This window comes from Protopterus annectens, chromosome 7.part0 (genome assembly GCF_019279795.1).
Source record: "Protopterus annectens isolate FY-2018-M chromosome 7.part0, PAN1.0, whole genome shotgun sequence".
Classification (NCBI taxonomy): Eukaryota; Metazoa; Chordata; order Ceratodontiformes; family Protopteridae; genus Protopterus; species Protopterus annectens.
Window position 1 is genome coordinate 696,526,943 of NC_056739.1, and position 72,089 is coordinate 696,599,031.

A 72,089-nucleotide genomic window follows, 5' to 3' on the forward strand; every position below is an offset into this window, starting at 1 on the left:
TTTGCATTTGTTATGAATGCTTTCTTTTTCCCATGTTCATTATATGTATATATATATATATATATATATATATATATATATATATATATATATATATATATATATATATAGATTCACTTCATAACATTGAAATATCAAAATACTGAAACTCAAAACACTGAAACCAAAATACTGAAAGCTCAAAATACTGAATACTCAAAATACTGAAACTCATAATACTGAAAACACATATTATGCATAAACTCAGCTTAAACAACATAAATCATATCAATTTCTACCAAATATATGCAGGGGGGCAAGCCCCTGCACTAATGGGGCTGCGCTCCCCACACCCCCTGCTAATTAAATATATCAACTCCAAGATTGCACATAGTGTAGTTAAGTGCAATCCCCTGCATATATTTGGTAGAAATTGCTATGATTTATGTTGGCCGACGCGGTATATTGCGTTGCTGGGCAGAACAAGGACCGTTGGACAAAGGGTGAGTACAACACTTTTCAGCTGCAGTTTTCCATTTAACTGCCGATTCACGTCACACAAAATCCTTCTACATTCTTACTGTGATACATCACCCCAGTTCACATTTCATTGGTATTATACATCATAAAATTAGCAAGATATGCTCATATACAGATTAAGCGTCATAAATGGTGTGTGCTGCAGTTGAACCGGCAACGTCTGCACGATAGTCAGGTGCTCTAACCACTACACTGTTGCTGTTCTGCTTCATTTATATGTATACCCATGGTTCATAGTTACCGGAACACATGCCTCACCACTTTACTAACACAACAGGCATCCATTTTCCTGTTGGGGAAACCGCACTATTACACATGCACCATTACTTACTGCTTTGGACCCGTGCTACATGTTGACTCACTCAAAGTATATTCAGACCTCCAAAGCCAGGCACATATGTGTATTTGTTTGTCAGGGTGTTCATGTGGTCATCCGGGTTTAGGCTTGTCTGACTAGGGACCGGGACTGCCCTGTACCTAGTTGAAAGTCAGACTTAGCACGGGGACATAGTTAGTTCCACTTTTAGCGTCCTACCTATGGTTGGGAATGCAGAGGTGTGTTCACTGGTGGCCGACCTGATATAACAGCACTAAATATTATGGGGGGGTTCCGCTGCTGTTTTCCTTCACATTCGTTAGGACTGCTATATTGTGACCATGTTCATTCTTCATAGATATATATATATATATATATATATATATTGGTCTGTACATACACATGCATATACACCTACATGCTTATTTACATTTCCCATACCGTTGAATCACCGCCACTTACCATCATGCATACGCTCTTGCATACTCGCTTATGTCTATGGTTGCCACCTTTTCAAATGGCCAAAGTGGGGCATTTTCGAACACATATCAGATTTTACAGGCCGACACATACCGATGGTCAGTACAAAGGATAGAACTTTACTTTTTTGCCTAAATGAAAGCTTATTCTTGTAGCAGTTTAGTTACTTAATCTGTTTCTTTAGGCATTTTACCTACAGAAATAACTATTTTATGCAACTGTTACATGAAATATGGGACATGATTATTTCCTACAATCTCAGGACATTTGCCATATTATTATTTTTGGTCAGGACACAACTGCCCAAAAAGGGACTGTCCCTCGCAGAGTGGGACAGGTGGTAACCCTACTTACATCTGCTTTAAAGCTCCTTAATCATCCTATATCCGACTGCCACTGTGCAAATGTGAAAGGTATATATTCCCAATAATGCACGTGAGGAGACGTGCGTCATGGTCAGGTGTTTAATCCTGTGTCGTAGGTTCTGCAGGACCAGCTGGAGGCTGAGCAGGGTTGTGCACAACTACTACTCATACTTGTGTTCAGATGTCTATGGGACTGGACATCGTGTTGTGACTCCAAGTCTAATATTTAGAACAGATACTTATCCCATGAGGGATATCCAAAAATTGTGGGGACCAATGACCTTGATTATTTTGGCTTTACAACAATGAGGTAGGGTTATACATGCAAGAGATAAATAGTTTGCAATCCTGAGACTGCCTAGGGTGAGACTGCCTACTAGATATGAATAGGGGTCACTATGTGCAGATATGGCTGCACCAGGCTAGCAGCCCCAGTATGGGTGGTTTTGGTGGATGTTCAGGAAGGGGGGGTGGTGTGCTGCGGAGGGGATGATGGGTATTCAGTTATGTATCCAGGTGTGTTGGGGTTGGATGGCTCAGTTCAGGCCAGACCATTATGTGGGTGTGAGCCGGTAACGTTTCTGTACATGTGTATCGTACATTTTAATGTTCATATGTTTGTGGGATTGTGTTCTACAGTATGGCCTGTCATGTTGTATTGCAGATGTGAATGTTTGTTCTTTGGTTTTCTTTCTGATTCACCCACTGCTCCCTCGTACACCTCCAGTTCACCTATTCTGCATCCGACCCAGTCTCCCCTTGCCGAATTATTACATTACCCGTCACCTCCCACACCCATAGTCAACACACACCATCCATCCCTTCTCTGGTTGATGGCCCATGGCATAGTCAACAGAACACATTGCATACACTACATATCTCTGGTACCAATATGGTTGTGAGGACAACCCTAGCATTTTTGATCTTCCACATGCTGTACTTCACACAGATAGGTACACACAAATACTTATCTTACATGACATGGTAGGTAGACCTGAGTAATACCCATTCATGTTTGGGCCATCTAGACAAGGATGACTTGGACTGCAAATGGGCAGATATTGAGTGAATGCTCTGACCATTGGTAGGGTTGCCTCCTTTTCATATGACCAAAATGAGACATTTTCACGACACACATCAGATTTTACAGGCCAACACATACCCACGGTCAATACAAAGGATAGTACTTTAGTTTTATGCCTAAATAATAGCTTATTGTTGTAGCAGTTTATTTGCTTATTCTGTTTTGGTTAGTTGCTTATTCTGTTTCTTGTAACATTTAGGTATTTTACATACAGAAATAAGTATTGTATGGAACTATTACATAAAATATGGGACATAATTTTGTCCTACAATCGCAGGACATTTAACATTTATAATGGTTTTGGTATGGACACAACTGCCCAGAGGGGGACTGTTCCTCACAATGTGGGACAGGTGGTAACCCTAACCATTGGGCTAGGCTTAGCAAATGGCAGCAGCGCGCTAACACACTGCATTTCACTTCTGTTTGGTATAACAATCAACACTACAATGAAATATGGGCACCGGGTTTTAAATGTCATTTGTTTGAGGGACGGGGATGCAATATTCAGCTACGTGCCTTTGTGCTTACTTTTTATTTTGGTGTTCGCAAAACTGTCTTTTATGCTTTGCATACATTGCAGTATCCACAGACACTGACAGGAGTGATTATTATTAGAGGCAGGCTGTACTAGTTAGCATTTTAGGTTGCGCGTATGCAGCTGACATGTTCACACCTCTGTGCAGCGCTTAGACATGCCCCCTGCACTCACGCACATTTCCTATGCATGTGGATGTTGCAGCAGCGCACCTTCATTAATATGCACGTGGTGCTGCTGTGCCTTCTCTATGCCGCACAGTCAGCACAAGGCTAACGCCGTCCTTGCACCGAGCTTCATGAATCCCGGGGATTGTGCTGAGGTGCTAGAGTTTTTCATTTTATGTAAAATTAAAGTTCTGGATTTTACTGGCCGTGGTGGTTTTATTTTTAGTTTTTTTTTTTTTTTTTTTTGCAGAACTAGAAATCTGAAGCATTAGGCTGTAGTTTAAAGTTTATTCCCACTGTTTTACCTAGACCACATGTTCTGAAAATGGAATTATTTAGATTTATTAGTAAATTACATTTATTGTACTATTTTCATGTAATGAGAGGTTAAAAATAATGAATTATATGATTCTTTGGACACTACAGATGAGAATGGTGAACAATGTTTTTTTCCTGTGACTCCTCTATGGAGAAGAATTTAGTTAATAATGCATTTGTTTGATGGATATCTCTGATGTCATATGTAAAAATTATTTTATTCCTCCTTTCGTTCATGAAGGGATAAAATGTTTCTCAACCATGGTAAATTTTGCTGTAGAGAAAGAGTATAAATAATGTATTATAAATAAAAGGAAAGTTAATTATAATCTTACTAAAGCAGAGTGGTTGGCCCTTAAGAATTTGAGTCAGCAGGATGATTTGGTATTCAAACCATCTGATAAGGGCAATAAAATTATTATGCATCACTCGCAATATGTAAAAATGTGTTATGAAAATTTGAATGTTGCAAGTACTTATGAAGTAGTTAGTATGGTGGAGTATGGAAATGCATTGTTGAATTACAGAGTTTGGTGCAGAACTTGTTAAGGTTAGAATATTTGTCAGATCAAGATGTAGAAAAGATATTCTCAACAAGGGGTTGTACTCTGGCAACTTTTTATTGTTTGACAAAAGTCGATAAGAGTTTAACGTTCCCTCCAGGGTGACCTATTGTGTCAGCTGTTAATTATTTTTTTACATAAAATAGGATTGGTTCTACGTAAATATTTGTTAGCATCAGTAGTGAAATTGGACTGATACATTTGGAACAGTTTTGTCTTTTTGGAGAAAATTAAAACAGTGTATTGGTTCATAGGTTCATAGGTTGGTACTAGGCTATTGGCCCTAGGGCCTATCCAAGCCTAGCCATAACAATTCCCTGGATATTTCTTCCCACAATATTTACTTCCCTGGACCCCTGTCTAGCAGGGTGACTGACATGATCCCCAGGGTTTATTTCCTATCTCCCATCAAATCGTAAAGGTTCCTTTTGAGGAGGGCCAAGGAGGAGCTCTGCTTGACATGTATGGGCAGTCTATTCCAGAGTATGCAGCATCTCTGGGTAAGGAACCTATCCCTCCAGTATGTTTTGTTCATTGTGGTGACAAGGTTTAGATCCCTGGAGCGTGTGGCTCTGAGGGATTGGGATTTCTTTAAGTGGAGCATGTCCAACAGCTCAGGGTTTGACATGGCCTTGTATGTTAAGCAGAGATCGCCTCTGAGTAGACAATATGCCACAGAGTACAGCTGGAGTTTTTTTAGATGGTCAGCAGAGGGCATCTGCTTTAGGCCTGTGATTCTTTTAATGAGGTATTTCTGTGGCCTTTCCAGCTGTTGCAGATGTCTTGTGAGGTGCATACCAAACCGGGCGTTGTACTTTATAATGGGTCTAATGAGGGATGAGTACAGTGGGACAATGACCTCCTTTTTTTCTGGATGAAAAGCTCTTAGTGATGAGGTGTGCCACATAGAAGGATTTCCTGGCTGTTGTGATGATGTGGTTATCAAAGATGAGACCACTGTTCACCTGTGTCCCTAAGTCTCTCATCACACTTTCTGTGTTTAGTGTACTGCCACTTATGTGGTAATTTATGTGTACATGTTTTTCCCAAAGGGGATAACTATACATTTCTTGGCATTAAGCTTGAGCCCATGGCTCCGGCACCAAGCATCTGTTTCTGTAAGGTCCTTTTGTAGAATATCCACATAATTCCGGGATTCAACAAAGGCTTCCAGTTTGCAGTCATATGCAAACTTTGTTAGCCAGAGTCCCTTAGTGTTGGCCTGTACTTCATAGAAGTAGATGCCAAATGAGCCGTCCCAGGACTGAACACTGAGGTAATTCACTTGTCACTTGTCTGGAGCGGGATTTGGAGTTGGCTACTTTTACAGTCTGGGTTCTGTCAGTAAGCCAGTTGGCAACCCATTGAGTGATGTAGGGATTTATGCCCAGCTTAGTATGTTTATCTATGATTCCAGAGTGCAGGATGGTGTTGAAGGCCTTGGCAAGGTTCAGAAAGCTGTGTGGACTGCATTACCCTCGTCTACAGCTCTGGAGACTGATTTGAAGAAGTCAATCAGGTTCAGGAGGCAATATCTGCCCTTCATGTACCCAAACTGGGTGGGGTCCAGTGTTTGAAGGTTGCCAATGTCTTTGTTTATAAGTTCCATGATAATGCATTCCATGCCCTTGCAGATCAAGCTCATCAGACTTATGGGACAGTAGTTCCCGGGATCCAAGGTGGATCCCTTCTTGTGGAGTGGGATAACTGTAGCTGTGTGCCACTTAGTGGGCATGAAGCCTGAGATGAGGCTATGATTAAACATGACACTTAGGTGAGGTGCCAGTTCATTTTGCAGTTCATGTAGTACACAGCCCGGGATGTCATATGGTCCCATGGATGCTGTATTCTTAGCTTTGGAGAGTGTGGTTTCTACCTGTGTGGCTGTGATTACCAGAATTTGGCAATCTTTTGGTATAGAAATGGGCCCTTTAGGGGGTGAGAGAGGGATGAAGTTGGCACTAAATCGATCTGCCAGGATTTTGGCAATATCCTTGGGATCAGTATATTTAATGCCATTCTGTTGTAGCTCAGAGCAGATCTGAGCATTGCCGTTTAGATTCTTGACATAACTATAGAATGACTTGTGGTTGTCTTTGGAATCTATGGCAATTTTATTTTCATAACTAGCTTTGGAGGATTTTATGAGGGATCTCTGCTTCTTACTTAGGCTGGCAAGGGAGTTTTTTGCATCCTGGGATTTTCCTCTTTTCTGCAACAGTTTCTTCCTTCTTTTGTATAGTTTGTTTATGGCAGAGGACCACCAGATTGGCTTCCTTTTTTGGAGGAGAGCACCTTGGTTCTATTTGGGATGGCACGATTCATGCACGAGTGGATGTGCTCATACAGTGCCTTAGTGTGGAATTCAGCAGTCAGACTTTCAGATCCCATCTGCATGGGTGTCATGAAGTTTGTCACTTCTGACTTGAGTAGTATGAAGTTGGCTTTGGAGAAGGTTTTTACGAAGGTTTCCTTACTGGGGGGTGGGGGTGGGATGTGGATGTCAAGGGTGATTTGCTTATGGTCAGACCTCACCAATGAGGGGGTGATCACTGGTGTGGAGCATCTATCTCCCATGCTGGTAATGACCAGGTCTAGGATACTGGAGCCCCTGGTGGGATAATGGATTAGTTGATCCAGGGCATTGGAATTTATGAATTCCAAGAACCGTTTGGAAAAGGTGTTGGTACCCGAGTAGTTTCCGCAGTTAATGGCAGGGTAGTTGAAATCACCCAGTATTAGTTTCCCTTGAAGAGTGCTAGTGGGGGGCACTGCCTGATGTACATTGGAATCATGTTCCAAAGCATGGGGAGTCTCTGGGTCCGGAATCTATCTAGGGTGTTTGGTTGTATCTTAATATTTTCCAGTATGTTTAGCAAGGTGTAGTAAGAATCTTGGGGCATGGTGGGAGATCTGTAGCAAGCTACAATTTGGATTGCAGTCTTACCTAGTGTTAAATGAACCTCTAGAATTTCAGATGTATTGTGTTGGGCAACTAGCCTGGAGGTGTGAATATCCTTGGTGAATATGGACACTCCTTCACATTTAGTGTTTTGGTCTTGGTTAGGTGGCTGAAAAGTGTGGTTAGAGTTGTAGCCTGGTACTGCAGGGGTGCTCTCTGGAGCCTTGAACCAGGTCTGAGTTACTGCACAGATATTGATGTTCTCCATTTTTAGGAGTGCCTCGAGAGAGAGTGCATTTTGAGGTTTAGACTTCTAGCATTGAGTAGCATTACCTTCAGATTTTGCATGCTTGTATCTGTTACAGTGGTGGTTTGTCCTTTGAACCTTGCCTAAAAAAGGCACTATGGGGGGGGGGGGGCAAGAGCTTTAGCCAGTAACCCAAATCCCAGGGGATTCAGTTTACTGGCTATGACGGAGGAATGTTACTGGTTGGTTATGGAGGTTAGGAGCCTTTATACAAATATTCAGCATTGTTGGGGTATAGATGCATTAATTGTTTTTTGGGGGATAGTCCGTTTTCTGGTTTTATTATTGAGTTAGTTCATTTTTGTTTGTTGAATAATTATTTTGAGTTTAATAAGAAGGTTTATCATCAGATTAAAGGAACAGTGATGGGGCTCCTTTTGCCTCCATGTATGCTAATCTTTTTTCATGGGTGCATTTGAGATTGAATTTTTGTATCATTTGGACTTTTTTAAGAATTGTTATTAAATATTTTAGATTTATAGATGATTTAATTTTTTTTTATGCAATGGATGGGAAGGTTTGGTGGAAGCTTTTTTACATGATCTACAGCAGAATAATTTTGGTTTACAGTTTGATAGTATACAGTGTGGTAATAAAGTTTTTTTTGGATTTAGTATTTGAAGGTTCAGCAGGGTAGTATTAAGACCATGGTACATAGGAAATTTGATAATGATATACACTTTCAAGATGGCAGAAGTTGCCATCCGCTACATTTCATTGATGGATTGCCATATGGGGAGTTGCTACGTATTAGTAGATTATGTAACGTACGTGAAGAATTGAAAGTGGAACTGCCCAGAACATGTGGGATGCTGAGACAGAGGGGGCATGACTTGCATGCCATAGATAGTGCTATGTTTAGGTTAATGTTTGGAGACCAGGATGAGAGGGTGCTTCATAGTTTTAGAGATAGGTGGGTTGTTAATGGGGGGGAATGCAGTCTCTGTAAATAAGCATTATTTTGTAACCATGTATAATGTATTCACTGAGAAGGTTTTGGATGTTATTAAGTTTTATTGGGTTTTCTATTTAAGTATAAAGATTTAGTTAAACTTTTGCCCAATAAGCCTTATTTCTCTTATAAGAGAGGTCATAGCATAAGGGATGTGATTGTACACAGTCATTATAAAACTCCTAGTGTTAAGATAGTGAAAGTCTTAAAAATGTAGATACCTTCCCGTGTGGTAATTCTTTGGCCTGTAACCATATGGTTCGTTGTTTTGAAAAAATGAATAATGTTAGGTTTATACCTAGTGGTGTTTTTCATTGTAATACTGAGGGGATTGTTTATGCCTTGAGGTGCTCTTGTGGTCTTTTTTATGTAGGTGAACGTAAAAGATCCTTTAAGGTAAAACTACAGGAGCACCTAAGAGACATCAGAAATAAAAGAATTGAGAGCCCTTTAGCTTTACCTTTTCATTAACTCATTGGGGTGGGTAGTTTACAAGGGACTGTTTTAGAAAAAGTTAAAGTTACGAATGTTGGAGAATTAAAAAATCAATTGCTTTATAAAGAGACTGTTTTTATTTTGAAGTTTGATATGCTGACACCTGTTGGGCTGAATTCAGAATGTAATTGGAAAATGCTTATAGAATTTAATTAATGGATTTTATGTTTTAATTGGTCTGAATTGGTTGATTGGAATGATTATTCAAATGTGTAATGGGGTGTGCTTTTTTGTACTCTTGAAAGGCATTGTGCTGAAGTTCTAGAGCTTTTTATTTTATGTAAAATGAAAGCTCTGGATTTTACTGGCTGTGGTGGTTTTATTCCTAGTTTTTGGTTTTCTGTAGAGCTAGAAATCTGACCTATATTTTTGCATTATCCTAAATACACTCATTTATTTCAGGAGCTGAAAGGAGAAGGGTCATTGCACTCAGTTGCTGTCACAACATATATTGTTTAAGACAATGCAGAGACAAGTGTTTACACGTAGGCACACATAACCATCCATTGCCAGGAATGTGTAGTATGAAGCAGGCTACTGGGATAATGCAGCCATATACCCATTTGGATGAACTGCAGTGCATCAGTCCTGATTCCCATGGATACAAGAATAGTTCACGTTTTAGTTTTGTTTTCATTTTTCTGTCTGTTTGTACAACTGTGGAGTTTGTATATATCAGCAAGGTGGAAGTGTAGGGCTGAATGCCATCTGCAAACATGCTTTCTTTTATTGATCCACCTGGATGAAGCTGCAACCAGTTGTGTTCATCTGTTTTGTAGCTTTGTATGGATGTAATATCATGATTCATAGAGGAATTTACTTTATGCTGTGTTGAAAAATGTTGTGTGGATGTGCAGATCAGTTGCTGGTGAACAAGATGTTGGAGACAGAGGGAGCCAGAACTTTGAATGAGGCATTCATGTAATAACTAACAGGCTGTTTATCTGACTGGACCCATGCCAGAATCAGCAGCCCTATAGAAAATAATGTTCAGTTATCTGTTACTGAAGCACTTAGCCCTTCAGTGTAGTAATCAGGGATGCTAGGGCTTGAATACTGTCACTAAATCTGTTGGAGCTACCCTCTCTGCTTCATGAAATCAGTGAAGTTCTGCTTTTTGCTCCTCTGCATGGTACTTAAGATGACTCCAAGTGTGAAGAACATATTGAGACAGTGTATTTTCCAGCAGTACATCTGGATTTGGTACCTCTTTGGCCAGACATCAAGGCCTGATGCATTTGTAACCTGAGGCATGCTACCCTCTTCCTAATCCATACTCTCATACCTGTGAACTTAATGAACTAACCCTGCATTACAGTATGATATATTCTACAGTGTTATAGAATACCCTGCATTACAGTATGATATATTCCACACTATTGTAAGTAATGAGCTGAATCTGCATTAACATATGATATATTCTACACGGGGTCTATATTATATAATCGAAGTTCCAAAACTTTGAATAATTAAAGATCGAACTTTAATGATCAAAGTCTCAGAACTTTGAAAAAAAATGCTCTATGCAGGGGGCAAGCCCCCCTGCACCCCAACACCCCTGCTACTTAAATATATCAACTCCGAGATTGCCCTACAGTGCAGAAAAGGGGAATCTTCCCTTTCTGCACTGCATGGTGATCTCCGTTATGTGATTCAAAGTTTTAAAACTTCGATCATTAAAGTTTGACCTTTAATGATTCGAAGTTTTAAGACTTATATCGTGTGATAGGAACCCATTCTACACAGCTGTATGTCTTATGGGTATCATCTATTGCTTCCTGAATAAAACGTAGTTTCAGGGCTGCATTCAGACAAAACATAGACAGTACTTATTATTTCATACCACAGTTAAATATACAGACATTCTAATTTTCCTTAGAAACTCTGCTTTTCATACAAGTAATAGCTGTTAGTATTTGTAAAACAACAGTCCACAGCTTTAACAATAAAAAACTTAGTTTGAAAAATAGTGTAATTGAGGATCTGTGGATTGTTAACAATGGTAAATGACCAAAAAAGTCTTTTACAAATTGAAGACAAAAAAAGCTCTTCTGTGCTGAGGTTGTTGCATACTGCTTGCTAAATCTAACAAGCATTTGCTGTAATTACAATACCACATGCACCTTTCCTAATGTCACAGATTTCACTCTTGCTTAAACCACTTGCATTTAAAATTGGAAAATGAACCCTCAGATTTACTAATTTTCCATGCAGGACTAGTCTAGTCCTGCATGGAAGCGGCCGTTTAGGAGGAGGAGATCAGCACACCATGCATATTAATGAAGGTGTGCTGCCTGACCTCCTAATCCTACATGGAACATGGACAAGTGCAGGGGAGTGTCTGAGAGCAAAGCTCTCAGAATAAACATGCCCCTGCAAAGTAGAACAGCAGAAAGGGTAAATAAATGAGCGAGACCGCTCATAGGTGTCTGCATATCCCCATCAACCATCCCCCATGTGTACAACAGCAGCACGACATAAAAATACAAAGAAGAAATCCCTTAATTTTTTTTTTTAATTCCCAGTACAGCTAACCGTAGGTGCGTGGGTGTGCCCATTGCTTAGCTACTGTTAAAGCAGCTTAAAAGGCTGAAGAGGATAACAAGGAAGATATATACAAATTAAGCAGCACAGCAATACTGTAGTGGTCAGAGCATCTGTCTAATGAGCAGACATTCCCTGTTCGAGTTCCGCTGCAGCACAAACCATTTTCAAGTTAAATCTCTATATGAACATTTCTTTACAGTTTTTTGCTGTATAACCTACTAAATAACATTTAAATGTGAACTGGAGTACTGCATTAAATGCACACGTGAAGTGTCAGTGTCATAATGAATAAGGCACAAGTAAGCATGTTTAAGCACAAATAAACATATTGCACATATATCATATATTTATATGATATTTGATACAGAGTTTTTAGAATTTATATTCATTTTGTTTATAAGAAATGAATGAACAAGAGTTTTTAGGATATATTGCCTTACAATTAGCTGTTGTTGTTTTAACAAAAAATTTTCATTCTCTAATTGCCTAACCTTATCTTCTGACACAAGCAGCAGTACCTGCCAGTGCACGGCCTGTTCAATTGAATGACTTTAACCAAATGTTTAAAATTAGATTAATTAAACTAATTGATTGTTTTAGTAATGCATATATATATTTGAACTCAAAGATGTCAGTTGTAAGGATCTGAAGAAGCGTGTCTTGGCACACGTGAAAGCGCTTATCTGTTTACATTAAATATACTTTTATCCATTTATTGTGGTGGTCGACTTCCAGTTTGTTTCTACACATTAAGCACAAATAAGCAGTAGTAAGCATATATAAGCACTAGTAAGCTTGTTTAAGTGTGTTTGCATGGGGGTAAACATTGCCTACACAGATTAAGCAAAGTAGAAGCTAACTGAGTGTAAGAAACTGTAACCGGCAGTTGGCAATGTTTAGCTCCACGCAAACGCACTTACAACTGCTTTAAAGTGTCTTAATTACTCTGTATCCAATGGCCCGTGTTCTGCCCAGCAACAAAACAAACTGCACCTGCAAGGCTCGAACCAAGGACCCTGCAAACCAAGCACAAAATGATTTACCAATAAGCCATGGCAAATATGCATAAACCTGATGTTTTCACAAACATATCATCCAGTGCAGTAATGCAACAGTACAGAGAATGTATAGCATCATCTAGATGTATGTGTGGAAATATATTAATCTGTAAACAGATACAACATATCTATATAAGCAAATATATATAATTTCTAAATCTCTATACATTTATATAAATATATATGAACATATATACATGCAAATGCCTACATAAACACATATATGGGTCTACACCTATATGTCTACAACATACACAGCAAGTTACATATGTGTACGCAGATATACATCTATGTAGGCATATACGGACAGTTATATGTAAGCAGATATATATTTCTATATCAGTATATATGGCCATACATCTGTAGATAGCAATGGCAGAGTAACAAACACACATATGTCCACATGCACTGTTAATGGGGTTGGGAGGCCCCACACACTATGCATATTTTACAAATAGGCTGTCTGCCCCACAGCCATACATGTCCACCCTGCAATACACTACCAAGTGTTGCAGAACCCATAACCAGGACCTGACACGACATGGGCACGATATGTTAACAGTACTACATGCCACCTGTATGATGTCAGGCTGGTATTGGTGACATATCATGCAGCACAGTCTGCCTCCCATAGGAGATGTAAACTGTGGAAGCCATCAACATCCCCGGGATATGGATACACAGATATGCAGATACATATATATACATATGCACATATATATATATATATATATATATATATATATATATATATATAGATATAGATATATGTGTGTGTGTGTGTGTGTGTGTGTGTGTGTGTGTGTGTGTGTGTATATATATATATATATATATATATATATATATATATAGATATAGATATATATAGGTATATATATATATATATATATCTGTATATGTATCCATATATATACATATATATGGATAAATATATATATATATATATATATATATATATATATATATACATATATAGGTATATACATGTGACTACACATCCACATGCAGATATATCTACAGTACGATACATATGTAGAAGGCGCACACAATATGGAACAGCCACTATACCTACAGTTAACACCTGAACAACTGGACACTGTATGGGCCACCCATACAAATGACATTCATTGCCTGCAACGTATACCCACAGAGAGGTCATAGAAAAACATTGCACACAGGTCTGTAGAAATGTACTACCTTTCATTGTGTACTATTAAAGTTCTATACGCCATGTCATATAGCTGTTCAGACAATGACATCCATATACATGGAGGAATGCAACTGTGTAACAGTTATACTACTACAGTAGTCTGGAAAGGTTCACAACTGTTGCTGTCCAGGCCAAGCCCTTCGATTTGTACAATAGTGAGGACAGACTGTGCCACAGGATACCAAATGATCAACAGTATGTAATGCAGGTGTATAGTTTAGCAGCATCTATCTACACTCTGTACAATATAAGTAGGTGGTAAAGACGTCATGTTATCAAATCGGTTTAGCTGTTATATAACAAGGCATAACTGACACCATCACATGCACACTGACACACAGAACAGTCTGTATAGCAGGAGGCGGTAGGCTTGCATTAACCCAAGATCTGTAAGTAATGTAAATATAGGTGAAGTATACAGTACTGTACATCCAAATACCTTAAGGCAGCTCACCCCTGATACCCCCACATATTTTAACAGCCTATGTCATTTATGGTGCTTCCCCCTGACTCATTAATATAGGGCCATATACCACTGTTACATACACTGGCCTCTGGAGTGCATAAGCGCACACATGTATAGTTTTGGTGATACCCACACATATATGGCCCCTGCCCCACCATATGTGTGGGGGATACAACAGATGTGGACTGCTGGCAGCAATGGCAGTGTGATGTACTCACCACCCACTATGGAACAAGTGCCTACAGCATGTCATATGTGCAAAGCCTGATATGTAGGTGGTGAACAGAGGCTGGGACACAGGCACACATGTGGAGAACTGTTGCCATACACTACACAGGTTGCTGGTGTTACAGGATAGTCTGTAACATACCCTTAGTCATGGTATTGAGGTTAGAAACAGAAATGGATGTAGCCATGTACTGATAGCACTCAACACACACACTGCCAGTGACATATCTGACAGAGGACCTGTGTGATGGACAGACAACACGACAGGCACACCTCTGGTCACCAAGAGGATAGGCCCACAGTTGAGAGCTATTCAGACAGACTGCATTCCAAGGTATAGTTGTTTGTACACAAACACCATGTAACACCAGTGCTATACAAAGCATAACACAACTCTACTCACACTCTGTCTGCAGTACCTGAACCTCCTATGGATATGTAGCTGCCCTGAGTGTGCAAGCTCTCCTGTAAGAGGTAGTGCTACCTGCTGTCTGTAACACTGATGCCCACACACAGGCATGTGTACACAGGTAGAATGTCCATCACACAGGAAATGTAAAGGGACCATACTCACATGATGTAGGGATTTATAGTGGGTGGTTGCCATGACAGTGGTAATTGGGAGTACTACACATGTGTAATCATATATATATATATATATATATATATATATATATATATATATATGTATATGGCAATCTGGATAAGAATATGTACATATATTTCCACCATATGTCCTGGACATGGAGTGTAGCCCTACCCCAGCCCCTATAGTCTCAGTGTCGTAGTGCAAGGGGATGTCAGGTATGTATAGCAGTAATATTAGTACACTATTGCTCTTGTCATTGGGATTGTTTTCACAGACATGGTGTGTGTGGAAGGTCACATCTGCTTCTAACATGTGTGCCATTGACCACTGACAGCCATCCTATGGAAATCATTGTAATGTACTGCTGCTAGCATGTAATAGCCCTGTCAACTGCAGCAGAGATATCGGCCAATATATGTGGAAATTCTGACACACCCTGTACAGCCCAGAGGTATACACATAAGCCCTTAGTGCACATTTGTAACACGCCTCCCAATATGGATGTAGACAGCAATGTAGATGGGTGTAACACATAATGACTGGTATACATTTGCCACCAGGGGTTATGAATTCACAGACTCCTGTCTGGCCTGACACATAATGACTGCTGGTGCAGGGGTGCCATGGCCACATACTACCCACTAAATGTTGACATACATCTGTACAGCATCCCACTGCTCTGTCTGATGTACATGACTTTTAAGGGAGGCACAGCAGCAGTACATCTGGTAAGTATCTGCACATGACATCTCACTGGGTAAGTACACTAAGCTGCTAGGCATGTAACAATGCACTGTGCAGTCTACAGGTAGACTGGCTCAACACTGGCCTACATCCCCTATGGTGGAATGCACATGTGCCTGCATATATAGCAGGCTCCACAGGCATATCACAGCACAGGGTAAGATACACCTGTGTGAAAGTGCATGACCATAATCAATGTGAACACAGCCACAGCCTCATATGGTATGCTAGCATAATATTCCAGTATATAGAATATTTGTTCTACACCATCCTCATATGTGCCACTCATAGAATGACCCTACACATACTGGGTTGCTACACAGTTTGGTCTGATGGCTGACTGTGGTATGGGACATGTGTGTGTATGGCCGTACAAACATGTACACCAATATGGTTCCGTGCAGTAGGGCAGCATGTAACATCAGATAGGCAGATAGCTAGAACAATGACATCTACCACAGTCTGTACACATGCTAAAGTACATATTAACAATACACACAATACTGACATTCACCATAAGTACACAGACCTCAGTGCTATACAATCATCCACAGAATGTCCAGGTTATGTCATGAAATATAGCCCCTACTGTACATAACATGTGTTGCAGTCTGATATATCACTTTTCTTGTTATCAGATATGATGACACTAATTATGGTGTATGGTACATATGCACCACTTCATGCATGACATATGGAGAAAGATTGACAGAGGTGTGGCTGGAAGCACATACACAGGGCCAATATTGACATGTTGCTGTGATACCCTCATACATTTACTGTTGTAACAGGGTTTGTTGCAACATATGTCCTATGAGGGATATGAAGTCAGTAACTGTCACAGCCTTCACCATCTACAGACTGCATTCCTCACACTACCTTCTGCAGTCCACAGATAGATTCTCCATGGCTAACACATGAAACAAAAGGCACAACAGTGGCCAGTCTGCAGATGACCCTGCAGATGAGGATTCCTCATAAACATGGAACTGATATGGCAGGTATTGCAACATGTACGGCAGCCATATCCAGACAAACACTGTTAAACCAACATTACTCCAAATGCAGTATAGCAGCACTTACAGTCTGTAGTCAGGTCAGGCACATCCCCTTCCTATTTGTTGCCCTCTTTCCACAGTGCATGTTGTTATAGGTAAATCCCCAAGCCATCTGAGATGCTGTTTGCCAAACAACACATCTAGTTCACAGTGAATGAAAAGGGCCAACACCACCATGATGTCCCTAGACATTGGAGTGTGTTTCCATGCAATTGGCTATGGGAATCTTACCACAGTTGTTCCACATGCAATCAGCTAGGGGAGGGCTGAAATTCACACAGAGGCCATCAGCTGATCATGAACATCACTTAAAATACACATGCTGCTGCCTAAGCATAGCAGGTATGGGTCTCCCCATCCACCAGAAAGGGGGTGGGAGAGGCAGACAGAGGCAAATACCTGTCAGGGAGGGGTGGGAGAGTAAAACTGTAGCATGTTTGTGACACACACCTACCAGCACAGGGTATCAAACACCTGACAACTATGCAGTGCTATCACAGGTAGATGCAGTTACTGGATGCGCCACATGGGTTACCTGTTGTGGAGTACTCAGAACATATATGTGATGGTGAGCGACATCTGCAACAGGGATATGGTACATATAAGGTAGGTGATGTACACGTGCCTGTCTACATGAACAGGTGCCAGCGTCAACACAGCCACAGTCTCACAGGGATGCACACACATTGACACACTTGACAGGGCCAGGAGTACAACTCATTAGTAGTGGGATTGCCATAACACATCACTGTGCAGGTATCACATGCACCACACGGGTCATATAGGGGTCGTAAGGGCAAAGATTATGAGGAGGTGTCAGACATTGGACAGCATTCTTCAGTATGCCCATGGGGGTTGTAGTGAGTGTGGATGTGACCATACACACCATACAACACACACACACACACACACACACACACACACACACACACACACACACACACACACACACACACTGAGTGCCAGTACTGACATGGATTGGTGCATGTCTGCATGGGTGTGTGGAGGTCAACTGTGCCAGCAGGCTATACAAGGGAAGGTTATGGGTATACCTTGGCATCAAGCCACATGACAATGGTCTGTATTGTGGCACAGGTCTGTAGTTTCAGCATTTGCCCACACAGGTGGGTATTGTATCCCCCATCCAGGAACCTAGGTGACTATTGTGTGTGGCCAATGCTGTGCATCGCCTGCCAAATATGTGTTCCTTAGTCCATGACAAGGATAGTGTCTAGGATGTGCACACCTCCCACAAGCATGCACAGTGAAGTGTGGAACTTTACCTGGGGTGTGTGTCCCATGTTGTGAACACGGATTATCATCAGATGTGCCAGTCATGGCCACCTGTGGCAGGAACTGGTAATGGGCAGCAGGTTTACCCTGCATCTACATTGATAGCATGCTAATCACATTCCCTGGTGTCAGTGACATCTGTCCATACAGGGCATGTTGTCAGGCATGGTATGTCCATTGTGGGTCACATGTGAAGGCAGCACAGGTGGTGCAGGTGTCCATTGGTGAACATGAGGGAGGTGCACTGTGTGCATGTGTGTGCATTTTGGACAGATGGGCAAGGTGACATGCCCTCTGTAGCCCGCTGCTATCACTCTATAGTCACTATCGGTGGTCAGTATAGAGTGTACTACCCACATATTGGCTGTTGCCTAGGCATGTGTGTGTATGACACATGGGTAGAGAGTCTGATCTGGGTAATACTGGGGTTGCTAACTGTCATTGCCTGGCCTTGATGTCACATGTATGGGTATGGCTTTGCAACCCAGCCTCTCAGCTATTTTACATCTGTTATCCCAGTACGGTAGACATTGTGATATATAGTAGGGCCGCCATATAAGAAATATGCAAAACCTACTCCACATTGGCCATGGGTGTCACACACTCACAACCACCTCTACACAGGATATGAGTTACAAACACACATCTGTCATGTCTAGGAGTAGAACCCCTACCTAGCTAGTTTATCACACTACAGCAATACGCAGCTATAGTATGCACCATTGACATTATTCGAGCATTCTTTCTCCAAAGGTGTATTTCACAATGGATGACATCAACAGGATTACCAAAGTAGGGAATTTCAAATGTATTGCGTGTGACTAGCCTATTGCTCTGTACACAGATATTATAACACACACAAAACATCCAGATCTGCCACACTCCAGCAGTACGCTGTTACAGGATGCATTATGGAGATTACTGGGCTAAAACCTTCCCAGAGGTGTATTTCTAGGCTGATGACATCAAGCAGCCTTGGCAAAGTTGAGTCTATGAATTCTAAGGAGTGTGAGTATCATAAAAAGCCTTGCTTTCTACACAGTCAGAGATTAACAGACACGCACACAATTGCCATGTCTGGGGTTAGAACACTTCTCTACTTAATCACACTACAGCAGTATGCAGTTACAGGATGTGCCACAGAGACTACTGGGGTGCAACCTTCCCAGAGGTGTATTTCTAGGCTGGTGACATCAGCAGCCTTGGCAAAGTTGAGTATATGAATTGTAAGGAGTGTGAGTACCGTAAAAGCATTGCTGTCTACACAGTCAGAGATTGACAGACAAATGCACACAATTGCCATGTCTGGGGTTAGAACACTTACCTAAGTGCTTTATTATATTACAGCAGTAAGCAGTTATAGGATGTGCTACGGAGATTAGTGGGCTTTAGTTTTCCCAGAGGTATATTTCTAGGTTGATGACATCAGCAGCCTTGGCAAAGTTGAGTATATGGATTGCAAGGAGTGTGAGCACCCTAAAAAGCATTGCTCTCTACACGGTCAGACACACGCAATTGTCATGTGTGGGGTTAGAACACCTACTTAGTTATTTGATTACACTACAGCATTACGCAGTTATAGAATGCGCCATGGAGATTACTGTGACATTTTTACCCCAAAGGTGTTTTTTACAGTTGATGATATCAGCAGACATGCCACTGTAGGGCAATGGAGGTTGCAGTGCCTGTGAATGGCCTCAAAAACATTTCTCCCTACTCTGACAAAGGGACACACACCAACATTCACACTTACAATGTCTGGGAATAGAACCCCTACCTAATTAATTTATTACACTACAACACTACACAGTTAGAGCACACGCCACAGAGAGTATTGGAGTATGTCTTCCACAAAGGTGTATATCACATTGGATGACATCAGCAGCCATGCCAAAGTTGAGTATATGAATTGTAAGGTGTGTGAGTACCCTAAAAAACATTGTTCTCTACACAGTCAGACAGACACACACACAAAGTCTGAGGTTCGAACTCCTATCTAAGAACTTTATCATACTACAGCAGTATGCAATTACAGGATGTGCTACAGAGATTGCTGGGCTACTACTCCCCCAAAGGTATATTTCACATTGGATTACCTCAGCAGGCTTGTCATAGTAGGGCTATGGGGAGGGTGGTGTGTGTATGGGCAAGAACCTACTCATCTAGGGGTTGAAACACCACATGCAGGCACACATGGGGTCATATGTCACAGGTACATGTATACAGCTGCTAGATGACTACTTCCTTGTGTAGTCATGTTGCACAGCTGGCACGTGCACCACATTGTCTGTAATGCTGACAGATACTGGTGGCTAGTATCTGCAGTGAGTGACATCTGCACCTCATGCGTTTGGGGCCCTCTCGCTGTGTGCTGGGTGGTACAGGCCTGGATGTCTCTTTGTCACAGTCACCCTTTTCCACACATCTATGTACATCTACCTTTGGCTTATTATAGTTTGTTGTCCTGACATATATGACTGCATTTCTATCCACTGTGTGTGCAAAGCATGAGTGGTACATACTGACGAGTGTCCGCACTAAAAACTGGAACTGCCAGATATGTCTGGTCCACTGGTGTTTGCAGTCATGGCCTTCATGTGTTTAAGTGTGTGACCATGCCCAGTATGACCTTTCAGTATGTTGTTGACTGACATTGTGTGAGCATGCCCAGTATGACCATCTGTATTGAATGTGTAGATCATGTCCAGGTAGTTTGTGCTGCAGTGCTGACCTTTGTGTTGTACACCGACAGGTAGCTTGCTGTCTCTGCAGGGTATCCATCAATCATTTGGCTTTGACTGTTACTACATTTCTGCATAGCAGGGGGGGGCACACCTGACTGTTTCTACGTTTCTACACAGGAGTGGAGGAGGCACACCTGACTGTTATTATATTACTATGTAGGATGGGGGGGGGGCACACCTGACACTGGTATAATGATTAAGGTGTTTGCCTTACAAACACAAAGTGCAGGGTTTGACTCTCACATGGGGTAATTGGCTAGGCTTAAAGTGATCCACAATGGCAGTTAGCGTAGCACTAATCTATTAACCTATTATTGTACACATTAGTTATGACTGTACTGGTATGTCAGGTACTCCATTTCATTCTGTATTGCTAACTGTCATGCTGACTAGAGGCATACCAGTGTACTACAGATCATGCCTTTGATTGCCCTACATATTATTGTCTGACTTCCTGCCCTTCAGAACTAACATCCCACTGCCTGACCTGCTGTGATCTGTCTAAGTGGGCCTGGAGGGGAGGTGGGGAGGTTAACCACAGCCTGGAGGGGAGGTTAACCATAGCCATCATTCTGGGGCCATGGCACAGGCTCTGTTTGGGTTTGTCTACACCTGTCCTGCTGGCTGAGACTGTTGTTGGGGGTGGGACTGGCATGTGTGGGTCTTATGGACAAACATGTTGCTCAGCCCATTTCCTGCAGTGGATTTTGTCACCCTGTATAGTACTGGCTACTGTGGTGACTCCAGTATGTGTTACAGATGTCATGGTGCCACTATGTGTGTCTACTGTCTGCTGCCATAACATTCGGCCACCCAATTCCCTAGCATGCTCACATCCATACCATAGCTACAGGTAACAACACATTTTACTCCATTTGGCAATTGGTAGGTTGATTGACTTACCCTGAGGGTGTGCCAGACTTGCTGATGGTGCTGGAGTGCTGCCTATGTTGGATGCACATAGTACATTCCCTATACAGGGTTGAGCACAGGTAGTGCCATGTTTGGCATCCCTTTTACTGTATGAGCGAGTCAGAGAGAGGTGTCATTCCCTGGGTCCCTACTGTATCAGTGCATGTGCTATGCATTGCCTCTTTCAAAAAACAAATGAATGAAAAGATATCAGATACTTCCTAAAAGAGAAATTTATTAAACATAAGTAAGTAATGATGTAAGTGAAGTTAATTATTAATTATTTGTATGCCATAAGGAGAGGGAATTTAGCTAATTCTTTAGCGAAACATACACAGGCACGTGTTGACCATAATTTTGTGCAATTCAGCGGATTTATGAGTAATCAAGGGGTGGACTCTGGAGTTTATTTTTAGAAAAAGCTGAATTAAGATGGCAATTATTATTACAATCATATTATAAACCAGGTCTTAATGAACAATGTGCCATTAACAGTGTTTTAAGGTTAAAAGCTTTGAGTAGATGAACTAATAATTAATAATTAACTTCACTTTTTAATAAGCATAGGTTTTATATTCATTCATTTTTATACGTATATGTCAAAAATTCTGGAGCATTTCTCCCTGGGCCTCCGCTGAAAACAGGCTCTGTGGAACCTAGTCGGACTTTCCCGGTCAACAAATGTTAAATAAAAATAAAATAAATAAAATAAAATTTACATATTTTTAGCATAATGTATGTTTAACAATTTTCTGTACTAACAGTATGCTTACATCATTTCCTTTTGAAGTTGTGATTGGGGGCAGTAACTGTTGGTGTACACTAGTATTTAAAGGATTCTCTGTATTAAATGGTGGTCTGATGAAGTCTGCTATTGAGTAGTTGAAAAGTGCTTTACCATTTTCAATGTTTAATAAATTTCTGTTTTGGGAAGTATCTGCTATCTTTTTGTTTATTTGTTTTTTAATGCATTGCCTCTTTGCTAAGGCCAGGGCATACTGCGCCCGCCTCCTTCTGCCTACTGGGGCAGGCTCAGGTTGTTACTCCTCTGAGTCACTCTGTGCCTGTGCAGGCCTTGGCATTGGTGTGGGGCTGTGGGACCCAGCCCCATGCTGTTCCTGCTGCAGCTGTTTCTGCAGGATCATATTGTGTAGCATGGCGCATACCATAACAATTTGGGTACATGTAGATGGTGAATATTGCAAGGCTCCACTGAATGTATCCAGACACCGGAACCATGACCTGAGCATCCCAAACACACGCTCTATTATATGTCTGGCCTGTGCCTCATTATGGCGTTGTTGTTCAGATGTTTGTGCATTTCTGATGGGTGTCATCAGCCACGGCTCCAGTGTGTACCCAGCATCCCCCACTAGGTAACCGTAGGGGATGTCCACTTTGGCAAATCTCTGGTACAACTGTGTCAGATGCCATATATGTGAATCATCATAGCTTCCAGGGCAGCCAGCATACACATTCATTATAATGCCCTGGGCATCACATACAGGCAGTTGATGGAGGGGATGCCCCTGCAGTTCATGTAGGCCCTACCCTGCTCACCGGGTGATGCTTTGATGCATATGTGCGTGCAGTCTATAGCACCCAGTACCCCAGGGTATTCTGCTATTTGGTGGAAGAGACGCATATTGCTGGTCAACACCTCACGTATGTTGAGGAAATATACATGCTCTCTGGCATGTGCTGACATGGCATCCAGGAACTGGTGGAATACTCTGGATGCTGATGCCTATGAGATCCCCATGATATCCCCAGTTGTGCTTTGGGAGGTACCTGTGGCTAGTGTACCTAGGCGTACACATACCTTGGTATCCACTGGGATGGGTTCCCCTCGGTCAGTTAGGTGTGACAGGTGTGGCCGGCACAGTTCAATAATTTACTGTAGGAGGTCTCTGTCCACCCTATAGTGCTCCACTATCTCCAACTATTGTAGCCCCTGATAGGTTACTCTGGGTCTGTACATTCTTTTCCATCTCTTCACTGTGGGTTGTTTGGCATCATTAACATCCTCACCACACTCAGCCTCTTGCACATGTTGTTCTATGTTGCCTGCTGCAGCCCTTCTCATTTTGTAGGTTTATTTGTTAAAATTTCCCTGCTTGAATACACCAGTGGTTTACAGTGTGGGAAAAACCAGGGGGAAGGTGTTTGCTTAGTTTATAGTAGTGTTATGGGCTGGGCTGGTCTGCTGCCTGTGTAATTGACTGATTCTGATACATTTCACCTGCCAGCTAAGCTAGTTCTCCTTGATTACCTTCCTACTGCTGTTTTCCCTTCCCATTGCCTTCCTGTTTAAGCCCAGGAGCACACCACACAAACAGAGTGCTCAAATGTGCACAGAGCTGCCATTTCCTGGTTTACTTTATTTTCTTTTCTTTAAAACCTGGTGCGCAGCACGCACACCCACTTAGGCTATGTGAAGAGTGCTAGGTAGGTTTAGACACACCCCGTAGCTTAGCTATGCTAAGCTAGGAGCAATCACAAGCCACAGGGCTCCAATCCACTTACAGTATGCCTGACACTCCCCCATGATGTCAACTATATCTTAGTCTTGCACCCAGCTATTCATACTTTTACACTGTTGGGACCTGCCTCTCATGCTGGGGAAAACTGGGATTCACTATCATTCCCCTCATTTGCATAGGATTGTCTGCTAATGCATAGTTACATGTCTCACATTGAGTCTCCTCCCTTAGCAACCACTATTCACTGGCCAGGTTGTCTTCTGCCTGCCACTGACGTGCATGACAGAATACTGATTTTAGTTAGAATGTTTATTTTAGGTTTATTTTATTATTTTCCCCTCAACCTCGTTTGCATGCCGCCGCCCTATGCTTAAACAGGCAAGATCGGCAAAAAAAAAAAGTTTTTTTTTTATTTTTTTTATTGTTTGCAATGCCAATGGCCATATAATTGGCCATTGGCATGCTTCCTCAATTATATGCAGCCTTTATTTGGAGCTGTCATAGCTCCGTTTTGGACTTTGCAGAAATGTACTTGGTTACTAACCAAGTACATTTCTGTAGATAGCACTAGTCTTGCACGGACTATTGCAAACTTCCTGGATTGCAAAGCCACGTAATTTGCATGAATTTCTCCTGCAAATGAGGTGATTTGCATACCAGGGCTTAGGCCATGCATAATTAGTGCAGGAGCTCTCGTGCACGCCCCTGCAGGTTGTTCCTGGATCGCACGGCAGACATATTGCCTGTCAGAGCTCCTGCACTAATCATGCATGCTGTGCAGGGCATAGGGAATCCGGGGGGGGGGGGGTATTCTTTTATTTATTTGCAGCAGATTTCTGCAGTAATACTGTTGATGGTTATGGACTGTGAATCTCATTTAAAGACACATTTGAATGTTAGCCTTGAACAGCACCATATTTAATGCTTTTATTAGGACACTGCATTATATTTGCTTATTTTGTACTTTCCTTTATATTTATCCACATATCTTAAAAGTTTTTCTGTCTGTGTTGATATCTTTTTATTTGCAATAGCGTATAATAAATCTTGGTCTGTTCTGATACTGTGCTTTGCTTTCAGCCTATCTTTCTAGGTATTTTTATCAATCTGTTCCCTATTCTATATTCTTCTAACAGTGATACTTCATATGATCATTGCTTTATAGTTTTCTCTATTTGATGCTTCCATGATGGCATTTTCTTTCTCCCCCTCATTTCCCTTATTGCTCTGTGCTTTTTGGTAAGACTATCTGTTATTAATTTGGCTGTACATTATTATATCCTATTTACTTCTTTTATATCACATGAATTTCTGTTAATAGTCTCGATTCCTGTGTTGTCTTTTGACTTCTAACATTTTGATCGTATTGACTTTCTGCAATCAATTTCTTTCATCAATCTTAATATATCTATCCATCTGTATTAAAGCAAGCAAATCTTCCCTATATCATTTTATTCTAGACAGAGTGCACTTTCTTTGCTCTTTGTTTCCTGTGGGCATTATACAGAACATTTTAGAATGTCTGTCTTCTTGTGCTATAGCCTGTTCTGTTGCATACTGCGTCATCTGCTGCTCCTTCGTATGGGAACTCATTGGCCCATCACTCCACAACATTGCTGTTGCCAGAGTTCCTACTTCTTCCCTTGCTGAGAACTCCAACTGCACTTTTTTACTGGTTTCCTACTGAAGGCTGTAGAGCATCATCATGTGGCAAGTGATCATGTGCTTCCCATTCCACCTGTTACTCCTTACTTTAGGGACGTATTGTTCCATTATGCTGTGACATTACCTTTGTTTGATTTTCTACACTAAATCCTTCACTTCACAGGTAAACTTCAGTTTCTATTTCTTTAGATTTTCAATTACCAGTTCTCTTTTCTACTTTCCCCTTTTGTTTTCTTAATTTTTGTATTGTAAAATTTTCTGTATCTTGGTGCCTTGCCTGTATTTCTCTTCAAATATCTTCAGTGCTGCTTTTTGTAGTGATTATTTTTGTTGTCTCCTTTGCATAAATATTGCACAATATCAAATCTGTTTATCTGATGTTGTCGTTTTTATTATTCCTCAACACATGGGTTTGCATCTCTCCCTTGGATCTGAATTGGCCACATATTCTAGACTTTGCATCCAACTCTTGAGCTCCTCCCTTTACCCACAATGCCTTTGTCCACCCCCAGTACTTCAGATCTCTTTTGCCACCATCGTACGCAGATGCAGGTTCCTTCTCTTGAGTGAGAACTTAATGATTGTTTTGAAAGTCCTTGATATATTTACTTAAACCTTTTCTCCATTTTTTTTTCTTATATTCCCTTTTAATATACACTATAGTGTTAGGCTTTTCTACTATTTTTATAGCATTCATAACCTTACCATAGTTGGTATTTCTCCTTTTACCTGTTAACCACGGGGTATTTTCTTAATTACTGTTGCTAGTAATTTTCTATTCTTTTCTTTACTTTTCTACTCTCTGGTAAAAAGAAAAATCTATTTTCTTCTGCTTTTTTAGTGCACTTCATTTTTTTGCAGTGTTGACTGTACTCATTCTATCTGCTAGTCCTAGTGCACCTACTACGGTTCCCAGACACTGGGATCTGAAGCCTGGAAACTCTCAGAGAGTTGGCACACTAGAGTTCATTGAGGATCCAATTATTCATACTTTGCATTCTCCTTTTTTTTCCAGACTCCTAAGAAACATTCCAGGCCACAGTCCACCACATTCTCCAGGTCCTCCAAATGTTTATCAGAAGCAGATGTGGATAGGATGATGGGAAAATTTCTTAGAGCTCAGATCCAAATGGGGGCTCATACAAGATCCATCCCCTATTGGATCTGTGAGCCTTCCAATGACATATCATACTTTTCTGTCTACTTCTCTGATCCATCCCACTGTTTTGTAGCCCCTGGATCTGACAGCCCTGAGAGGTCTGGAGTCAGATCTGAAGAAGATTTATTTGACTCCACTGGCATCCCTGACTAGTTCTGCTCCTATACCTTCAGATTGGAGCAGGTCCTAGAGCTGATGTGTCGATGTTGGATCCCTGGGGCCGGGATTGACTCCAGTGTTATCAAATTCATCCCTGCCCCTTGAAGCCTGGGCCCTGGACAGCTTATGTCTGGTTCCATCTTTGAGACACGATCTGATAGGATTTGTGATCTGCCTGCACTGGAAGTCTCAGCATCAGAGCAGTTGGTCACAGCTTCTCCAGATCCATCTACCTTTGAGGTCAGGGAAGGGACTTTTTTCTCTCTCTAGAGAACAGGCTTCTCATTCCTCAGATCCAGTTCAAATTTCCTCTTTGGTTCTAAGCTCCGAGTTGATCAGGCCTACTCCACAGGAACAGCCAGTTCCAACTAGTTTCCAAGCAGTTCCTGTAGAGGAATTCCCCCTCTCTTTAGATACCTCCCCAGAATATCCCCCAGAAGAGATCCATTGGAAGAGAATGTACAAGACGAGGCACATACATGCTGGAATCCCTCACAGAGGATACCAATTTCGATGAAAGAGAAGGGTCCCCAGATCACTACCAGATGACCTTTGGAGATATATTAGAGATCCTCAGACAGAAGGGTGTTGGTCTTCTGAATATCCCTCCCCAAAGGAATTGGTATTTTTGGAAGCTTTTGGAACTGGCCCATCTACATTTTGGGTTTGGGTCCCTGCCCCCCACCGGCAGATAAGCTCTTTGATTTTGTTTCCTGCCAGACATGGAAGGAGCCGAATGCCATTGAATCCATTACAAAAAAGACCTGACAAGTTCTTAGCTCCTCCCAAGAAGAAACCCCACTGGAGCAAAGAAGTCCCAATAGATGCTATGGTGGTAGCAGCAGCCACTAATACAGAGCTAGCAGGACAGAACTCTTCTGCCATCTACCAAACAGAGTCTAGAGTGCTGGACAGACTTGGAAAGTGAGTCTTTGCCTCAGCAGCTTTGACTTGAGGTTTCTTAATTCCCTGGCACATTTCACAAGGTTACACAGAAATTTGACCAAGGAGATATCAAAAACTCCACGAGTCCATGTCTGCAGTGGACTTTGTAAGAACATTCTCTCAACTGGCTACTCTGTTGTCAATTTCCAACATTTCCATGAGGTTAATCACTCACACAGCTGAAGGCATCTCATAAGCTGCCGGTTCAGGCATTGCCACAAGGAGACGTACCTGGATGCATCTATGCAACTTTGTGGAGCTTTGAAGATGTCCTTCATCCTTGCCCCTTTTGATGGTACATCATTATTTGGTCCATTGGTTAAATAGATGCTTACCTGCATTAAACAAGAAGGAAAGGCTCTGTCTGCTATGGGATTCAAGTTTTCTATCCCTCAGCAAACTGTTTCCAGGAATCAAAGAGGAGGTAAGAAAGTGTGGTTCAGGAAATCTCAAGGACCTTTCCAATATTTGTGTAGGGACAACTCCTTCAAAGGCAGAGGAGGGAGTTCCAATAGTAGACATGGCCCTAAATTTAGAGGAGGACTGCAAAATCAAGGTTTCTGTGATTCCTTTCTGGAAAGACCCTTCCAGTGCTCCTAAAGTGCTGTCTGACTGCCCCGTTCTGGAGGAAGTCAGGGGACAATTATTCTTGCATCCAGACACCTGCGCAAATATAACAGAAGATTCCTGGGTGCTAATAATAATATCCAGAGGTTATTCCATTCAATTTTTCCAACTTCCTGTTTGCAAAAGGAAAAAGTTTTCTGACAGTCCACCCAGTCAGAGGAAAGCAGCAGCACAAAAAATTCAAAAGCTGCTAAACAAAAGAGTCATTCGAGTGGATTCACCAGACCACATATGATTTGTTACTTACTCACTTTTCTTTTTAGTGCCCAAAAAGATAAAGGACCTCAAACCAATTATTTATCTGAGTAAACTGAATCCGTACATAAAGAAGTCAATGTTCTGAATGGTCACAGTTCAATCCATTCTGCCATTTCTTCACAAGGATGACTAGATGTTGCTCCAGAGATCTTCAGGATGTGTACTGTTGCATCTAAATATGCAGGAGATCCAGAAGTTGCACTTTGGGAATTAAGGGAAGTGGAGTATAGGCAGTTGCACTTTTGGCTGGGAGCCAGTCATTGCCTGTTCAGAGCCCTGCCCTGTGGACTCACCACAGCCCCAGGGTGTTTACCAAATGCATGGCAGTAGTGGCTGCTCATCTGAGAGTCAAAGGATTCTGAGTGTTTCCATATTTAGATAACTAGCTCCTCACTACCCCCGCCAAGAATCTCCTTCAACAGTCCAGGGACTGTTTGCTCCAGATTTGCCAGCCATTGAGGATAACAATAAATTGTGCCAAATCAAACATGACACCCGCTCCGAGCCTGGAATTCATTGGTGCACAACTGAATACAACAATACAAATAACATCACTACCAACTTATTGCATAACCATGCTCAGATCTCAGGTTCAGCAGAATATTTCCCATCCATTTCCTCCAGCTAGGTTAGTTCTTCAAGTGCTAGAATCCATGGCAGCAGCCATAGTATTACTTTCCTTAGCATGATACTATATGTGTGTTCTTCAATAGACTCTAGCTGTTCAATGGTCTATTCTTCAACAACCCCTGTATTTTCCAGTTAAACTTAGTCCAATTTGTAAATATCACATCCTCTGGTGGAGCTAGTTAGACTACATTTATCTAGGCCGACCTTTTGTTTTACCGCACCCAATGGCCACAATGACTACAGATGCCTCCTGACTGGGGGATGGAAGGGCATTTTTTTGGGCATTATAGTCCAAGGTACATGGTCCCCACAAGAAACCAATCTGCATATAAATGTACTGGATATACAGCAGTCCTGTTAGCATTGCAGGCATTTCAAGATACTCTTCATCTAGGGACTATTGCAATTCAGACCAGTAACATGTCTGTTGTCTGGTATGTCAACAAACAAGGGGGGACCTGATCTTACCCTCTCTACAGACAAGCCATGAGAGTATGGGAATGGGTGATCTCAAAGCAATTTCTAGTTACAATGCACATACCAGGGAAAACCAGCGTGTAAGCACACAAATTAATCAGGTCAATTTTGATGCTACAAGAGTGGTCTCCAACAGTTTGTGGGGGAAGAGATTTTTCGTCATTGGGACCAGCCTTGTTGCAACCTCTTTGTTTCCCCACACAATAGGTATAGCAGGTATTTTGTTCTTATCCTTTATCAGGGGAAGTCACTGAGAGATGCTCAAGCCAATGCTTGGCCATCTGTTCTCCTGTATGCCTGCACTCCGCTTCCCTTGATTCCCAAATTTCAATACAAAGCAACCCAGTTGAAGACCTCAGTCATCTTCATTGCCCTCCTACTGGCCTTGACAAGTATGGTTCCCCTTCATATGGTCTCATCTTTATTATCCTCCATGGATACTGGAACCATTTTCAGAAATCCTCTCACACCCCTCAAGAATGAACCATCCCAATATGAAAGCCTTCACGATAACTGCATGGTTTCTCCACTTCCAATAAAGGTCAGATAGTCCAGGCTTTCTTTCCCAGTATGTACAATAATTTTATCCTCTCAAAAAGACTCTACAAAGAAGGTTTACAAGGGCAAGAGGAAAAGATTCTCCATTTGGGCATTGAAAAATGGTGTTGTCCCTTTTTTGCACCAGTTTCTTGATGTCCTTGATTTTTTGGCTTTTCTTTTTTAAAGAAGGAGCTAACTTTTCTACGAATAACCTGCAATTGGCAGCCATTTTCCATTTCATACAGGAAGCAGAAATTATTCTTTGGCTTCTTCCATGTTGTGTAAAGCATTTCTAAAATACATTTTTCTTCTTAGACCACCAATAAAAAATCCCTCACCCTCCAGGGATCTGACTGTTGTGCTACAATGTTTCAAAAACCTTTTGAACCTTCAGCAAAAACGACCTAATATTTTTTTCATTGAAAACAGTCTTCTTAGTATTACTTTTGCAAGAAAGATTTCTGAAATCTAGACTCGTTTTTTCCTTTTTATTTATTATTTATTTATTTGGCATTTTTTTTTTTACTGGGAAAGTCCAACTATGCATGAATCCCATTTTCAGAGGAGGCCCGGGAAGAAAAGCTCCAGCATGCATAGTTGAATTAATAAACTACATAATATTATCACATGAAGTGCAATAACAAATATAATCAACATACACATCAGAAAATCATACAATCAATATTGAACAGCAATCATAGGATATTGGTCACTTAGTAAAGTACAATCAGTAGTGATAACTAATGGTAAAGATGTTAAGCATTTTCAATATTGGCAAAAGACTAAGAAAAAGGAAAGAAATTGTGCAGTTCGGAAAGATTAGGAAATGGAGTTAAAGTATGTAGCTATTGGAGAAATAACTGGTGCTTTGGCTAATAAGAGAAGGGAAGAAAGGAAAGGGGGGAAGAAGATGAAGGGAGAGAGAAGGAAGAAGGAAGGAGGAGAGATGAGAGAAAGCAAGAGATGAAAGGAATAGCTTCTTCAAAGAACCCTACATTATTTTCCATAAAGATAGGGATACCTTACAGACAAGCCCTTCCTTTATACCTAAAGTAGCTCCTGAAACAAACATTAACCAATCAATTAATTTACTGGTCTTGTTTCTAATTTTTTAAAATAAAGGAGAATACATGTTACACCTCCTAGATGTGCACAAGCAATTATGCTTTTATCTACACAGGACAAAGCAAATCAGAAAGTCAGATCAGCTATTTGTTTCCTTTTCACCAAAAAGCCATGTTTCTAAGGTCACTCTAGCTAAATGGATTACTGATTGCATTTCTTGGCTCTAGTCTCAAAGAATTTCCCTTCCTAAACCACCCAAAGCTCACCCAAGCTCACTCAACTAGATCCATGGCTACTTCATTTGTTTTTGGTCAGTAACATCTGTTGATAATATTTGTGCATTAGCCACATGGTCCAACACACATACCTTTATTTCTCATAAATTGGATCTTATATCCAGAAGTAGAGCCACCTTTGGCTGGGCAGTACTCCAGAATATTCTTCCATGATGGCCACCCAATGTCAACAAAGTTGAGGACTCTGCCCCATGTGCTGAGAAAGAATGAAAAGGACAACATCAGACTTATAAGTTATGTACTCACCATAACTAGCTATCTGCGTTGTCCATTTTCATTCAACTTTCTTCCCATCCATCCCCCGTCCTTAAATCCTTTGTAGAAACCAATTTGACTGTTATTGGAACTTATAGTTCTGGGTCTGAGCCCTTTTTCTTTCAGCTATCCCTGCTTCTATCCAGTTATAGGGTTTTTATGGCAATAAACTCAATCTGAGGTATTGGGGATGGACAAAGGCATTATGGATAGAGGGTGGAGCTTGAGAGTTGGATCCAAGGTCTAGAGTATGCGACCAAGCAGGATCCGAGGGTCAGATCTGGGAACCCATGTACTGAAGAAAAATTAAAATGGACAACACAGATGCCTAGCTATGGAGACTACTTAACTTATAATTCTTTCCCATGTACATGCTTCTTTTTCAGATTTCTCCTTCTCCACCTGTTTCTCCTTAATTCCGGGACATGTTGCTCCATCAAGCTGTGACATTACCTATGTTAGACTTTTTGTCTGTTGGTAATGGGTGATCCCATGTGATGTACATATCCTCATTCTCACTAATTTTTTGTGGTTCATGTGTCCAATGCTTCTTAGGTATTTCTATATTGTAGTGATTGCACAACCCCCAGTGTAACACTCTTGTCACATTAGTGTACCTTTCAATATGTAGGCCCTCTGCTATGAGTGTATCACACCCAGCAACAAGGTGTGTAACTGTTTCCAATTCATTTTTACACAGCCTGCATTTCTCTGTTTCTCGCACATGTTCAATGGATTTTGTAAATTGATGTATATGTAGTCCACTATCCTGGGCTGCCATTACTAACCTTTCATCCTTTGGTTTCAAATCACCTCTCCTTAACCATTCCTGCATAAAATCCTGATCAACATGAGGTTGTTCTAGGAGATCTCTATACTTGACACTATGTTTGTGCTTTTTCCACATTTCTTGCCTTTTCATCATTCTTTCTTTTGTTTTTTAGCACATTCAATTGCTGTCTGATTTTTGTCTACCTCTGGTTTGATTTCCATTCCCATTTGCCACCTGAATGCTTCTGCTAAACTAAGCAGAGAGATCATCTTAGGCTTCCTCTCCTTGTGTAGTAAAACATTCACTATGTTTGAATCTGATGAGGTCAGCATATATGTATGCAGTCTCATGACTGCAGATCTATACATGTAATCAGTTTTCAAGAGGCATATACCTCCTTCAGAGAGTGGAATATATGATCTTGGCATCCACTAATTTTTATATACCATTTGATAAGCATGAAGGCATTTTTCTTGTTTTTCTATCCAAATGACCCAGCACCTTTTAATGCCAGTTAGTCATGCCAGAACTGTAAGTTAAAACAAGAAGAGCAAATTGGTTTATAGCTTGGACTTTATTCCTAGATGTCAAGGCTATCTCAAATATTGCTTTTAGTCTTCTAAAGTATTCTTTACTGAGTTTTATTTGCAGTTGTTCATGTTTTATTGCTGATTCTTTATCAGTTCCCAAATATTTATACACTCCTTCCTGCTCGAGTTCCTTTATATCACATTACTGTCCTAGACTGATATTTTCTTGGTGCTGCAACTTTCCTGCTTTAAACATTCCCTTTTTACATTTATCAAGACCAGATGTCATTCTTATATCAGAGGACAACGTTTTAACCACTTGTAGTTGTGCTTTCAACTCCTTGTCTGGTGCACTGTACAGTTTTAAGGCAGATGAGAAATCTTTAATCAAGTTTGTTTTCTGGGAGCCAGATTGTAACCATGACCTAATCTGCTAAGTAAACAGCTTAATGGGTTAAGGGCAAGACTAAACAATCACAGTGACACACAAAAAAATCACCCTAGAATATCCCAGTTTGAATTTTTATTCCTGGGATAATAATTTGCTATTTGCCATGGCTTAATTGCAAAGTGGTTTCTCACCGTTTCATGGTTACTATAATATAATTGATCAAAGTAGGATGTATCCCATACATTTGTAAGCTTTCCTTTATCTGTGAATGTGGGATGTTGCAATTTTTTTTTGTAATCTATCCATACCCGACTTAGATTCTTCCCCTTTTTTACAATTCTCCATTATGGCTTTATTTAGCAACAAATGATGCTTTGGTCCATATAACTTTCTTTTGTTACCCTTTGGTTCTATTGCCATAACTGAGTTTTCTTCTAAATGACTATAAACTCTGTCTGCATCAATTTCAGTATATAGTTTGTACATCATTAGAATAGTTTTTCAGATGGCTTTCAGGTTTACTCTTAAGGAGGTGTATAATTTTCCTGTTGTTAACCAGGTTGATGTCTTTTCAGGATACGCATGTAAGTAGTTCTTACTCAGGGCTAAATCTTTGTGTAAAGAGGTTAATATTTTTAGCCAGAATTTAGCTACTGGATTTGGGCCTAAAGTTTTCCAATTTGGTGCTTTTCTTAATTTTGTTAGAATTTCTCTGGCCATTACTTTGTTCCATTTCCTATCCTGCACATTTGAACTCCTTACTGATTTTTTTTTAATTTTTGTATACATTCAGTATTTTTATTGTGTTGAACAGAGTCTTCATTTCTGCCTGTACTGATATATTTAGTTTATTATTTGCAATAGTGTATGCTAGATCCTCGTCTGTTCTGATACTGTGTGTTGCTTTTAACAAGTGTGTTTTTCTAAGTAGTTTTGTTGATCTGTTCCATTTTCTATACTCTTCTAACAGTGATACTTCTTGTCTTAATTGCTTTATAGTTTTCTCTATTTGATGTTTCCATGATGGCATTTTATTTCTTCCCTTATTTCCTTTCCCTTATTGCTCTGCATTTTCCTGGTAAGACTTTATCTGTTATTAATTTATCTGTACAATAGTATATTCTATTAACTTGTTATATCACGTGAATAACTGTTAATGTTCTCTATTACTGTGTTCATCTGTTTTATCAGACTTTTAATATTTTGAGTCTTATTTACCTTCTGTAATCTACTTATTTCATCAATTTTAATATGTCTTTCCATGTCTATTAAATCAAGCAACTCTTCCCTTATATAATTTTCTTCTAAACAGAGGGCACATTGTTTGCTCTCTGTTTCCTATGGTCATTCTCCAGAAAGTTCCAGAACACCTACCTGTGACATATCCTTCTCAGCTGCATACTATGTCACCTGGTGCTCTTTCATATGGGATCTCATTGGCCAATCACTCCATAACATTGCTTGTATCAGAGTTGGCACTATATCCTGCTCCTTCTTTTGCTGTACAACGCCAAATTAACTTTTGTACTGGAAAGTCTCCAGAATACCATCATGTGGCAGGTGATCAGATTCTTCCCACTCTACCTGTTTCTCCTTAATTTGGGGACTCACTGTCCTATCATGCCATGACATTGCCTGAGTTGAATTTTCTACACTACATCCTTCACTTTGCAGATAATCCATAACTACAGCTTCTATTTCTTTAACTTCTCCATTACTAATCCTCTTTTCTACTTTATCCCTTTGTATTCTTATTTTTTGTATTGTGAAAGTTTCCATATCTGGGTACTTTTGCCTGTATTTCTCTTCAAACATCTCTGCAGCTTAATTTTTTTCTCTTGATCAATTTGGCTTTCTTCTTTGCATTAAATATTGTACCATATTGGATGTCTTTCAGAGAAAACGAACATCATTGATAAGGGGACACAGGCAGAATGCAGACAGAACATATTTTCTCAGTTTTTAAAATCTTGAAACATAAGGGGGTTCAAACTGAGCAAAGAAACTCCTTAGGTCCTTTAACAACTGGAGGTCAAAATCTACGGTGTACTGATCTTGCTAATAATGTATTTTCTAGAGTTCTGAGGGGCAAGATTTATCTTACAATGATAACTCAACACCTATAGGTAAAGACAAAAACTTGAGTAGTGTCATTAACAACCCCAGAGGTATTTGTTATTGATGACTCAGTAAGTAAAGGCATTACAAGTTTATTGCCCAGGGTAAAGAATCATTGTCACTATATTAAATGTGTATAGAATGAATGATATTCAGGTGTCTTGCTAAAGATTCACTGTGATAAAAAGAAATATGATTTGGTCATTGTGATTGGTGGAGTTAGCATACCTCTCAACATCTCAGCCCAAGAAATCTGGACAAAGCATAAAATAATGGGGGGACAAAGGCCCAAAAATAGGGACAGATTTTAAATATTGCTCTTATAAACTTAGAAAGTTGCTAGAATAACAGGATTTGTTTCAATATTCAAATTCTGAAAGATATGAACTCTGAAACTCAAATGTAAGTCATTATTTAGTGACTTCAGTCCTCCATGATTTGCCAGAAGACCATAGATTTTATGAGGAACAGACCAAAAATGTGAGGCAAAAATCTGGACGGTTGAGAGGTATGGGAGTTATTGATATAGGTAAGACTAACATCACGTGATTTGCAAGTGATATTAAAGATATTATTAACTTGAGTAAAACAAAGGATTTTATATTTCTGAAGTATGAGGTTATCCCTGCTCCAGTATTTAAAAAAAGTTTTGTTAAAGGTCGCTAGATAGTTTTCTAACTTTATTACAAGAGAACTTAAATGTCCAAATGCTAAAGAATTTCAGCCTGTGAAGAGATGGTAGATATTTTGGCTTATTTTAGTTCAGACAGACTTGTTTTCACTTAGAAGAAAACATGTTATTATAGGGTAAGCTATCTAAGGTAGTAAGACACTTTTATAGTGAATCATTAGAAAAGTCCCTAAGACAAAAGAAGGAATAGTTTGAAATTCTTAATGTGCAATGCAAGAAGTTTAAACAACAAATTTAATGCCCTAGCCTAGAAGGAAGAATAATGGATGGGTCTTATCACATTATATTAGTGACTGAATCTTGGTTCTCTGAAGATACTAGAACATTGTTGCAGTTTAATCTCAGTGACTCTCATAATTATAGAAGTGAGAAGGGTGTTGTTGTTTATTTGCATTAATAAAGTTTATCACCCATCACTAATACATATTGGTAAGGATCATGAAACATTTGCTGTAATATATCTGGGAAAAAATATTATAGACTGTTGTTTTATTTTAGATACCACCAAACCAAACAAAGGAGGGCTTGAGGAGTTCTAGCAGAACACTCTACAGTTACTTTATGAATGGCATCAACATAATTGCTAATAAATGGCCAAAAAAAAAAAAAGGATTAGAACAGGTCATTTGAGTTTACTGATGCAGTTGGAGAATTGGTTGGGACCAGTAAGGAACAGGGCTATTTACAAATAGTCACTGAGCCAGATAGAACAGATATATATTAGATGCAGTTTAAGTTAAAGACTCTAAATTCATAGGTAAATGTAGAACTGACTTAGAGTTACTGGACTCTGATCATTTAAATATTTATGTGGGACTTAATTAGTGCTATACCAAAAAGAATCTAGGAAGAAAAGGAAGGCCTTTTAAAGGGCTAATTATTTTCAAATGATTAAAATTCTAAATCAGGGGTGTCCAACCTTTTCGCTTGCTGGGGCCGCATTGAGTAAATAGAAATTGTCTTGGCCCCGCGTATAAAATATATCATATAGTTAACTGTTTCTCTGTCACGGGTGACCAAAGTCAAGCCCCTGGCTGTACTGTAGGTCCATTTGAACAATGAATAAATGTAATAAATGCCTAATATTTGCCCTAAAATTCTAATTCTAATTCTTAAAATAACAGTTAACTCTAACATCTTAGTTTATTTGTAAAAATAAAATAGAATTAATTAACAGGTATGGAACCCTTCCATTTGTATGAAATCATACCTCTTGATTTTGTTGGTTTCTTAAAGATGTCCATGTCTTCCATCATGTCCTTAATGTACATGAGCAGGATTCACGAAGACTTGCACGGAGTGTAAGATACGTGCAACACTCCATGCAAGCCTCGCGATCCAGGAACAGCCCTAAACTCCGTGTAAGAGACCAGCTAAAATGTCTCTTACACAGACTGGGCGTGGACATGATAAATACCTCACTTGCAGCCGAAAGGTATGCAAATGAGGTATATTAGAGATCCACGAAGCAGAAACCAGTCCATGTAAGAGACGTTTTAGCTGCAGAAATGTACTCAGTTGACAACTGAGTATGTTTCTGCAAATTCCACAATGGAGCCATGTCAGCTCCAAAAAAGGGTGCATATGACTCAGGCAGCATGCCAATGGCCAAATATGTGGCCATTGGCAATATAACCCGATACCAAAATATTAAAAATATAATTTTTTTTTCGGCGATCGCCGATGTTTAAACCCAGCGCAGCCCCACGCAAACGGGTTGCGCTGTATAAAAACATAAAAAAGAAGGTTATAAACCCACAAATGTGGGTTTCATGTAATACATGGAATGACAATGCAGGGACCAGCAGACCAAAAACAACATGGCCACCGTGTAGTGGTTGCTAAGGGGGGAAGCTGAGTCTAAGACATGTAACTAAGCATTAGTAGGCAATCTCATGTAAATGAGGGTTAGGATACTGAATCTCACAGTCACATAGCAAATGAGCACAGTCTGAGTAGTGTAAGAGATACATAAGGGGGAGGAATAGAGTATGAGATAGGTGACATCACAGGGGGGAATGGTAGAAAGAAATGCAGTTCATTGGAGGCCAGTGTAACATGACAGATGACAGACAAAGATCATGGAAAGAGGTGTGCCACTAGATAAGTCATGGAAAGTCAAGAAATGGAAGGTGTACACTGTTACTTACACCAAAGTTTCTTGTTGGGCATGCATGCGCACGTGTGCACACCATGAAGCACGAGTAGGGCAGTGTGTGTGCGTGTAAGGCAGACTGAGCATGTGGGAGCATGTTGGGAGATGTTTAACACTGTTTGCGTGGGTGTGCACGTGTGTAGGGCAGGCTGAGTATGTTGGGGGCTGTTGGCAGACGTGTAACAGTGTTTGCGCGGGTGTACGGGCGTTTTAACCTGAATAGGTAGATTATGAACAGTGTAAGCACATGTGCACACGTGTAAGCCACTGTGAGCGTGTTTCTGCTAGTATGCACGTTCCTCCCCCCTGAGGAAACAGAAAGGAAAAAGGAAGCAACAGAATTAATAGGAAGCTAGCAGGGATAACTGCTGAAGCTAGCAGGTGAAAACAATTAGAAGCAGGCAATTACACAGGCAGAATAGTAGCCCAGCCCAGCACTTAAAACTCTGCAAACAGTAGTACAGGATGTTTCTCTTAAGAGACACTGCAAGACAGGAGTAAGCTAATAGAAGTGAAAACTGAAAAAGCTTCACTCAGAGGAGAAATGTTAGGGGCTGCCATAGCTGTCATAATGAGACATAGGTGACTTGCTGAGGGTGGTGACAATGCAGATGGTGCCAGACAACCCACAGTGAGGAGACGGAGAAGAGTGTACAGGCCCAGGGTCACCTACCATGGGTTACATGAGCTGGAGATAGTAGAGCGCTATAGAGTGGACAGAGAGCTCCTGCAGCAAATTGTTGAGCTGTGCAGGCCACACCTCACACACAGAACCAACAGAGGGGAACCCATCCCAGTGGAAACCAAGGTATGTGTTGGCCTAAGAATACTAGCAACAGGTACCTTCCAGAGACCAACTAGCGATATGATGGGGATATCACAGGTATCAGCCTCCAGGGTACTGCACCAGTTCCTGGATGCCATGTCAGCACATGTCGGTGATCATGTATATTTCCCCAATGCCCGTGAGGTATTGGCCAGCAATATGCGTCTCTTCCAGCAAATAGCGGAATACCCTGAGGTAGTGGGTGCAATAGACTGCATGCACATACGCATCAAAGCACCAGCCGGTGAGTGGGGTAGGGCCTACATTAACCGCAAGGGCTTCCCCTCCATCAAATGCCAGGTCGTGTGTGATGCCCAGGGCATAATAATGAATGTGTGTGCTGACTGCCCTGGGAGTTACCATGATTCCCACATCTGGCATTTGACACAGCTGTACCAGACATTTGCCAATGGGGACATCCCACACGGACACCTAGTGGGGGATGCAGGTTATGCACTGCAGCCATGGCTGATGACATCCATCAGAAACGCACACACACCTGAACAGGAATGCCATAATGAGGCACATGCACAAACACGTAATGTAATAGAGCGTGTGTTTGGGCTGCTCAAGTTACGGTTCCGGTGTCTGGACACATCTGGTGGAGCCTTGCAGTACACACCAACTACATGTACCCAAATTGTCATGGTATGTGCTATGCTACATAATATGATCTTGCGAAAACAGCTGCAGCAGGACCAGCATAGGGCTGGGCCAAACAGCCACCCACCATTGCCAAGGCCATCACAGGCAGAGCGTGACTCGGAGGAGGAACAACCTGAGCCTGCCCCAGTAGTCAGAAGGAGGCATGCCCAGTATGCCCTGGCCTTGGCAAAGAGGCAACGCATAGCACATACACTGGCTCAGTAGGAACCCTGGGAATGATACCCCCTCTGACTCACTCAAATAATAACATGAATGCCTAAAATGACATGACCTGCTCACAAACATGTACAGGGAAGTGTAATATGCGCATCCGACAGAGGCAGCCCTGCAGCACCACCTGAAGCATGAATGCCATGTGTTAAGTAATGTAACACCATGTACTATATGCACACATGAGCACCCTGACTAACATCCACCCTCACCAAGCATGAAGCCAAAAAATGACGATGGGATGATCAAGTGCAATAACTGGCTGAAGTAATGCAGTTAGTCAAAGGGGAGCCAATGTGTTTCAGGCTGGGAAGACATGCAGAGCATGACATGATGCACCACCTGCTAGGGGTGGTGTGCACCTATCATGCCATGCCCCATGGATACTGGCAAAGGCTGTCAGTACCCACAGCATGCCCTGAATAGGTAAGTCTCAAAACACAAACCCACCTTCATAGATTCTACAAGGGATAGGAACCTAGATGTAATGCTACCCAATGGCAGATGTCTAAACAGCAAGATGTGTGCAGTGTAAACACACACAGTATGGAGAATGTAGATACCAGTCCTGTAATAGAGAACTAGGTCAAGGCTCACATCAGTACCCTAACACTACCAGGTCAAACCTCATACTGTGCTGTACAGCCGCAAAACATGGAACAAGCTACAAAAGGAGGGTGACTAGCAAGAAATGGCAAGGATAACCACACCCCCATGTTGGTACCACAACAAGAAGCAGCATGGATTAGCCATGGTCAAATACCAATGGCTAAAACTGCCTTCCAGTATATAGCCTGCTGCAGACTACTGTCCTAATACCAGGAACTGCACCTGGCCTATGTCGGAATACATGAATATATCAAGCCCCCCAAACCACATTATATTGCTTGAATGAAAATACCCAGACATACACCGGGAGGATTATACTAGCACCAACACAGTAGGAGAAAATTACCCAGAATCCATAAACCAAAATGCCCAGGAACAATGTACCACTCCCACAAGAGGGGTAAGCATACTGGATGTGATAATCAGCAACATGTGTACTGGATGGCAAGATGAGAAGTGTGCCCCTCACTGGTAAGACCAGACCATAGAGTAATCACACTGGATATACACATCCTGACCCCAGTCCCTGGCCAGAATACCACAGTGAAAAACATGTGTAAAGCATAGGTTGCAGCCCTCAAAACCGATGTTGAATCCACAAAAGGCCCTGTGCAAGTGCAGAATATGGGACACACCACAGAACATGTTATACAGGCATTCCATGAACACAGACAGGAATGCTTGGAGTATGCAATCACAAATAACAACAACACACAATGCCATACATGCATGCATCTGGCATGCTGGACTCCAGCCATTACCAAACCATGCAAGAGAATGAGGAAGCTACCACATGATAGAGCAAACATAAAAAGGGAAGTAATCACTGACCAGTAGTATGGCAATAACATATGTCCACACATACAATCCACTAAGTCCAGCCACAACAAATAGAATCTGTGAATCCAGAGGCAATGTGACAACCAGTCCCAAGTACACAGACAACCACAACACCCCCCAATAAATACAAATATATGTGATAGATGCATCCATGTATCCAAACCAGAGGTTGAGCTCCACCAACTCAGTACTGTCAAAACAAGTCAAGAGGAAAAGGTAACCACATACACCACAAACCCAGTCCCACATAGACCTACCACAACTGTAAACCAAACACATAAACACAGACACATATTCCCCCCCCCCCCGGAAAGGCCCCCCCCCTTAAAAATTAAAAAAAAACAAAACCCAAACACCAAAAAAAACCAAACGGGGAAAGGGCAAAAAAATCCCCCCCAAGCAACCCCACCCAAAAACCCTTCAAAAAAAAAAATAGGCCCCAATGCCAATTTTTTTAAAATTTAGGTAAGGGGGGCCCCAAACCCCCTTGGGGGGGCCAAACCCCCAAAGTTCCACAGGGCCAGAAAGGGAAGAAAAAAATTTGCCGGGAATTACAGGTTTTTTAATTTTAGGTTTGTCCCGGGTATAAAGGCCCCCCCAAGACAAAAACCCTTGCTTTTCCCCAACCTTCCAAACCCCGGGGATTTTTGGAAAAAAAGGGAAAGGGTAAGAGGTAAAACCCTTAGGCCCTTTGGGGCCCCAACAAAAAAGGGGGGGCCAAAAAAAATAAAACAAAAGGGGGGTTAAAAACAGGTTCACCCCAAAAAAAAAAGCCCAAGCAGAAAATAATTAAAATGCCCCCCTCCAAAATTTTGGTTCCCTTTTGGCTTGGGGGGGGTGAATTACCTAAAAAGAATGTAAAAACCCTCCCTTGGGTCAACCCCATGAAAAAAAAAGCCCTTTTGGGATGGGGTCCCTCTGAAAAAAAAATGAAAAACCCCCAGGCGGGAAAAATGACCCCTTGGCTTTTGTGGCCAGAAAAATTCCCCAACCCCTTCAACCAAGAAAAATGAGGGGGGGCCCAAAAAAACCCGGGGTACAAAAAAAACCCAAAGGAAATTCCCCCCCTAAAAATTTGGTTTAACAGCGGGGGCCCCCCGGGGGGGGTTTAAAAAAAAGGCCTTTGTCGGGGGTCCAAGGAGGGGTTTTCCTAATGTCCTTGGTCCTGGCCTTTGGGAAAGAGGGTCCAAAACCCCCCCCCCCCCCCCCCCCCCCCCACCCCCCCCCCCCCCCCCCCCCCCCCCCCCCCCAGCCCCCCAAAAAAAAAAAAAAAAAAAAAAAAAAAAAAGGAAAAGAGAAAAAAAAAAAAAAAAAAAAAAAAAAAAAAAAAAAAAAAAAAGGGGGCCAAGGCCAAAATCCCCCCAGGATCCTGACAAGCTTGTTCTGCACAGCTATGGAAAGGATCAGTATGTACCACAGACAGAAGGCTATTGTGGACCTACTGATACTGGACCCTACACAGTGTGGCTTTAGTAACTGCAGAACCTGCCCCTAAACCTGTCTGTCCCATTTGAAGCAGTCATTAAGGTCACTGATGAGGGCAATGTGGTCCACACAGTGTAGCTGGACCGTGCACATGCTTCTAGACAATACCATACGAGTTCAGTATGGATATGTTCACCAGCTTAAATATATACCCCTATGTCAGTAGAGGGGTTGCAAACCAGACCAAGGACAGAACTGACATGGTCAGACATGCTGCATCCATGTCAGACTACAAAGCGGATATGAGTGGCATCCCACAAGGCCTGGTCTTGCCCCCACCCCGTTCTGTATATATGTCCCATAGGTATAGGCCAACATGGAAGGACTGTGACTGAACATGTATGCAGAGGAGTACAAACAGCCCACCATATCCAACCCCCAGCTGACACAAGCAACCCACAAAAGGGCCACCTACAAACAGACAACTGTAGCCATAGCCATGTCAGCAAGCTAATTGCAGAACTGTGTATAGACAACCACCGTGGATATACAGTAAGTGCCCACAAATTACCACACAGGTGTTAACCCATGAGGTACCTAACATGTAATGTCAGACCTGGTTACAAAAGGTGATAGATATCCTGCACTGGACAAACATGTGGCTGTAGTGTTCGCAGAAACATATACTATATACCCACCCAAACATGAAGGTTGGCAGATGTAGATAAGGGGAACTCACTGTGGCTCTGCAGTCATCCTCCATCAGTGTCACAAGTGACTATTAATAGCCCCTGTGGGATATACCGCAGCAGACACCTCCATCAACTGTAAAGTCCACAACAGTACCCCACCAGGAGTAGCAAGAGCATGAACAGATGCCATGTAAGTTGGCTGAGTAAACAAACTGCAGCCCCCTGTTAACCGCCATACTTCCCAGCTACAGGAAAGCTGTGCCTGATGTATGAAGCCATGTCCAACCTGGAATGAATGAACATGTTGCACCTTTGTACAATCTGAATGGCAGTGAGCTATGCACATGAGAGACCTGAACCCCAGCACTGACATACATAGGGCAAGCTGTACAGAATGATCCATAACACAGAAGGCACCCCCACTCTTCAGTAAACTCCTGGTACAGGTCAGCCAGAGAGTCACATATCGACACCCCTCAAGAGGAATCCTGATGAGTGGATGGGAGATGGTAGGCTAACCCTGGGTATCACTGTTATGTCAGAGGTAGACGGAGTCACAGTATACTAACCATGACATATGTCATGGCAAACTCCAGTTACAATGTGTGTCAAAGGACAAACATACCCTGTGACTAGCATCAGAAATGTCCTAGGGAACATCGCTAGTGCTCTTCAATGTCCACCCATGTTGTGGAATACACTAGCAATGTTGGACGAGCCTGGTGTAGGTAGTCCATATCTGAACATATTACAACATGGTCATATGTGCACAACTGGCCCCTACACAGTCTGTTGTGCTCACTATGAAGATGTCAAGCAGTCATAGGACTAAAGCCCAGGATACTGTCCACCACAGTGAAAGTACTGAACCAGTACACTATACGGTACTACAGTGTTAGGTCATTATGAAAGTATGTTGAGAACTGTCTGCAAAGTATCCTATGCAATCCCTGCAGGCACAGTATAATCCCTGTTGTGGCAGACATGAAGCAGTTGGCCAGTTAGTATACAACATGACACCCAACACACAACCATAAACGTGAGATATTGTTGAAGTTCACACACACCCAAATATGTGGTGGACATCAGAGTGCAACATATGGAAAGCTCACACTGGGCATGCTCGCACACATTGATAAATGAGGCATATGTCAGACAACATGTCATGGAAAGGCTGAACTGGGCATGCTCACACACTTAGGCCATATCTCCGTTTAGCAGTTGGCCACACATATCTGGTATTATGCGGCTCAGTCCAGGAACCAACCACAACACAGCAATCAGCCCAGTGCACACAGTAAATGACTACAGAGACATAAGTGATATAGTGGATCGCCGTCATATGCAAACATCTTCCACAGATACACAAGTTGGTCATAGGAACAGGGAATGCTATGGCAATAAAGACCTGCAAACAGTAGAACAGCACAACAAATATTGTGCATCTGACAATTGAACATATGGGTGTAGAGGTCAATACTAGGCTTGTTGCCCTACGGAATGACAGCTCAGCCAGAGTGTGCTTGGCATCTGCATCCCCAGGACAGTAGGCTACTGTGCCACTGTAAAGTAGGTCACAGAAGGCAACATGTGAGGCTAGTGAGCTGTGCCTCTGTCAAGCAGGCACCGTGGAGGTCCCAGGGATTGAATGTGCTAAGCCACAGCCATGTTGTCGGTGTGTGCTGTGAGAGGGTTGCTGAGGATCTCTGACAGTAGGTGTCCGTCAATAACAGACTGAGGGGAGCCCTATCTGCATTCTCTGGGCGATTCCACTGTCAACACTGTGTTGTGATGAGTATGTGTGAATGAAGTGCCATGCCGGAACTGTTCACAGATGTCCTCCCTCTGTGGGCTACAGCTCTGCAATGTATTAGGTCACTCTGTCTGTTGTACAGCACATATATGGCTGGTGTACAGCTGACAGGTGTCTTATTGTGGAGCAGTCATGGGTATATGTGAGATAGCATGACCAATGCAAACTGTACACATGCTCATAGAATGCAATTGTCAAGGATTATGCTGAGTGGCCAGTATAGTCCCCCAGCATGGGTCCTCTGAAGTCGTCCACCCCAGTCTACACAAGTGTAGAGTCTGCTTGTGCTAAATACAGTTTGTGTGCAGTGACAACCTTGCCTGGGGCTGGAGATGGGATATGGATGTCCAGGGAAAGGTGGGTATGGTCAGATATCAACAATGGTGGTCTACCTCTGGTGTGGAACAGTGAGTACCCATGTTGCAGATGGACAGGTGCAATATGTATTCCCCCATGTGGCTGTGGTGTGTGGTTCTGCCATAGCACATGGACCCACAAATTGTAGTGGCTGTAGGGTAAAGTGGTAGAGGCCTGAGTAGTTCTCACACACAATATGCCTGTACCTGATGTTAACAAATGGAATGGTGTATGTGAACACCTGCATATCCTGGCACTGTTCCCAGGGAAGCTGAGTGTGTGTCCTGGATGTGGGTGTGGTGTTCTGGACTGGTTGTGTTGTGTGTTACAGGTCCTGTGGTCCCAAAGCATGGTATAGAACATAACCTGCCAGTGCGATGTGCATATCTGACCCTGACTTAGGTGGCTGCAAATGCATATATATGCTATCCCCCACCTGACAGGTAGTACTACATGTACATACCTCTGTAGAAATAAAGATGTCAGCACCCTATAAATACTACAGGTGCAGAATAGATGCCCAGTAATTCAGAGAATGTGCTCTGCTAATGCGTCTGTCTCAAGTGTCATAACATAGTTAGGTAGGGGCTTGAATCCTGTACGTGCTCAGTGTGTGTGTGGAGGGGGTTAGTGTGTATTCAAGACTCTTTGAAAGAAGTATCTCTTTTGCCAACTAGGAGAATACACTACAGGATGCACATTCCCCTTTCTAAACACTGATGATGTCAGCACCCTATAAGTACAGCAGGAGAAGGAAAACCTCCCAGTAATACGAATAACGCACTCTGCTAATGCATCTGTCTCAAGTGTCATAACTTAGTTAGGTAGGGATTTGAATCCTGTACATGCTCAGTGTGTGTGGAGGGGGTTAGTGTGTGTTCAAGACTGTTTGAAAGAAGTATCCCTTGTGCCAACTAGGAGAATACACTACAGGATGCACATTCCCCTTTCTAAACACTGATGATGTCAGCACCTTATAAGTACAGCAGGAGAAGGAAAGCCTCCCAGTAATGCGTATAGCGCACTCTGCTAATGCATCCGTCTTGAGTGTCATAACATAGTTAGGTAGCGGTTTGAATCCGGCAAGTGTGTGTGTTTGGGTGAGGGGGGTTAGTGTGTGTGCAATTTTGTGTGAGGGAAATGTCCCTTTTGGCAACTGGGAGAACACACTACAGGATGCACATTCCCCTTTCTAAACACAGATGATGTCAGCACCCTATAAGTACAGCAGGAGAAAGGAAGCCTCCCAGTAATGCGAATAGCGTGCTCTGCTAATGCGTCCGTCTCGAGTGTCATAACATAGTTAGGTAGGAGTTTGAAATCTGTAAATGGCATGTGTGTGTGTTTGGATGTTTGGACTCTGTGTGTGTGCAATTCTGTATGAAAAACCTGTGCTTTTTTGAAATCAGGGGATCACACTACATGATGCACATTACCCTTTCCAAACAGTGATGATGACAGCACCCTATACATACTGCTTGAGAAGAGACATCTGCCAGTATTCAGAATAGCGCAACCTACTACAGCGTCACTCTCAAGTGTCATAACATATTTAGGTAGGGGTTTGAAACCTGCAAGTGTGTGTTTGGATGTGGGGAGTTTGTGTGTGTGCATTTCCGTATGAAAAACATGTTAGTTTTGGCAATCAGGAGATCACACTACCCGATGCACATTACCCTTTCAAAATATTGATGTTGTCAGCACCCTATAAATACAGCCAGAGAAGAGGAACTTTCTAGTAATCTGAATAGTGCGCTTTGCTAATGCGTCTTTTTCACGTGTCGGGACTTAGTTAGGTAGGGGAATGAATCCTGCAAATGGCAAGTGTGTGTGGGAGTAGTAGGGTGTGTGTAAATGCAAGTGTGAGAGAACAGATCCTTTTGGCAAATACTACAATACACCAGATGCTGCATATTCCCCCAGTAAACACGGGAGATGTCACCACACTATCAGCACAGCCAGACAGGGCTAGTTGGCTAGTAATGCCAATAGTGCGCTCTGCTACTGTGTCTATTACCATTGTCAGAGTACAGATAGGTATGTTTTGGTAACCCACAACTGCCACGTGTGGTTGTTTCACACAGTATGACCTTGTGTGGGTCTTTGTACATAACAATGCATGCCATTGCCTAAACCAGCAATGGCATTGCACACATGATGTATGTGTGTGACACATACACATAAATACCTGTGACCTGCAGTAGTTACCATGTCTGACACATGCCTTGAGTGGATAAATGGTATTTGCAATGTATACCAATATGACTGTGTCTTACTATGCAGGGTCCACACGCGGTATGTGTCTATACAGTGTGGGTGTATATGGTAAAATACCTACAGCAGGGGATACACATCTGGTCTGGGCCATATAGTGTACATGTAGTCGATGTACAGGTGCTGCATGTTCCCACCTGTTGTGGTAGTGGTAACATGTCATTCCACTGCAATTCAGTGACCACATACTGTGAACCCTTCAACCAGTGTGTTGTAGCTACAGTAATGCTCACGCACAATGTTTGGCTGGATGCAGTCCAGCCATATAAAGACAGTTCTTGAGACTGTCATATTGCCAGTGTTGTTATGGAGGATAGGTGGTCTTCCTGTGTATGGGAGGGTTGTGTGTGCCAGGCTATGAACCAGATGGCAGTCCGACACACTGTTAGCTGCATATGATTAGGCCCTGATGCTTTGTGCTGTGCCAACAACCTGGAGGTGTGTGTATCTGTGGTACCTTGGGATACCACCCCCCTGTCCATGTGTGTTACATGTGTAGGGGACGACAGGCATGGTATGGGGCATAACCTGTCAGTGATGGGTAACACCTGTGAGCCATGAATCAGGAATCTGGCACTGCACAGACATTGCAGTTCACCGTGCTGAGGACAGTGTCCGGTGCATGCATCTTCCGGTGTACACTGCTGTTGTTGTGTAGCAGCACTGTTAGTGTCCTAACCTGTGTGATACCCACGGAGGTGGCTATGTAAACCGTGTCCTGCAGCATAAGGCAGTATGTGTGTACCAAGGAGCTTTGCCATTATACATCGGGCCATGGGTGTCATGTGCAAGATGACCCTTGCACATCATTGTGGCTTCCCTAGCATGTAAGCACACGTTGACAGCCAGCGGATACCCTATGAATGACATTGGAGACTGAGCGTAATGTAGACATACAACACCCTTCCCACATATAGTGGTAGCATACCTGGTGAGGGTATGTTGGCAACCAAGATCAGGATCATACTGGCCTGTGCCACATGCTGAGAGATCCATTCTATGTTCCCTATCATGTAGTCCAGGGAGGTATGTCTCAGGTCAGCCATACTGGCATGGTCAATGAGTGAGTCATATGTGTCCATGCCTCTGACTGACCTGTATGCATGTGTTCTGTGGTGGACCATAGTGCCCCATGAGGCATATCACTGTGACCTTCACCAGATACAGCCTGTTGAGCGGGACCCCAGTGCAGCACCCAAGACAGGTACCTGACACGTCTGTAGCAGGTGTGTTGTGTAGCCCTACAGGCTGTGAGTGTGTGGCACAGGGGATGTGTGTGACATGTGTGGCATGTGCTCTGTTCCGACGGAACATATGCCTGTGTGCCAGCTGCGGAGGTGTGTGATGCTCAGGCAGGATGCTATTCTGAGTCCCCACGTATGCCCCACTGTGTTCAGCATGCTGTCAGTGCATGTCAATGTCTGACTTGTATTGTAGTCACTGTAATATATTTCATTTATTTATTTATTTATTTATCCTACATTTGTTGACCGGGATAGTCCGACTGGATGCATGTCCATTTCCAGGGGAGGCCCGGGGAGAAAAGCTACAAGGGTAAGCAGATACAGCATTACATAATACCAGCATTACATATTACAAACAGATTATTTACAGAGATTACATAAGTAAGCAAGTTAAACATGTTCCACAGGTTAATGTTAGTCCTGAGCACAAGACAGGATTAAATTAAATTACACAGTAAACTGGTTAACAGATTTTACACATTCGAGTTAGCCAGGCTTGATACATTGACATAGCCAGTTAAGTGACAAATGATGTTTGAGTCTAGAGTTAAATTGACCTAAGGTGGAAAGTAAGGTAATATCAGCTGGAAGTGAGTTCCAGGATCTTCTTACAGAGTTTGCAAAGAGAGAATCACCGGCTGTGTTATTAAATTTGCTAGTCTGAATTAGTAATTTGTTAGAGGATCGAAGCGGTCTAGGATTGCTATAGGGGGTGATAATATTTGAAGTGCAGGAGTATTGTCCGGATTATAGAGGATTTTATAGGCCATAATCAGTTGGTTATACTGTATTAGGCTGAGTAGTTCAAGCCAACCAAGCTGATTTAGATTGATGCAATGATGTGTCCTAAAAGGCAGCCCAGTAGCAAACCTGGCAATGTGGTTGTAGCAAATTGAGTGTTTGTTAAGGACAGTCTTGTTCATATTCGAGAGTAGAGGGGATGCATACAGAAGGGTTGAAAGAAGGTGTGAGCGAGCTATGGCACCTTTAGCTGGGGGGGTTAGGAAGGCTTTTATTCTGTAAAGTGACCCTAGTTTTTTATTGATGGCTTTGATAATTTGGTTAACATGTAGGTCACATTTGAGATTATTGTCTATGATGACACATAATAGTTTAGTAGATGGGTCAGGGGAGATTATTGTGCCATCAGTTGATGTTATGGTAAAGGTGAAAGCGGTAGACCTACGTGTTGGTGAAATAACAGCAGTTTAGTTTATTTGGGATTTAGGATCAGATGATGTTCAGAAAGTCAGTATTCTATTGTATTAAAGGTGGTCTGGGTAGCTGACCATAACTCTACTGGAGATGTGGCTGAGCAGATCAGAGTAGAGTCTTCAGCATATTGGATACAGCTGACTTTTGGGATGACAGTATAAAGGTCGTTAATGAAGATGGATAACAGCAAGGGCCCTAGTATAGAGCCTTGTGGTACTCTGAGGGTGTTAGGTAGAAGGTTAGAGAGTTTGTTCTGCCAGAGGCCAGCCTGCTGTCGACCATGCAGGTAGGATTGAAACCATTGGAAGGCTCCAGTATCTAGACAGAATGTTTGCAGGGTGTGGATTACAAGTTGGTGATCAACCATATCGTATGCCTTGGAAAGATCCAAAAGAGGGCTGAGGATATATAATTAGTGTTGCAAGTATGGTTTATGGTGTTAGTAAAGGCTAGGAGGCCTGAAGTAGTGCTGTGATGAGGATGGAAGCCATGCTGAGTGTCTGCCATAAGGCGATTTTGGATTAGGTGGTGCATGAATTGTCTATGAACAAAGTTTCCATAATCTTTGCAAGTGGAGAGAGTATAGCTATTGGCCTATAATTGGAGAATTCAGTAGAGCTGCTTCCTTTGTGAAGTGGGATTACATAGGATATTTTCCAGATGGTGGGAAATTTATATTCTACCATGGTTCATTTGATTAGTTATGAGACAGGGTAAGCAATAGCATCATCTGATTTTTGTAGGTACTCGGCAGGGAGTTGATCAGCAGAAAGTGTAGTGGGTTTCACTTTTTCAATCAAGGTATGGAGAAGTGAAGTGGCGACTGATTGGCAGCTGAACGCAAGTAGGTTTCTAGGGGTGCTACTTTCAGGACCAGGGGAGCTAGGAGGTAGATGGCTAGCTAGGGCTTGAAATGTCTCAGTAAAGATTTGGTCAAAATTATCAGAAACATCTTCAGGGGTTTTATCAATAGTAGCAGCAGGGATTGGGGTTGAAGTTTGTCCAGGATGTAGTATATATGACATGCCACCTGACAGGGTATGGCATTACTGGGTTCAGAGAGCTCAGTCCCCAGATTGGCTGTGTGGTGGCATCCCACACATGTGTTGTACGTTTCTGGCCAAGGGTGATGGCTGACTGCATACATGTGGCAGCTGTGACATTGCCACATGACTCACATAAACCACAACTGGACCATAGAGGTAATTCACAGGTTATCTTTGCACATGCTACCCTAGTTGTGTGATTGCCATGGTGAGTACCAACACATAGGGCCAATGGGGAACAACATACTGAAGGTGTGTATGTGTGGGTGTACCGCTACTGTTTCATAGCACTGGCATATATGACTGCACACGTGGGTAAATGCCAGGTAAGACATGTGCAATGTGTCACAGGCAACGTACATGTGTACAGGACAGACAGTGACGTTCTGTCATGTGCAAAATTGACATACGTATCGTACGCTATGCAGATGTCACTAGGAGACTACAGAAGCACTGTAACTCTGCATTGCAGGTGTAAGCAGTGTTCCAGGGAACCCCAAGTGAACATGCATGCAAACAAAGCTACAGTAAGCAGGGCTGGAAGTAGTGCATTGTACAAAAAAGAAGGGGTAACAATAACAGTAAGTAACAATGCAAATATGTAGGCACTATCAATATGTACCCAGGAATATACAGTGCAGATGCCCATGGTAGAACTGATATTATGTCATAGTTATTTGTGATTTGGATTACATTGGTACTGCACACATATCTACATGCACGAACATCCACATTGCATAGTCGTTGTGGGCAACTTGACACCATTACTGCACATGTCCACCATTGCATATCACTACTTGCGTTAGCTTCCCCCCTGTGCTACCCATGTATGCGGCTATCTGTTGACAACCTTACCACCGGCATGCAATTATGTGCAGCTGTTACACTTTGGTATGTACTATGGGTGCAGATAACAATTCAGGACATTCATGCAGTTACTGCAGCAGGCATGCTGGGATATACACACAGTCATAGCAGCACACTGTACTGCTACCAACATGATACTACTAATACACTTCTATGTAGTCAGCCTGTGCATCAGCAACATGTTTACCTGTTCCTGCAATGATGTTGGAGATGACAGGAGGTGGCACAGTGTCATCATATGCACAGGGTGTGAATTAGGTATGCCTGAGGCAGCCACTGATACCACCAATTGACATGTGTGTGTATGTGTGTTGGTGAGGGGCAGTAGTACAGGGTTGGGCAGTGTTGGTGCAGTGTGTGCATGTATGTGGTCGCCCTAGGTGTTAACATTTCACATGTGTGTATGCACGCACACAGTTCCACCTCATGGCTGCCATATACAGGGGGTTGTGGACAACCACAGACTGTACCTGGCAGGTCATACAGATCAGTGTCTGTGGGCACGGACACAGTACCTGTGCCTGGCAGGGGTGCTATGGACCATATCCACTACTAAGCCAGACTGGGTACTGTCGTCAGAAGCGGGAGTGTGTAGACTGGACACAGGTCCCTGTTGGGACTGTCCAGAGCCATGTGCACGTGGTCTCCTGGGGTGTTCCGGTGACAGCACAGACCCAGCATTGCTGGGGCTGCTGCTGGCACTATGGGGGTGTGCGTGAGCCTGTTGTCGTCTGCGCTGACTGCCAGCTGCTGCTGTTGCTGGCATACGGCCATGTCGACGCCGCAAACGCCCACCATTGCCCTGGCTCATGGACATTTGGTTGTGGAACTGCTGTAATATGTCCCCACAACGTCTGTCTATGACATCGGTGAAATTACGGATAGCATCCACAATGTCACGCATACTGTCTGTCATGGCTGTGCGACATGCTCTCAGCTCCCTCAGACCCTGTCTGGTGTACCTTTCCATATGCGACTGTGCCTGCATGACAGTCCGAAACATAGCTGAGGTTGACAGACCTCTTTGGGCACGTTGGCCAGAGGCAGTACGCCCACGGATGCTCCCACGAGAACCCATGGGCAACTGTCTGTGTGGTACCATCGGAGGACCCTGCCCATGTCTGCTGTGTTGGGAAGCATGTGCCACAGGTACCACATTACCCTGGTGCATGACCACTGTATCCTGTCCATCACCTAGGGACAATGGTGACAAAGGATGTACTGGCAGGATGACTGTGCGCAATGATGGGGTTGACAGCTGTGTACTGTCAACTGGCTGACCAATGGCAGACCCTGACACACCTTCCTGTACCATTACACAAATATCATCATTACCAGTACCCGTGGCACAAGATTCAGGTTCCCTGCTGCAGCTCACCAGAGCAGCACCAGAACCTGTGGGAGGAAGACAAGAAACACAGTTTACAGTCTCCAGACTTTGTTACCAGTAATGCACTTCTGCACACATGCACACATGCACACATGGACACAAGCACACATGCACACATGGACACAGGCACAAATGCAGACATGCACACGTGGACACATGCACACAGGCACACATGCACACATGCAGACATGCACACGTGGACACATGCACACGTGGACGCATACACACATGCACATGTGGACACATGCACACATGGACACGTGGTCACATGCACACATGGATACATGCACACATGCACACATGGTCACGTGTACACATGCACACATGCACACATGCACACGTGGACACAGGCACACATGCACACATGCACACATGCACATGTGGACACAGGCACACATGCACACATGCACACGTGGACACAGGCACACCTGCACACATGCACACATGGGCACAGGCACACCTGCACACATGCACACATGCACACCCCGCAGTATACACACAGAGCACTACTGAGTTACACTACTGTTACTAGCATTATCAGGACTATTATAGGTTATGTTAAACACACTCACAAGCATGGATGGCCTGCCTTGCTGTAACCCCGGAGGGACCAGCAGAAATGATGTGATTAATGTCAGTGGGCACAACTGTGCCATTGATATTGCATATGATACAGTGTATAGAACAGTCAAGTGTACATATGGCATATTACCTGCATGCTCCATGTCGTGCTGCTGTGTGGATCCAGCCTCCATCATAATGCAGGTGTACTGCTGTTGCTGTTCCGGGGCTGGAGCCACAACACTTAGGAGTAGCCCCTCCAGTCTGGTGAGGGGGGGGATGTGTGGCCACCCCACCTCTTGTGGCAACCTGTTGCCTGTGGATATCTGATGCACACTGACGGACACTTCAGATTAAATCACTGCAGTGATGTCGTACCTGCTCATATGTCCTGTTATGCGTGCCAATATCATTTACCCTACGGACAATGTCTTTCCACAGTGCAGCCCTCTCCTGCTGATTCTGACTGGTGCGGGAAAACAGGATGTCATACTCCCACACCAGGCTCTGGTGGATCTCCTTGTCTTCCGCTGCAGAGTAGGCGGGATTACACTGATGCACCATCTCCCTGGAAGAGAACACAAACAGGATATCAGCAGACTATGTTAGCAATATATGGCACACATACTATACATGATACTCATGTGTAGTGATATACTACTACTCCCATATGTTGCATGTGTGTGTGTGTCGTGGTGGATACACAGGTACATGGCCAGATATCAGTGCTCAGCCAACACCTGTGCAACAATACCTGCCACATTCCACACAACATAGTAGCATGCCCCATCGGTCAGCACACACTGACAGGTCTAATGCACAACCTCACTCTGGGGGTTCATCCCAAGGTACTGTATGTGGGATGCCATCCACTACTGTGATGTGGACAGAAGTTACTCAGCCTGGATATACATATCCCACCACCACCACCAGCACAGTAGACTACTTTGATATGTATGTGATTAGACAGTTATTCACTTGCTGGGACTGAGATGGTATCTATGCAGCACACTGGGCCAGTGGAACCACAACCCACACTGCTGACCCCTTTGCAAATGCTTACCACAGACATGCCACAGATTGCATGGAACCTGCACACACATTTCTAACCCAGACCCTATGCACAAAGATTAGGCATCCTGTCCGGTGGACCCCAGACAGAGGCAGATTGTATAACAATAGCAGAAGGCTACTGCAGGACAGAGCACATTCACATTAAGGGAAGGCATCTGTGGTCAGCACTGGTACTATGCTACGGTCTGTCATAACAACGGCCATGGCCTACTCTGGGAGGGAAATGGCCACAAACACTATGGATGACCACAAGGCCTTCTTCAGTTATGTTACACATATGGACCACATGCCTCAGATATGCTCTGTGATATACACACCTACTTAACATTCACCAAACACACGGATATTGGCAACAGTCTTGCAAACAGGTTCGGTGCATGTATCCCCCTCCTTCTCCCCCACCAGTTGACATATTTATCACAGCTGTATGTAACCCCCCTATCATCTCACATGTCCAGGTGAGGGCCGCCCTCAGCAGAGCAGAACACACAGCATCACTGTGACCTCATGGTATCCCTGGATGTGTGCTACCTGCACTCCAAGAGGACATACAACCGCATATAACACTGATAATTTATCTTGGCCGTACTACAGGATATGTACCTGGACAGTGGCATACAGCGACAGTGGTCCCACACCACTAAGGAGGCACCTCGACTGACGCTGGGAACTACCACATCATATGCATAACCAGCCTGGTCTGCTAAGCTATGGAATTATGCAGTATGGGATGCATATGCAGTGATATCGGGTACCTGCAGACACTTGTTCCCAGCCAGTGTGCCTTTGTGATGGGCTGATCCTGCCTTTTGAACCTGGCTGACCTTTCAAAGCAGTCACTACAGCCATTGCTGGGGCAACGCACAGACAACTGCTGCCAGGATCATGGCCTAAGACTGATTGACATGTAATGTATGGTCATCCCCTTTTGGTGGAACTACGTGCACACAATATATCACATGGACATACATATAGATACAGACCTATGACACATTTGGAGGGTTCACAATATGCACACTATTAACCTGCTACTTTGCATTACCTGTGTTTGTTGCAGCTGGTTGTGTTACCACTGCTTCTGATTGCTGCTGCTACTGTCACTGCTGACAGCTTACAGTCACAGAGTCACAGTGTGTAGGTTTTTTTTTTTTTTTTTTTTTTGTTCTCTCTCTCTCAGTTTCCTCTCTCAATCTGTCTGCTTCCAGACAGTGCAATGAATGTATTGCATGTGTGGAGTGTTAGTACTGGATGCTTTTGTAGGTATCTGCATAGGTCCATGTGATGGCCTCTGCACCAATTGTAAGCCAGCATTTGCTAATTGCATACAGCCAGTTGTGTACTGATTGCAGTTCTTACTGTGATTTCAGGTCAGTGCTATAAAAGGGTATGTGGGATAGGCATTGCCCTTTCAGATTGTAAGGGCGGGGACCATGCTGCTATGCTGTGGACACTGTTCTGTGAGTGTAAAGGTTAGTATCTCTCTCATGATTCAGGCTGTGTTGTAGATTCACATTTCTCCATTCCTCTCTCCTGTTCCCTGTAGTAAGTGTGTATGCACAATGACTCCTACAACTATATATAGATATATATTTATATATATATATGCACATATACATACATTTATATATGTACTTTAACTGACATTATTACCTACAAGCTAGCAACTAGCATGGCTGTTTGTGTTCACACACTACTATTATGGGAATCCAGTAGTTTTGACAGTAATTCTACATGACATGCTTTGGGTACTACACATCCTATATTCCCTTTACATTCATCCCTACTATTACATGTTATATTTATTTTAACACAATGCTCTTGTATAAGAGTTATGGCTTGGTGGTAGGTCATACAGACTAGTGTTTCCAAGGGCCTGGGTTTGGGACTGACAGTGGGATTTTATTTTGCTTTTGAACTGAGTACAGGACCTGTCAATCAAAGTGACTAAGGCACTTTTAAGCAGTTGTAACCGGGTTAGCACTGGTTTGCGTGGAGCTCACGCATGCGCACTGGCGTTTAGCTCCCCACACACAAGCGCACACCCGCTTACAACCGCTTAACAGTGCTTACTCTGGTGCACACCCGCGCTATTTTCTTTGAAAGAAATGAAAATGGGGAGACAGGAAAGTGGTGTAAAAGGGGTCACAAAGAGGGTAAGACAGTAGGGAAACAAGCTTGGGATTTGCAGGAGGGATGTAGGTAAGGCCCATAGCTGCCCATTTCTTCATCAGCAACAGCTGTGCATATGTATGTAATTTGGTGTGACATTTGAAACCTTCCACCCCTGAGAGAGGTGTCAGGACAACAATAATACTTGTTGTACAGCCAATTGTAATTGATAGATTCCATGTCCAGCAGACATGTGTGCAGAATGGGAAGCTATGTATGGGGCATAATTTTTCTGTGGGTACAGAGTGCCCCCTTTTTTTTTTTTCAGGTGAGAGTGGTATGTCAGGTAAAGGAAGTCGGTACAGCTGGGGAGGTAGGTTGGGTAGGTAAACAGACAAGACAAACAAGACGCATACAGGGGCGGTGTATGACACGTATGGGGGGGTTACACAATTGATGAGGATGGAGGTTTGGATATCCAGAGCCCATGAGCCCACAGATGGCAACAGTGGAACTGATATCCCCACCCGTAGGCAGTTGCCACTGTTCCTTCACTGCCCAGGACGGGGCTGTGCTGGGGGCTGTGTAGGCCGGGCAACAGGCATGCCCGTAAGTTGTGCCACCCCATGCCTCAAGCTGGCATAGGGGCTCGAGAACTGAGTCCCGAATCTCCCTACGCACCACAGTCCGGACGCTACGGAGGGTGAGTGGTGGTTCTCCTCCGGCCACACTTGCAGAGGGGCTGCAAGCCCCATCCCCCACAGAGCTTCCACCCGCAGGTGGCACAGGGCCACTGGAGGAGGGTCCAGACTTGGCACTAGTGCCAGGTGCACTCGCCAGCTGAGGTGGGAGAGGTGGGTCCGCTGGAACCCGCCTTCCCTGTCGTCCTATGTTTTGCATTATGTCATGACAGTTTGGGTTAGTGACATATTATACCATTCACAATTAGTTGTAACAGCATGCATTAGTATTCCCATTAACCAAACACCCAGATATTCACACCATTAAACAGCGTGCATAACACATGCATAATTTGAACATCAATACACAGTCCAATAATATGAACATGCAGGGTTAATTGATGGCAACAGGCCATCAGGTTTGGATGTATGAACAGGGCAGATGCATCAACGGACATGCAAATATATATGACCCAACAGGACAAACATCCAGGGGTGTTAATTGTGATTGCACAAACCATTTTCACGTGGAATGGGTTATATGTGGTTATAGGGTGGGGTGAAGAAAATAATATTAACACCTTCAAATACCAATACATATGCTGTACATTTCTAATAGCTACAGATATATACACACTACTGTTCTAACTACAGTTTCCTATATGATAACTATTTCAACTTGGTGATAGGACTGTTACTGCAACATCAATATATATTTTATTGTTCTTCATACACATTCATATCTAGTTTTGTTCAGCTACATCATCCTGCTACATTTGCTTTATATAGCTGTAGACAAGTGTGGATGTCTGGTATATCAGACAATCATCCTATCTGCATATTGCAGACTGAGAGCAACATATCCAGATTTTGGGATACACATTCCAGATGCAGCAACACTTTGAACAGATTTTACTGTTTGGTTTTGATTCTCACATGCATTTCATTCTGTCTTGACTGCAGTATACTTTATTCAGGGATTATTACTACTGTATTGCTGGATTCATGACACTTTCTCACACTCTCTCACTTGCTTTCATTTTACTATTCAGGATGCTACTTACTTCTTGGCTTTATTGACATGTTTTACCTGTAGTTATTACAATCCTTTCCAGCAGTCTCACTTCTGTCATGTTTCAGTATTTCAACAGGGATATATTTCACACATGTGATTTCATCATCTTCTGCAGCTATACTTTTCATCCTGCTGCAGGTTGTGTACTATTTTCTTACAGGTGGGGCATTTTTATTTCAGAATTTATGTCAGACATTTTCATTTTTTGGTTTAGCTTACAGGCTGCAACACACTTTTGTAATTAAGCAATACTTGCAGACACTTTCACACTGTTACTTGCACATTTTATTCCTTAGTGACTACACTGCATTCTTTTGCTGACTGGTCATACTTTTATATTTCTTTACAGTTACTGGTAGTGGATTACTGACCTGCCTGGTGGCGCAACCGCACCAGCCTATCGCCATAGGCTCTGCGGTTCGCAGAATGGACACCTGCAGCTGTAATATAAATGAAGTAATATTGGAATACACATCTCCATAATATCAGCTAGTTTAATTTCTTACATACATAATTAAATGTAACTTACTCAGTAGTGGGGCATTGGGCATTTGCCGGGTCTCCTGGATCCAAAGGTTCAGTTGGTCCTGCTTGTGTCTCTTCAGGTCCGCATGGTGGTGACAAACCTGCTCACCAGTCCTTGGAATCCCTGTGGCACTGGTGAGATCATGGGCCAACCGGTCCCACACCTCAGCCCTGTATGCACCCCAGAGGACCTGGCCCTGCATGTGTTGGGCCTCATGATTGTGGACTAGGAGCCAGGCCATGCACCTGGACTCCTCAATGCCCCACCTCTGTGCTCGAAAGCAACTACCCTCTCCTACTCCTGTCATTCTGCCGGCAGTTCAATTCTACAATTGTTTATGCTGTGTATTCCCGCCTATGGGGCTTATATAGTCCGTTTTTCCTGCACATATCTGTGATTGGCCATTTTAGAATTGTATCAACTTCAGTAAACATGCATTGTCATGCTCCAGTTTGTATTCATTCCTATATATTAGCTATTATTGCATTTATAGGTACTGCTCTCATGGCTTAGTGGTTTGGTACCTTGACTATGGTGCATAGTATCCTGGGTTCAAACCTCGCCACTACTTTTTATTTTTTATGACTGTCTAGACAAGCTGAGGGGTGTGTCTGTGTAAAGGCAGTTTTGATACGGCTTGCTCAACGTTGCCCGTCGGTTAGCTTGTTTGCGCGGTGTGCAGCTCCGCGCAAATGGGGTACGCTGGTTTAAGCCTCATTTGGCTATCGGCACACATATTACGCTCAGCTCAGCTAGGGGCACATAGATTCAGCGTGTTAAACCACTGCTCAGCTACGGGCACTCACTTTGCACCCGTTAAACCACTGCTCACCTACGGGCAAATGCACTCACCCTGTTAAACTGTAGCTCAGCTATGGGCACATCTGGCATTTTTTATTGCTTTGTTACCTCACATTTCTTCAATATAAATGCGCTATTTCATTACATTTTACATACAATGTGATTTTATGTGTGCATATTTGTCAGGGACTTGTTTCGTGTTTATTTTGCTAAAAATAAAAATTGGTGTTGTGGGGGCTTGAACCATGAATGCCTGCTCTTCAGCCAACATCTCTACCGCTATGCTATTGCTTCTTGGCTTACTTTGCATATTTAGTTCTTATATGCTTTTCCACTGACTGCTAACTGCAAACGAGCGCACTCATGGTTAAACATCTTTACAATTTAAAAAAAATTATGAGATGTTCATTTGTACATTTTATGTTCGTAGTCTGTGGGGGCATGTGTTGTGTTGTGTTTATTCACATTTCCATGGACTCTGTCGTGGGTGTTTACTTTGGGCACTTTTCCTCTTCTATGGGCGTGTCCGCTTACAGGGCTCGGCCTACGGACACGCCCCCTACTGTCTTACATGGACTGTGTTAGCCTTAGGTGTAATTCAGCATGCTCTCATGAATATGCAGAGCATGCTGACATCACTCCGTTTAACTGCAGCCTCCGTGTATGAGTTATAACTCTTACACGGAGGCTTCGTGAATCCTGCCCCATATGTCATCCAAGGTGCTGATGTATTCTTCTGTTTCCAATTCCATTGCAGTAGGTATGTCACCACTACTGGGATATTGGACCTCTTCTTTTTGTCACTCTATAGCATCGATGAAGTGCCGAATACTCTGCAGATGAAGCTGTTGCCACATTTGTTGCTGTTGCACTGCTATCTGGTGAGGCTGGTCTGAAGATGAAAGAAGGTTTATCAGTGATGATGCACAGCTTGTAGGAATGATGAGACCTACAATTTTCTGTCCTTCAGTACTCCAAACAAACAAACTCTATGGATGGTTCCCACAGTTTTCTATTTACCATCTTAAATGGTATTATCAAACTGATCACTCCTTTTGAAATGCACATTACATAATATCTTTGGAATCTGTCCCTAAAATTATGCAAGACATGACTACACCTAGCACTGTCAAGATTTGTTGGTGTTTCACTGCTATCTGGTGAGGCTGGTGTGAAGCTGAAAGAAGGTTTATCAGTGGTGATGCACAGCTTGCAGAAATAATGAGACCTTTACTTCTTAAAAACTGAACAATTTGTATTTTTATATTTGTTTCACTGACTAACAGATGGTAAAACAAGGTCAGCTTTGGCTCACCCACTTACTTCAGAGCCATAAAGAACATGATAACATGTGACAACACACTCCAATTTCACAAGGTAATCTCACACCTGCTTTTTTGCAGTTACCTCTCCAAAATGCATGAGTGCACATTTCAGCTCACAACTTGTACAGATCCAATCAATGAGGCATAGCATCATCAGATGACACCCAATGAGGCTTAGCATCATCAGATGACACCTTTTTGTACTTCTTCCTTAGATTACTATACATCTCCAACTCGAGTTGTTTCCCAACGTTTGCTGAAAATTTGAAAGGGGTCTTCCAGTGTTTGATACTTTTCACAAATTTCAACAAATAACGGACTTTATTAGTAGTGGCAATGTTTATTCATGAAACCTGTTCACAAGGGTGCAGCCATGCACAGAACTTTGCAGAATTCAAACATATTGATCCTAGTTCTTGTTATACATTCATAAAGTGACCCTATCAGGAGGTTCAGGCTGTCAAATCAAGATTGTTCTTTTGTGGAATAAACAAACATCATGAGAATAACCCTTTTAATGTAAAACTGAGCCTGTCTTTTTGATACCAGTGTGTCTATATCAGTTTTGATAGAGGTAGTGGGGTTGCGAAGAGTATTTTCAAGATGCTCATCTGAAATTTTAGTTCTGATTTTATTTTTTGTACACTTCATGCAAGAAAAAAATTACTCGCAAATGTATGTGCTTTCCAACAGAGATGTCATGAACAGGGCATGTTATTGAAGTGACGGATATTTTTCTTTAGGCAGGTACAACTTATAAAAGTCCAATAAAAATACTTGCAGAAATTTTTCTTTAAGTTGCATATCTGACTGCAATTCTATGCATTTCAGTTGCAGGTTTGCAGGCAACATGTTGATGTCAACTGAGAATGAAGTAGCAAATATACTGAATTGTTGTTGGTGTTTTCTGAAATCTTGAAATCTGCTCTCAAAGTCATGTGATAAACTACTAAGTAATGCTGCGTATTTCTCAGTATTTACATGTCTTTGCTCAGTGCTTCAAAGTGAATGAAGTTATTGTTCTTAACCTGACAGTGCCATAATTTCAGTTTCACTTCAAATGCCATTACTGTTTGAAACGTCATTTATTAGTAGATTTTCACCTTGGAGGGGCAGGTTCAGGTCGTTTAAATGAGCAGTGATATCTACTAAGAAGGCTAAATCAACCATCCAGTTTGTATTTTCAAATTTGGGTACAGGCTTCCTTTTTGACTCCATAAAGCACTTTATTTCATTTCTTAAATAATAGAAATGTTTCAGCATTTTTCCTCGACTTAACCACCTTACTGCAGTAAAGTACACAATGTCTCCATAGCTAGTTTCCAAGGTATTCTGAAACTGGCAGTGATTTAATCTTCTGGATCTTATAAAATTTATTGTTTTAATAACAACATTCATAATATTTTCCATTTTTAAAGTCAGTGCACACAAATTTTCCTGATGTATAATGCAGTGGTACTTCATGAAACGCACATTACTGATCTGTTTTGCATCTTCTTCCATCAGTGTTGTTAGTCCTTCCTTCTTTCCAACCATAGTGGGAGCACCATCAGTTACTATGCCAGACAGGTTTTCGATGGTCAAGGAAAATCTTGCCAGTGTTGCTTTTACTGCTTTATACAGATCAACAGACTTTATTGTATCTTTCAGTGGAACAAGACAGGCCTGTTCTTCAGTAATACTGAAATCGTTGTCAGCACCACGAATAAATATGGCAAGTTGTGCCGTATCTGCAACATCAGTGCTGTCATCCAAAGCTATAGAGTAAAACTTGAAAGTTGCACACCAAGATTCCAAAGTATTTTCAATAGATTTGGCTATACCTTCCACACGTCTTGCAATTGTCTGGTGTGATAAACTTATTTTAGAAAAATCTGATTTTTTTTTAGGGCAAATTACGTCTGCCACACTTTCAAGGTATTCTTTAATAAATTCTCCATCAGCAAATGGCTTGGATTTTTTAGCAATTAAATTTGCTACAACATAACTTGCCTTCAGTAAAGAATCTGGCTGAGTAGCTGATTTTTGAAACAGTTGTTATTGGAATGTAAGATTTTTTTTTAAATCTAATATTTTCGGTCTACGGCACACTCCTTGCAATTCACTTAATTTGGGGTGCATTTGAATATAATGCCTTTTCAAATTGCAGTCCTTGAAAACAGATACCACGTCTCTGCATAGTAAGCAAAGTGCTTTATTGTTAGATTTAACAAAGTAGTCGTCAGTCCATTTTTCCTGAAAGACTCTCCTTTCATCTGCTATTTTTCTTTTTGTACCTATTCTGTTTTGGCAGGATGCAGAAGCCATGCTGAAAAGTAGAAAAGGAGTAACTACTATTAACTACTTTATTCCAAGTTATATTTATAAGTTTTTAAACAATGGCTAACAATTTACTTTAAAAAAAAAATAAGGAAATAAAAATTAAAACTATCCGTAGCTGTAGTAAATGTTAATGGTGTTGGAGGAAGCATTTTACATCTGCAACGTAACACAAAAATATCTAGGCAGGAGAGACACAGGTGGAACCCCCTGTGGTGAATTTACAGTTACCCATCCAGTTGTCTAGAGTGCATTTGAGGAAGGCCAATGAGGCACTTTGTTTCATTTGTAGTACTAATGCCATTAGTCTTCAAAACAGCCATTACGCGTAAAACACACCATATTTACTGTGACTGTTGACCTGTACTTTGTGCCAGTAATACTGGGCCTTTTGAAAAGTTCTTCATATAATTCATGAAATTCAGATGGACTGCGATAGAGCTATGGATATGTATGGTTAGCATGTAATCAACAGTTTCTTACTGCCACAAGGATGGTAGCTTTCAATATACTAATCAGAGCTGTACCATCAAGTTAAATACTGTTTACTTTGCATGCTACCCAAGAAAACTCATTCACTTGCAAAGAAAAAACTGGCACACACTACCACTGTCATCAATTCACTACAGTACTATCAATTCACACTGGGAAAACCACTCCAGCAGTCCAAGTAGGTAAAATGTCAACATTAGCAGTCCTACAGTACTATAATCCACAAAAATAAGCCAACAAATTTGCAATAAAGTAAAGAATTCACATCACTGACTTAATAAAACAATTCTGAATAAGAGGGTCTCACCCAAACAAATGAATGGTGCCAGAAACATGTCCGCAAGCAAAATGCCAAAAAATGCATCATCATCCCTTTTGGGGAAAGTGCTTGTGAGGCTGCCAGCCCAGCTAGATGGAATTTTGTACATAATTCTATGTCATTTGTGAATATTAATATGATTCGTATACTTGTCTTACTAATGTAAGAAAACTATACGTTATGTGTGCATTAAACTATTGGTGCAGAAGTATGTGTTGAACTATATGTTCTGTACTGAGCTTCAAGATTGTAACCACAGTGTACCCTGCTGGAAAATAGCAGAAATGTGTATATAAACTATATACCTGTGCAGATGTGTGCTTTAATGGTATACGTTGGAACATACAGACTTAACTTGCAAACTCTAAGAAAATAAGTGAATTGTTTTATGATTGTGTTTATCTCAGCAAGAAGAAAGGATGTCTACAGCCAGAAGTTCTTTTTATTGTCTGGAAACAGAAGAAATTACAGGTTTCAAATGTGAAACTGTTTAACTGTTTTATGACTTCCAGTTCTAGGCGACCTTCTGAAAGATAAGTATTTTTCACAGAGAAATGTTAAATTCTGTTGGCATCTGTTAGCCTGGGAACTGAAGGCAAGTGACAAATAGTGATGTCATCCAGATGACCCAGCAGTAATGTGCTGTTATAAATTTAAGAACTACCTCTCAGACAAAGTCTGTGCATTTTGTATTTGTCTTTGGACCTAGAAACATCCCCTCATCAACACTTCTACCTTGCTAATAGTAAGCACTAGATTACAGTAACCTCTCTTAGGGATAGATAGGAATATAATAAGATTAGTAGATGTTTTCTGTATTTGAGACTGTCCTGCAATGTTGTTTTAAAATATTTCCTGCGATTCTGAACTGTCACTGTACTGAGTTATTGAATATTGTCTTGTTCTTTTATTATTTATTATTAAATATATTTAAACATTTTAATTGTGGCTGGTTTGTTTATTTAAGCTCTTACAGTACTTGCATATATATTTGGTGACACTGTATAGGCCAATCCAATAGCCTTGCTGTTGGTCACACTTATCATTTGGATAATAGTAACATGACACAGTAGGATTGGTCACCCTTTGCTAATGGCCGTATAGTAGCCGATAAGTAAGGATGGTTGATAGCAGTGATTACTACCTTATAGTCTGGGCAGAAGGGGGCATAACTAGTGAACCTATACCAGCCTTCCCCAGGAGTGTCTGTGTGTTTGTATAGAAATCAAATCTCAAAGTGTGTGTGCATGTGTCTGTGTATGTGTGTGTGTGTGTGTGTGTGTGTGTGTGTGTGTGTGTGTGTGTGTGTGTGTGTGTGTGTGTGTGTGTGTGTCTGTGTGTGTCTGCTACTTGGGCAGGGACACAAAGCACTGGCTGGACAGAGAGGGTGCTGGAGGTTTTGGCTTGATCAATCGGCTGAGATCGTAACCCTATAGCTGTGCCAGTGGGGAGTCTTATTGCGGAACTGGAGAAAGAGGGAGAAGCCAGCCCCAGACTGACTGTGATCTCTGTGTGCTCTTAAGGGAAAATGTACTTTACTGTGTTTGCACTTGTCATCCTCCCAATGTGCATGCCTCTCACTGGTGCTAGTTGTGAGGATTGAGGCTCTTTGATTACTGGGCCAGTGCAGGGGTGTCACAGTGATGTCCCCACATATTATCACATTAATAACAATGTCCTAAACACACAATCAGTCATGAGGGATTTGGGCACCCAGGTTGATAGCAACCTGAGTTTTGACCACCATGTCGCATCCGTTGTATAGCAAGCTTTCTACCTGGCCCACCTGATAAGTAAGGGAATCTCATCCAGAGACAAGGAAATCATAACATCCCTGCTTTCTTCCCTTATAAGGCCAATTATTGAGTACAATGCCCCCTTCAGCCCCCTTAATTAAACATTCCTTTTTGCTGTCCAACAATAGTTTACACCTCCGCTCTCACTTTTGCATCATCCTGCTGTACCATATCCTTTTACCCTTCCTCCTGATGCATTTTAGCACAATTCTCCTTTTGGTGTCCATTTTATTGCAATTTTAACAAGAGATTTTAGTACAATGCACTGTGAAAGTGACAGTTTTCCCTATATTCAAACCACTGTTTAAGGTTACCATTATAACAAATGCAAAATGTATTCTCCCCACACCCAAAATGTCAGTTTGGAACACACTGTTGTAAGTTGCAACAATACATCACAGTCCTGTTCCCTGTTCAAAATGCCCCATTGTCTTTGCTTTTGCAATGTTTTAAAAAAAAAGTCACATTTTACTCTTATGTAGTCCAGTATCAACTTCTGGAGTATTAAAATGTTCCTGTGTATAGTTTTCCTTCTGTTTATAAATGAGTATCAACTATGGCAATTCTGCAACATCTGAAAATACTCTAAAAATGTCAGTCTAATTTTGAAATGCTTCATAACAGATGCAGCCAGAAAAAAGTGCATTAGATACCTCAAATTATATAAACTTACCTTCAGTGGCTATAATATAGCTATATGAAAATCCTAAAGATCTCTTGGAGGTTTAGTAGCATCTGAGACCCTGAATACTAAATTTCAGCAAGCAGTACAGAGGGTGCAAAATGAAGGATCAATGGCACATAAAATCAATCCAAATAAGCAAAGTCGGAGCTTTCACACACCAGAGCAGATATAATTGAAACATGCTTTTTCAATGCATACTGAAAATGCATGTTTTACCTGAAAGCTTTGCAACAATTTCAAAATAAATATCTGTGCTGGTGTTCGAAAGCTCTGACCTTCAATAGTAAAACAAATCTCTCTTCTTCATTTTTATCAGGAACTGTCACTGCGGCCATTCTCAAAGCAGATTTCACAGTATTGTGTCACTCCACCCTCATTTTGCAAAGCTGATCAGCAGAGTATGCAGTTCCTGAATTCTGTCACCCAACCCTGTTGTATTCTTTTTTACTGTACCATCGAAGATTACACAGTAGTCAGAAATTCATCGTGCTTCCCTTCCTCCATTCATCTTGGGAATTTGCTCTGCTTCAGCTATGATTTTCTCAGTCACATCTGACTTAACTTCTTCCCCCACCTCAGCTCTGTTGCCTGGAACTACCAATAGTCATTCTAATCTAACATTTATGCTTCCAAACCATTAGGATACAAGTCTATCATAATGTTTTCCACACTTCAACTCCTCAGCATTCTTTCTCTTCAAGATTCAGACTCTTGGAGCCCCATCACCCTGCAGTGAAAGAATAGAAAAACAAAAAAACACTGCAAGTATCTTGGTCACATTTTCCATTTCTCAATAAATAACATATCGGGCCTTACTTAAAAGACAAATGAGTCTAATCTGTTCAATAAATAAATAAAAAATACATAAAAACCATCACATCACTGAAAACAGAACATTCTCAGCCATCTCTAGCTCAATGCCTCCAAGAGGAAGCAACATCCAAATATGAGACAATAAACAGCCTTTGGGGAGGCAATGGAGCTCTCAAGAGAGTTAACATATTTAACCTTTTGCTGAAAGTCCCCAAGCTGAAGCAACATCCAGACTATATAAAACTGGGATCACTTTATTTGTAAATGTCAAAAAACAGCTTTGAGCTTTCTTTGGATAATGGTGCTCTCCTACATGGAGGCACAGAATCCTTTAGTATTATTTTTTAGCACACCTCTTGAGTGATCCTGCTTACAAAGAACATTCTTGAGTCTTAAAAGATACATGTTCCTCACTAAAAGGGCCTTACGTACATTCAGTTGTTACAATTAGTTTCCGCTAATCTCAGTGAATACACACTCTTTCCATAAAAGAACATTTTTATACGTATAACGTTATATATTTTAACCACCCATGCGCTTCTTGGTTGAAGTTATTAGCAAATTGTTGGTAAGTATTCCACATTTTGACCATTTGTTCTACATTGTGAGTTGCAGTGTTTACCATTTTGGGAGGATCGACAAGGATGCCTGAAAGGAAACACCCCTTATGGAAATGAAGGGATACCCTTCACTGCAGCCTATTGCACAGATATCAGTACTTTACTGTGTGCGTGTGTGTGTGTGTGTGTGTGTGTGTGTGTGTGTGTGTGTGTGTGTGTGTGTGTGTGTGTGTGTGTGTGTAGGGTGGATGTGGCGACACACAAAAATCTCAAACCACCCATGATAGCTGGTGGAATGCTGGCACATCCGAGCTAACCCTCACTCCAATAATGGGTAATAAATTGGCCAATTTGACCAGATGGGACCTGATAATTGACAGACAATGGGGGCAAAAATAAGCAAAGAAAATATCCTACAAAATAAATAAATTACACACCATTGACATTTACCAAGTAATTACAAACGAAGTAATTAATCCCAAAACTTGAATATTGCCTTCCCTTAACAGTCTTCTGTTCAACCTAAACAAGATATGTAGATGTTGTGATGTCTTAGAAACCCCAAATTTCAACTGCATTCCACTTTCATATATAAATTATTGGGTTCACTTTATAATTTCGAAATAGTGAAGTCCCGAATTTCACTATTTCGAAATCATAAAGTCGAACGTCCAAAATCCCGAAAGTACACAGTCGCGAAACACACAATCACGAGCACATTTACACCATACACCACACAACACATACATCATCCAACCCACACTACAACAAACAAAACATACACAAACACAGAAACACAAGCAAACCTACACTACATGTAAGCAGAGGGAGCAAGCCCCCCTGCACCCCCCATGTGAGAGGATGCGCCCCCATAACCCCTCTACCTATATATACTAACTCCAAGATTGCACAAACAGACACAATAAGGAAACTCACGCCCACACATTTCACAGTCCCTTGCACACACACACAAACATCACACATATACAAACATCAACACATCCAACACTTACACACACACACTCAAACTCCCACACAAAACCCTTACAAAACATTCACTTACCTTCAATTACACCTATATCCATACACGACACGAACCACGATACACTCTCAACACCGCATGCCATTTACCATAAGCCATAACCGCAAATTTGAGATATTCTGATTCGCGATTATGCACTTTCGTGATTTTGAATCTTCGACTTTATAATTTAAAAATACTGAAATTCGGGATTTCAGTATTTTGAAATTATAAAGGGAACCCAAATTATTATATTTAAACTTATGTCCACAACATGGAAAAAAACAACTCTGAATCTAACCTAAGGCCATCCCTTGAAGTGAAAATGAGGCTGTGTCACTTTCCCAGCTTTGATCTGTTTTATCTGCTAAAAAAGTTTCCTTTTCTAACTCCATCCATGCTGAAATTAGAATAATCTTGTTTAGAAACTTTGGGAATGCTCTCCTTTCTCAGTTAGTGGGTATTCCATACTATATAACTGCTTCAGTGATAGTAGCTAAGTAGTGCCCAGGCAGATGAAAAGAAATGCACTGCTGGCTACAAACTAGTTAAGCATTTTTGTGCTGAATAAACATTATTTGTAGCTATTAACATCTCTGTTTTTTTACCTCTGTATGTATTTATATGGGTACATGTCGGTACATCGACAAGTTAGAGGATCGACATCCACTTCACCGACACATGAAATAATCGACACCGCAAATCACGGACATTTAACAGGTAAAAAGTTTAAATTTCGCTAATCATGCCTACCACACATGCATAACACTGCCACACTTACTAAAACATGGTAGGCATGATTAGCAAAATTTAAACTTCTTACCTGTTAAATGTCCGTGATTTGCGGATTTGTCGATTATTTCATGTGTCGGTGAAGTGGATGTCGATCTTCTAACTTGTCGATGTACTGACATGTACCCATCTATATATATATATATATATATATATATATATATATATATATATATATATATATATATATATATATAGACACAATGTATACATTTCTTTAATTCACTACTTTTATTATATTGAGTTTTCTATAATACCAGGCATAGATGCTCTCTGCATCTCTCTCACTGCTTTTCTTTCTTTACTAACTGTAAATGTGCTAAGCTAGGTCATACCTCAAAATGGTCATTGGACAAGATCACCTATCCAGTCAACAGATTAATAAATAAAATATTATTAACAGGTTAAATATATCATAATTCTTACTGACCTCTTGACATAAATTTTATGCACATTTCTGGATGGTCTGCAATAAAAAGAAGTTCATGCATTTCTCTCCTGTGACAGATTGCATTTTCTTTGACAAATGGAACAGCACCTTTATCGGCTCTCTTGATTGAAACAGTTGTGTCAGCTTTGCACATATTCAGAGCTTC